The sequence below is a fragment of the Pinus tabuliformis genome, chromosome 5_1, assembly GCF_031772625.1.
Source record: "Pinus tabuliformis cultivar Carrire ecotype Pingquan chromosome 5_1, CPIR1, whole genome shotgun sequence".
Taxonomy (NCBI): domain Eukaryota; kingdom Viridiplantae; phylum Streptophyta; class Pinopsida; order Pinales; family Pinaceae; genus Pinus; species Pinus tabuliformis.
Genome location: NC_142305.1, coordinates 950,216,004 through 950,288,092, shown reverse-complemented (window position 1 = coordinate 950,288,092; position 72,089 = coordinate 950,216,004). Strand labels below are relative to the sequence as shown.

The following is a 72,089-nucleotide window of genomic DNA, read 5'->3' as shown; positions in this document are numbered from 1 at the left end:
TTTTGTGGTGTTGGAATGCGTTTTGATGGCATTATGAAATCTTGGAGTTATTGTTCATTATTTTATGTATGCCATCACCTTGGTCATTAGAAGTCCAGTTCTCATGTTTCATGTCACCCTGACACACATTGCTACAGAGGCCTCAATATTGTGTGTATATTTATGAGGTTTATCCTATTATGTCCAGTTTGAATTTGTGGACCTCAACTATGCATGATTTACTTTTTGCAAGAGGCTAACTTCATTTTCCTTTTATTGTTGATATTAATTTTGATTATTGTATTGTTTTCTCATTTACAACATTGAAGGTCTGGTACAGTAATGTCCCACATACTCGTTTGGTGGAAGATAAAGGTGGTAAAAATTGGATTGTATTAAATAAATATAAATTCAGATTTCTCGAAGGTGGAACTCAATTCATACATGAGGCACATCATTACATAGATAAGATTTCTCATGTTCTTGGAAATAATGCTTGCTTTTCTTCTATCATTACGGGTTCTAGCTGTTGTTGTTTGGAACTAGATGCATTGTGGTGTTATTTGTTGTTTCTAGGTCTTGAAGATTTTTATTTCTTATTTGGCTATGCAGATGGTTCCTGATGTGGCTTGGGGTGTTCATACCAGGGTTGTTTTAGATGTGGGATGTGGTGTAGCAAGCTTTGGTGCCTTTTTTCTTTCTCGAAATGTATCAACACTTTCCATAACTCCAAAATATGTTCATGAAAATCAAATCCAGTTTTCTCTTGAACATGGTGCTCCTACTATAGTGGCATATTTTGCAACATGCCTCATTTTGTATCCCAATCAGGATTTTGACATGATTCATTATTCTTGTTGCTGAACTGAATAGACTAATGATGGTATGGTTTTAGCTCTTATTTCAGATACTTGAACTATGAGATTATATCTTGTGAATTTTATATGGAATTAATAGAAATATGAACAAGGGTTTAGTATTGGTTAGGTACAAAGCTACATATAGCTTAATTTTTAGAGGTCAAGTAGTGGAGAAGAGTTAGGTCTATAATTGAGTGGTGAAGGTTGTTGGTCTGATCCATTAGACTCATTGGTTCTTCTCTTAAGGAGTTGTTTACTCCAATATTTGGCAGATGGGTATGCCCTTTTGGGGATCTAAACCATTTTCATCAGATAGATGGCAGACCAGATAATTCTTGATTTTTTGTTGTTGTGAACAATGCTACATATAATTCACTGTCAAACATGGTTAACAACTTAATTTCAAGGGATCTATGCATGCTAGGGATTGAACCTGGGTCATCATTATGGTGATACCCTTCCTCAACCACTAAATTCATGATTTCCTTTTTCATGCAAAGTGCTCAGAAGAGCATTTTTTTCATGCATGTGCTTAGAGGAGCATATAGGTGCATGATGCCTAAAATAAATCATGGCACAGTAGACTACAAAATGGTTGGTAAAATCTCTGGTAGACTGCAAAATGGAAGGAAAAAAGGAGTTGGATATGCCTATTTGACTGTTGTTTCTCGATATAATTTATCCTTGGATTTGGTGACCCCATCTTCAAGTGGCAATTTGTCTTTTAATGACTCTTATCTTTCCATAATAGGACTACAATTCTATCTCAAGGATTATTAGGTGCTAGTGGCCTTAGTTGTGGTCGGTCATATAGAAGTTACACATGTCTAAGAAATGATGAGACCCTTAGGCATTACAACAAATATTAAATCTCTTGGTTCATCTTTGGGGTTTTCTGCATTTTAATCATTTTGGAAACATAAAGGAAGCCGTGAATACTCAAATTACTTGGTTAAAGTGGTTAGGCCACAGAATGTCGAGCAGCTAATATGTGACTGGATGGTAGTTTACTAGAGCTATTGGGTTGTAGGATGAAAAGGGTGAGTAAAAATATATTTTTAACCCTTTTGGTACTAAGGAGGAAAATGACATTTATGACCTGTGTAGGTATGGGAGGATGACGTGGTGGAAAAATGACATGTCACATATGATGACGTGGAGAGTGATGGGACATGGGACGATGAGGTGGAGTATGAAATGGGTGTTGGCTCTCTTGGAAGGCTCGTCTAGCGGTTGAGTTGTCCTATACAAGTTTGGCGGGAGTGGTTTTGAAAATCCACTTTTCTGGGGGGTCAACTTAGCAGTTTGTGAAAAATGTTGTTGACCCCCAGAATGGATCTCAACCGTTGATTTCATAATTGGAAATTTCACTAATAAGATTTCTGGGGGGTGGCCTCATTTTATCCTTTGAGCATGTTGTATCACTGGAACTCTGCTACGATGTTGGCACCATTTGGATATGTGTAGATCTGTTCTAAAACCACACACTTATTAATCTTTTAATTTTTATTGTGTGTGGACCCACTTTTCTAAAGTTATGGTCACTCTAGAAAACTTGAGCCTTCGATCCACCTTGCTTTTATTCAATGACTTGACCTGAAGAGTTAGGCTCACGCATACTTCTAAATGGTTTTTTTTAACCTTTTTTTAAAGAAAATGTGAACTTTTACAAAAATGATCAAATAGGCCCCTATACCAAAATTTCCCATTTTATTCTATATATATATATATATATATATATATATATATATATATATATATATATATATATATATATATATATATATATATATATATATTTATTTATTTATTTTTATTTTTATTTTTAATATAAAAGAAAATGTAAAACTGACTACAACAACCATGAACAGGTCTCCACACAAGACACCAATCGAGGTTACCTTTATCCTGGATCCACTTCATGTAATTCTCTTTACCTTAAGAAATAACAAAGAACAAGCTAGATGTTGATAGCACACTACTAAGATCGCTTGTTCAACCATAAAGGCCATTCCTTACGGTAAAATGCTAATAGGATAACTTGATGATTTATAGTCCATTCCTTTTCATCATGAAGTGAAGGTTGATTTTGGTACTTGAAAGGTATGGATCCTAGAGCTGGTTCACAATTTCATATATAAAGACTCCTTGAACAACAATATATTTGTTTTCAAAAGCTAGGAATAGTTGAGCCTCATTCTCAAAGGTTCGGAGCCATACAAGCCAATTGTACATCCATATGTGAAATGAGGAACTTTCAGTCTTCATAGCAGAGTAAAGAGAATGCACCTTTTTCATCCTAGGCCTATATTTTTATCACCTTCTTTGGTGAATGTCCTCAAATTTTCCATGTCCCATTTACCAACCATAACACAGATCTTTGAAAACAACAGAAAACTCAGAATTCGAAGGTTACATCTTAAAAACATGTTCTACGGCATGCTCTCCAATTTATACATTTCTATGAATTATGAAAGTACTAAGTTATGGCCCTAATGAAGATATGTTAGGTTCTAAAGAAATCATTTTAATAAAATAGTGTTCCTCGTCTAGGTGTATAACACGACCCAAAATCTCGACCATGCATGCATATTGTTCTTCATTGATTGTGATCTAATAATATGGGCTCTATACAAGAAAGAGTTGTTGGCCTTCATCTAATAGGCCTCACATGAAATGCCCAATAGTTATTACATCCTCTTTTCACTAACATTGATAGTTGAAAACATTGGTGGGACTTGCCATATTTCTCCATAAAATGATGTCATAGATTTTTTAATGTCATCATCATTAATGTGCTCCTACAGTCGTCTTTTAATAACTGACAATTCTACACCTCATGTTGATGTAGCTTCTATCTTTCATATTTTCTTTTCCTAGTTTCCCCAACTTTGAACACTTTCTCTAATTACCCAAGACAATCAAAGTTGTCTTGAGATTTGTTTCCATTAGAGTAACAAGTATGTAAGGTGGCAAGATGTCATTGAGGCACACAACCTGAACAAAAAATCCCAACCAGACATAAGCATAGAATATAGCACTAAACGTAACCAAATTTGAAAATTAATATTTTACTCAATAACTAAGCTCTCACATAATCCTGGTGATAAACATCCCATTCTATGAACATATAAAACCCAGGTTGTTAGTTTTTGTAGCATCAATTATGTTCTAGCCACAAATTTTTGTGGAGAGGCTAGAATACATGAGATATCCAAAAACCCAGAAATCATTTATGGATATTCCACCTAGAGATGGCTTAATTAGATTATTAGTCATTTTTAAATATTTCCTAAGTCTAAGCTTAGGGAATAGTGACTAATTAATCAGAATTAATTAAGTTATGGTGTGAATCTTCTAGAAAATCACATGGATCGACTTCAAGTTAATCCTAGCCATAGATTAAGATCTAATCTTGGTCGTTGAAGTCTCAACAGTTATAAGAGGAAATTCGATGGGACTTGGAGAATACACTTGTAGAGTTTGATTTTGCTAATCAATTGATTTCGAGAGTAGCAGTTGTGTTTTTCCGGAAGTGATTCATTGAGGTCAAAGTAGTGAGAGAGGGGCAGAGATAGTGAAGCTAGAGGAAGATTTTCCAGTTTTGGCAAGTACATTTTAGAGAGGCAGTGCTTGCCACAGAGAGGAAGCGTAGAGCCCTCTTGGCGAGATATATGTTTTTCTAGGGAGAAGGAGAAATTATGAGCCAGAAGCTGGGTAGAGGGTTTGGAGGTAAAGGGTATCAGTTTTGCAAACAATAGTTGACGAGACAGTGAGAGAAGATGTATTTATAAGCTTGTGTGAGGCAACAACTGCGTAAGATGACGTAGTGACTATGCAGAGGGAGCAAGGAGCAACTCAATTCGAGCTGAGGTCAGTGTCAAATCGCTTGTGGAGTGAGAAATTTTTATCACTAGTTATTATTGCCAGTTATTTCTCTTGCTTGGATTGCTAGTTTAAGCATCCATAGATTGTACTCAGATTTTCACTACTGCATAATATTAAAACCCTCAGCTGTTGCACTAGTTTTCCCAGGTTGGATTTTTCCGGGGACTTAGTCCAAAAATAACAGTGTATTTTGTGTGTGTGCATCTACTTCTTCTGCGGTGTTTGTTTTGTGAAGGTTGCAGTGTATTTGTTTCGATATTTTCTATAGAACACATAAAAATAATTTGTTTACTTAAATTAGCAAATAGAAGAAACAACATCAGTTGTTGCAATAAGAATCGGGGTTAGCCAAATTTTCACATGGTATTGGAGCACAAATTGTAAGCGGGAGAGCTCAGTAGCTGAAGGGAAGAGGAATTTTGTAGCTCTGCATAAGAAACAGTTTGAAACCCTCAGAGGCAACACAATTTCTTGGCCATAAGGGTCAATTTCTTGAGGAAAAATCGATTTCTCTTAGAGAGCGACAGATAAATCGAATTTCTCCAGTTCGAGGATTACTAGAGGCAAAGGGAGCATCCAATATTTTCCTTGCAAAGTAGATCTCTAGCTAGACATAGTATTTTGCAACAATTTCTAGTGAAAAATAGCATCAAGAGGAAGAAATAGCACACAACATAGGGAAAAATTCTCTCAGGGGATCTCAAATTTTAGAGATCTAATTTTTCCAATTGCAGAATGAAAGTAGTTGTGAGTAGATCTTCTCACTCCAGAAGGGAATGTTAGTAGCAAATCCAACAACCAAGCAATGAGAAAGAGGGATATTTTCAAGTTTATTTTTTCCAGTTTTGTGTCCCATAGATTTTGCAGCTTTGCAGGGATGACCATACGAAATTGCCAGAGGAGGTTGTGCGAGTTAGCCAGAATGTAGATCTAGGCAACAGATTGACTTCCAGTTGTTGGAGGCAGATGCCAAAGGATGTGTGAGATGTCTAGTGCGAGTTCAAAAGAAAATAAGAGTCTCAGTCAGGTACTAGGCTCAAAAGGAGATAGTGGGGCACCAAATCCAGGAGGAGGAGGAGTATGAGACTCCAATGTGCTGGTTGGGCAGGATTCTTGAGGAGGTCCACCTCTTGAATCAATACCTTGCCACAAGGCCCACAATATTTTGTAGCAGGATGGATCAGTGGAAGTGGATGCAGTCAGATTCCAAAGTGACAAATGCAGAGTCTAGTTGCATGTGAGATGCAGGGGATGTTGAGAATGCAACAAGATGATGGAGCTTAGTGGAAAGGAGTCTCCTTCACTAAGTGGGCCCGCAGGCTATTTATGGCGCAAAGTCTATTTTTAGACTATGTCTATTTTTAGACATATGGATCATGGTCTATGAGTGGCAGGATCCTATTTGTGGATGATTGGTCATGTTGATAAAAATAGATGGACTTCTATCTTTAGACATATGGGCGGTTTCTATTTTTAGACTGCCAGGCTAAAAATAGAACAGTCGAATATTATTAGATCATAATAATATTTGGACTATAAACATTATCTTATCCTCCTTGAGCACTTCAATTTGAGCTATAGATATGGCACATGCAGCTGTCAGAAGGAAATACGCTTTTCTTATGAGTCAGTTGAGCTATTGCATGGTGGACTTCAGTTAGAACTCAAGTGATTGAGTTTGGTGGAGTTGATTAAGGAGTTGATGGAGTTGTGTTCAGTTTGACTTGGTTGAACTAGTTGTATTTAGTTTAACTGCAAATACACTAGTGATGAGTGATGTGAATTAATTTTTAATTAATTCACTAATTATTAACTCATAAAGCAACTAAAGAATACATCAGTTAACTCAGTGCATGGACAGTTCAGTGGAGATAGGTGTTAGAGGTTGAGATTGCTATCAGTTGTGACTGTAGTTGTGCATGAGATTTTGCACATGCATGGATTGAGTATTGCCAATGAGGATTGCATGGTTCAGCCAAGAAAAATGCGAGTTTGGATCAGCCACACTGATTTATTCTCATGCAGGATTGTGCAGTGGAGGCATGCAAGCAGTGGAGGAGATTTGAACCTATGATTGATTCAAATCTGAGCTAGTTTGTGTGTAACAGGTGGAGATAGTACTGAGTACTTGTGAGGAGTATTGTACTATGTATTGTTATATGTTCTCAATCAATATAATATACAGATAGTGTGGGGTTTTCAGCTATATGCTTTCCCCGGGTTACATACTGTGTTAATGTGCGCATGCGATTGATGTTTCATTGTTTTTAATTCCGCAAAATTGATGATCAACGTAGAGGAGGTTATGTATAATGCATGCATTCCGCAATAGTGTATAATTAGGACAATCTCTGTGAGTAAGTGTCATATTATTCAAAATTTCTACATGGTATCAGAGCAGAGTTGATCATCAGATCTATTATTCAGGAAGTGATTACATTTTATTTCTTCAAGCAAAGTCTGTAATTGGGCCAGGTAGCCTCTGGATTCATCATTCTTTTGGAAGGTGAGATATCCGGTAAAAGCCCATACAGTCAATCTCTGTACGAGAAATACTTTGTTCTCACGAATTGTAGATCAGAAGCGGTTGAGTTTTGAGCTGGTGGAATTCGAATTTGCAGCAGTGTTTTCTTGGTGTCAAAGTTGAAATGTCTTTCAACGGATTGCGATTGGAGTATGCTCTTGAGGGCAACTCGAATTATATTGCATGGAAAGACAGGATGGAGGCGGTGTTAGATGACAATGGGCTGAAGGAGTTCATAGAGGCTGAGGTCCCAAAGCCTATTGATACTGCGCAAGTTGATGCTTGGCAAAAGAAGACAACAAAGTGTCAAAGGATTCTGTTGGAGGGCGTGAAGGATCACATTGTGTCCAACCTGCATGGAAAGGCTTCTCCATACTTGATGTGGAAAGCATTGACAAATCTATTCCAAAGCAAGAGCGACCAGAGGAAGTTGGCGCTCAAGGATAAACTCAGAAACATTAAGTATGAGAAGGGAGACAGTATGCCAAGTATCTCATGAAGTTCACTCAATGACGGGATGAGCTGGGAAGTGTGGGGGTGATTATCGATGATGAGGACTTGGTGAGCTTGGCTCTCCTGGTCTTCCGAAGAGTAGGCATTCCTATCAGGACTCTGTCAATGGTCGGGAGAAATTTCTAGGATGGGAGAGACTTTGGTCAGATCTTGTGCAGGAGGAGATCAGGGGGAATACCAGGGACGGATCTTCATCAAAGGCACCTGATGAAGAAAATTGTGCTTTGACTACCAAAGCAAAGAAGGGGAAGAACAAGAAAGCTTCTCATTTCGGTGCGAAAGACAAGAAGCAGGACATGTCCAAGGTGAAGTGCTTTCACTGTCACCAGCACGGACACTATGCCACAAATTTTCCGCAGAAGAAGAAAAATAAGAAAGTTGTTGGATCTGTAGCAGGAGAGGCCTTAGCCTCGCAATTTGAGCTTGATTTTGCATTGATCGCATGCTTGGTATCAAGTGTGATGGGATCGGTATGGTTCTTGGACAGTGGTGCGTCTTTTCACATGACAGGAAATCGAGATTTGTTTTCTGATCTGTAGGAGAAAGATCTTGGAGTGCACATCGAGATGGGCGATGATGGTAGATACAGTGTGACCGATATTGGTACCATTTCCTTTGAGAGGGAGTCTGGTAAACCCTTCATATTGAAGGAAGTAATGCATGTTCTAGGATTGAAGAAGAATCTTATCTCTGTGGCGATGTTAGAAGACAAGGGATATGATGTTGTTTTCAGCGAGGGAAAGGCTTTCCTACGCAGTAAGACAACTGGAGAAACCCGGAAGATAGGGGTTCGAGTCAGGAACCTTTATCAGTTGCATGTAGATGGCTGCACAGCAATGGCATGCAAGGCAGAAGGATTGTTGAGCTGAGATGATGGCGAGCTGTGGCATAGGAGATTGGGCCACCTTCACCATGGAGCCTTGAAGATACTGCAGCATATTACTACTGGGCTTCCTAAAGGCACTCTTGCGCAGTTAGATCAGTGCAAGGGGTGTACGTTGGGAAAATTTGTGAAAGCCACCTTTCACGAGAAGGATAGTCGCGCCACGATGATCCTTGAGAGAATTCACATAGACGTGTGTGGACCTTTCTCAGTAGCTTCGACAACAAAGCACAGGTACTATGTGATATTTGTTGATGATTTCTCTCGGAAGTGCTGGATCTTCTTCATGCAGAAGAAGAGCGAGACATACTCAAAGTTCTGTGAGTTCAAAGCACTGGTCGAGAAGGAATTGGGGAAGAAGGTGAAGGCTCTTAGGAGCGACAATGGTGGTGAATTCATCTCTGGCGAGTTCAAGGACTTCTGCAGTGCAGAAAGGATTCGAAGAGAGCTCATAGCTCCCCATAACCCACAACAGAATGGGGTCGCTGAGCGGAAGAACATAACGATCATGGGTGCTGCACGGGAAATGTTGCATGATTAGAGCCTACCCCTTCACTTGTGGGCAGAAGCATGCAATACTGCAGTATATGTGCAGAACCGTTGTCGTCACAGGATACTTGGCATGAGTACACCTGAGGAGGCTTATTCTGGTAAGAGGCTTGATATTTCTCATTTGAGGATTTTTGGTTCTAACGTTTACATGCATGTGATGAAGGATGCCAGGAAGAAGCTGGAGCCGACCGCAAAGGTTGGGATATTTGTGGGGTACACTGATACGTCCCACAACTATCGTGTGTATTTGCCAGACAATCGCAAGACTGTTGTGCGACGGCATATCAAATTTCAGGAGGAGAAAGCCATGAAGTGTTCGCTTGAGAGGGAGCCACACTTGCATGCAGATGAGGAGCTATTAGTTCCTAAGGATGACCTTCAGGACGTGGATCAACCGCACGACGAAGTTCATGGAGTGGAAGATACCACTCATGCAGCGGCAACCATCAGAGGACGAAAGCGCATTACAGAAGGTGAGAGACTGGCTCAAGATGCAGAGAAGGTTGTAGGACACCTACAGCTCAACGTAGACAGAGACAGTCACCTGATCGGTACACTGGATACATGGCTCTTGTGAGCAAATGTGTTGTGACTCAGCCATCCTCTTTCGAGGAAGTTGTGGAGGATCCCGCATGGGTAGATGCCATGGTGGAAGAGTATGATTCAATTTTCAGAAACAGTGCATGGGAGATTGTCCCAAGACCGGAGGGGAAATCAGTGGTGGGTTCGAGATGGATCTACAAAGTAAAGCAGGCAGCTGACGAGATTGTGGAAAAGTACAAGGCAAGATTTGTTGCCTGAGGCTTTTCACAGATAGAGGGGATCGATTATGAGGAGACCTTTGCACCTGTCACAAGGTACTCTTCCATACGGATGATTCTTGCTCTCCCAGCGCAGATGGGGTGGCACATTCATCAGATGGATGTGAAGACTACGTTCCTCAACAGAGTCATTGAGGAGTAGGTGTACACAGAGCAGCCCGAAGGTTTCGAGATCTTCATCAGCGAGTCGCATGTGTGCAGCCTCAAGAGAGCACTGTATGGGTTGAAACAAGCACCACGTGCTTGATACACACGGATAGACAGTTATTTCACTGGACTTGGATTCTCCAAGAGTGAGGTGGATCCTAACCTATACCAGATTGTGGTGGAGGGTAAGTTGCTTATCATTGTACTTTATGTAGATGATTTGATTCTAACAGGCGGTGAGCTGTTGATACTTTCATGCAAGGATGATCTTGCTAAGGAGTTTGAGATGAAGGACTTGGGCCTCCTTCATTATTTCCTAGGATTGGAAATTTGGCAGCGCAATGATGGACTATTTGTTTCTCAGGTTCAGTATGCTCGGGAGATACTGGAGAAGTTCAACATGCATGGCTGCAAGCCTGTTGATACTCCTCTTCCTGGAGGTTGGAGGAAGGAGGATGCTACTTCAGCGGAGGTAGTGGATGCCACTATTTATTGACAATTGGTGGGGTCGCTTATGTATCTGTTCAATACACAACCTGATATATGCTATGCTGTTAACCAGCTTTCACAAGCTATGGTTAAGCCAACCAAGCTCTTCTGGAATGCAAGCAAGCATGTATTGCGTTATCTCAGAGGCACATCGGGATATGGATTGTGGTACAGACAGGAGGATGAGGTGAAGCTATGTGGCTTCACGGATGCAAATTGGGCAGGGAGCCCAACGGACAGAAATAGCACATCTGGAGGGGTCTTCAGTATCGGGTTGATAGCAGTTTCTTGGTACAGCAGGAAGCAGAGATCCATGGCACTCAGTTCAGTAGAGGTAGAGTATATGGCAACAAGTTTGGCTGCATGCGAGGCTATATGGATGAGGAAGATCCTGGTCGGGTTGTTCGATTCATACTTGGAGCCTACTATGATTTATTGTGATAACCAGAGTTGCATTAAACTCTCGGCTAATCTGGTATTTCATGATAGATCTAAGCACATTGACATCAGGGACCATCATATCAGAGATTGTGTGCAACAGAGAATCATGTTACTTTCATACATTCCAACGGAGGATCAAGATGTTGATATCTTGACGAAGACGCTCACCAGGAGAAAATTCGAATACCACCGAGGCAGAATAGGGGTTGTTGATAATCCATATCTTGTTGAGAGGGAGTGTTGAGAATGCAACAAGATGATGGAGCTTAGTGGAAAGGAGTCGCCTTCACTAAGTGGGCCCGCAGGCTATTTATGACGCAAAGTCTATTTTTAGACTATGTCTATTTTTAGACATATGGATCATGGTCTATGAGTTGCAGGATGATATTTGTGGATGATTGGTCATGTTGGTAAAAATAGATGGACTTCTATTTTTAGACATATGTGTGGTTTCTATTTTTAGACTATCAGGCTAAAAATAGAACAGTTGAATATTATTAGCTCATAATAATATTTGGACTATAAACATTATCTTATCCTCTTGGAGCACTTCAGTTTGAGCTACAAATGTGGCACATGCAGCTGTCAGAAGGAAATACGCTTTTCTTATGAGTCAGTTGAGCTATTGCATGGTGGACTTCAGTTAGAACTCAAGTGGTTGAGTTTGGTGGAGTTGATTGAGGAGTTGATGGAGTTGTGTTCAGTTTGACTTGGTTGAACTAGTTGTATTTAGTTTAACTGCAAATACACTAGTGATGAGTGATGTGAATTAATTGTTAATTAATTCACTAATTATTAACTCATAAAGCAACTAAAGAATACATCAGTTAACTCAGTGCATGGACAGTTCAGTGGAGACAGGTGTTAGAGGTTGAGATTGCTATCAGTTGTGACTATAGTTGTGCATGAGATTTTGCACATGCATGGATTAAGTATTCCAATGAGGATTGCGTGGTTCAGCCAAGAAAAATGTGAGTTTGTATCAGCCACACTGATTTATTCTCATGCAAGATTGCGCAGTGGAGGCAGGCAAGCAGTGGAGGAGATTTGAACCTGTGATTGATTCAGATCTGAGCTAGTTTGTGTGTAACAGGTGGAGATAGTACTGAATACTTGTGAGGAGTATTGTACTATGTATTGTTACATGTTCTCAATCAATATAATATATAGATAGTGTGTGGTTTTCAGCTGTATGTTTTCCCCGGGTTACATACTGTGTTAATGTGCACATGCGATTGATGTTTCATTGCTTTTAATTCCGCAAAATTGATGATCAAAGTAGAGGAGGTTATGTATTATGCATGCATTCTGAAATAGTGTATAATCAGGATAATCTCTGTGAATAAGTGTCATATTATTCAAAATTTCTACAGGGGAGTGTAGTGCAGAGTTGGCAACAGTGTAGTTGGCACAATGGATAGTCAGTAGCAGCGTAGATGCCTCAGTGGCAACACATATACTAGAAATAATCAGAGAATTGGATGACATATGCATCATATTGATCACAATTGATTCATTATTTAGGATGCCTTTCCGTTGCAGATGTTGCAATTGCAACAACAACAGATGAGAGGGAGTTGCAGCGCAGATGCAGTGTTGGCAGCAATTTAGCAAAGTCAACAGCAACACAGATGCAACACATATCAGATTTGCGTAGTAGTTTGTGGGTAGTAGCAACCATACATCATCAGCATGACAGGAGATGATGCAGAGACATGGTTTTGTTTCAGTGGGTTGCAACATTTGAAGACATGCCTTGCTAAGAGGGAGTGTTAGTTTTTGTAGCATCAGAGGTTTTTTAGCCATGAAATTTGGTGGAGAGGCTAGAATACATGAGATCTCCAAAAACTAGAAGTCGTTTCTTAAAATTCCACATAGAGATGACTTAATTAGATTATTAGTTGTTTTTTAAATATTTCTTAAGTCTAAACTTAGGGAATATGACTAATTAATCAGAATTAATTAAGTTATGGTGTGAATCTTCTAGAAAATTACACAAATTGACTTCAAGTTAATCCTAACCAGAGATTAAGATCTAAACTTGGTCGTTGAAGTATCAATAGAGGATTATAAGAGGAAAGTCAATGGGGCTTGGAGAATACACTTGTAGAGTTCAATTTTGCTAAGAAATCGATTTCCAGAGTACTAGTTGTTTGTTACCAGAAGTGATTCAGTGAGGGTGAAGAAGTGAGAGAGGGGCAAAGATAGTGAAGCCGGAGGGAGATTTTACAGTTCTAGCGAGTACATTGTAGAGAGGCTGTGATTGCCACAGAGAAGCAGCACAGAGCCCTCTTGGGGAGATTTCTGTTTTGCTAGGGAGAAGGAGAAATTTTGAGCCAGAAGTTGGACAAAGGGTCTCGAGGCAAAGAGTATCAGTTTCCCAGACAATAGCTGACGAGACAGTGAGAGGAGATGTAGTTTCGAGATTATGGGAGGCAGTGACTGCATAGGCTGACATAATGACTGCACAGAGGGAGCAAGGAGTAGCTCAATTGGAGCTGAAGTCAGTGTCAAATCGCCTATGGAGCGAGAAATTTTTCTCACTAGTTATTATTGCTAGTTATTTCTCTGCTTCGATTGCTAGTTTAAGAATTTATAGATTGTACTCATATTTTCACTATTGCATAATATTAAAACCCTCAGCTGCTGCACCAGTTTTCTGAAGTTGGGTTTTTCTGAGGATTTAGTCCAAAAATAACAATGTATTTTGTGTGTGTGCATCTATTTCTTCCGTAGTACTTGTTTTGTGAGGGTTGCAGTGTATTTGTTTCAATATTTTTCATAGCACACATCAAATAATTTGTTTAATTATATTAACAAATAGAAGAAGCAACATCAATTGCTGCAATAGGAATCAGGGTGAGCCAAATTTTCACACAAGTGCTAGCTAGGCAATTTTGGAGGTGCATATCATTTTATCTAACCTAATAAGCTTCATAGTTTGAGGATGGATATTAAAACTGGTTAACAGCTTGACAAGATATTTAGATTAAACCCTAGGTTTACATGGGTTTGTCATAACTTTATTTTTCCACTGCACTTAAAATCATCATCTAATTCTTCATTTCCCCAATTCCTTTTTAGAAAAGTACTCCCCATTTAGAAATGTGAAAAATGTCTGTAAAAAAATGCCAAATTTACAACCAAATTTCCAAACAATTTACAAAATGACAAACATAACTCTAACCATAATCTTTTAATACCAATCAAAACAATATCAAACACATTTTGGGAGGTGATTTTTTTTAAATGCCAATTTTGTTGGTATTGTGACGCCCATATAATCGTCGCAATACCTAGAACCATCGTGTTGGAAATAATGGGGGGGATGAATCAATATTTCTTTTCAATTTTTATTTTTGTCAGTTAGATCACTTATTATTAGAACACAAAATGAACAATAACAATAAATGATTTTATTAATCAGGAATAATGAGGACTTCAATCCTCTTCTTTACAATAAGTAAAATATAGTGTAGGAAACCAACCCTAGATGAAGACACCAATCTCCAATCCACTAGGCTCCAACCTATACTTTTCCAAGCACCGACTTGGACTTGATGAGGCTCCAACCTTTTCACTATGAGGCACCAACCTCTAGGGCTCCAACCCTATCTCTAGTTCAGGCTCCAACATGGTCTCTTGAAGACTCCTATCCCTAAGGCTCCAACCCACGGCTTCAATTTTTCAAGATAATTATAATGGTTCTTTAAGGCTCCCATTATCTTCTGCAACCAGCCTTGGAAATATCTTCACATTCAGCACTGCCCTCAAATGATTTCCAAGGCGCTTAGCTCATCAATGACAACTTGGTCTTCTCATGAAGGTGTCACCACAGCTCTTCATTATACCCAAACAAAATCTCCGAGGTCACCTCGTGATGGCTTCAATGCATCATCGTATAAAATGATCTCCACAAATCTTCAATATGTCGCTTCATTATATTCAAGATATGAAAAGGGATAAACAACAACAATACACCTGCACCCATAGCATGGGAATTTTGTGCTGATATCACATGATATTATAGCTGCGATGAAAAGCAGAGGATTTGAAGGCTGTAACAAAAGTGACCTCGAAAATCATCGAGGTCACAGCTACTACCCCAAAGTACTAATGCTATTGACATTGAGGTCTGCTTTACAGATGCAACTGATAAAACTAGGCAAGAATTGACATCTTGATCCATGGAGAACAAAATCACTTCTAATCATAAATAGTCAAACCTGGATTGGAGGACTGGCTTGAAGGCAGATCATGCACGACATATTGTGGATCCATGGGGCCTTTCCCTCCTCCAGCTTTCATACCTACTTCTCTGTAAAAATATCCATTATGTTTAATCCCATCATTAAACATCATCATAAACTCAGAAGAATTAGCATTCGCCATTTTAGTGCTGGAAAAAATGGAACTTGGTACTTTTGCAATTGCCAATGAAGTGCAATGCACAGTTCCTCTAAAGTTATCTGTAATTTTCACCCTTCTATACCTGATCTGTTTATTTCTCAAATTTTGAAAATTGGCATTAGACACTTTCCAGGATTCACCAATAGTTGAATGAGGAATTGCTATCTCCGAGGGAACCAAACCAACTGTCTGCATCCTTTAACCCAGATCTGCTAGGGTTTAACCCTCCAGCCTATTTACTAGTAGTCTCTTGTTATCAATGGTGCAGCTCTGAACCTCCTATATCTCGATTCGGGTCTCCAGATCCCGTGGTTTTGCAGCTAGAACATACCAGTTTTGATCAATCTATGACCCAGGGTTTGGGTAATGGGGTTTGCCTCGTTTTAGATTTTAAATAACTCAGAATGTAGTTATTGAGTGCCAAATATAAATCAAATTTGAAAGGGTGAATTGAGAATTAATTTGAAATGGAGAATATAAAGAGAGGCTCCCAAGGTGAAAAGGAAAATGATGTGTCCCAGACTCTAGTTCCCTACATTCTCATGCAATGGGGATGAAAGGTATTGATAACTGTTTGGGAAAGGTGGGCAAGAATAGAATTCTTACAACAATGTGGGTGGCATGCTCTGATCACAATATATTACTCTCTGTTTCTCTCACACACAGAATTAGTCTCTCCCTGTCAGAAACTCACCGATAGAGATGGAGCTTATTTTATCTAGCTGATGAGTTTTTTTGTTTTTCAGAAGTATGAGGTAGTACATGAGACATTAGAAGATTCAGAACCAGAATCCTCATTGGAGGGTAAATGATTTTTGTGAGAATGCTTTAGCAATATTAAAGCTTCCACATCCAATGAAATTTATGTTGGACCCTAAAACTACACAGAGGAATCATGTGAAGAAAAAATCAGAGAGTTTCTGCACCAAATCCTTAATGATTGAAACTGTGCATTCTACATGCAGGGGACCTTAAACATCCTTATTGATCAAGTCTTTGTCTAAATTAGTTTTTCAACTTTGATTCTAAGAGAAGAGGTCCTATAGACCAGGGGGGTCTCAACAGACCTCAAAGAACCAACCAATCAACCAATCAACCAAATAAACCAATAAACAAACATATTGTCAAATGCATATCAAATCCTTGGACAAATACCTCTGCAATCTAGAAATCAACAGTAATAAGAGAGATAAGACAGAAGGAAGCATAAACTATTCCAACAACACTTTCTAAAAAGAGAAATTGAAGGCTTCCAAGATGCTTACACAGGTGTAGGTTGAAACCGTGGTTTTAAAACATCCCAGTTGAAGAAGCCTTATACTCTGCACTAGGCCTCTCAGACCCCACATTCTCAAGTAGAGGGTTGCAGTATCTCACTTGTGCAAATCAGCATATCAAAACATCCATGAAACTTGCTTAAAACACTTGAAAACAAGGTCTGAAAATCAAATCATAATAACAGAATTTAGGACAGTAATGACGCAAGTCCTTTTTATCACAATATGAAGATAGTGTACAATATGGTAGCATTGCAAAAGATGGTGCACCGAGTCTTCCTGCTTTATCTCAAGCAAGAACTTCTCCAAATCTTCCCAAGCACTGCCCAGAGCAATCACACTCTCTGCAAACTCTAACGAGCAACAATGCTTACCAAGGCATCCCACCAAGCTATACTGACCTTTCCATAACCTCAACAACGAGCTAGCATCACATGAACTGTCCAACCCTTAGCTTAGATCCACACTTGCATCTCACAAGCTTTACTCTTCACTTGCGGCACACAAGCCCGGGATCTCCAGTGCATGCCTCTCACAAGCACTTCCGTGTTACATGAGTAAATAATTGTTCTTCCGAGATCCTCCAATAGCCAGCATCACACCATCACATCTCTAAGATGCAATACAAGTGATAACAAAGACAATCTCCTCCCTTTATATATACTGAGGTGAGAGAGGCTAACAATAAAACATGGACTAAGTCCATAAGCAACACTATTAATAAGTCAACAACAATGCCTCCAGTTGAGAGCTGCTTTAAGCATGAATGCCACAGGGCACAATAGGGTTTCTATCATAGATGAAGATCTTCATCTAATCTTGATACAGTTAACAAAACAATTATTTTGAAATCATCTTGATTATTTTGTGGAACAGTATAGGTGTGTGCCAAGATTGGTCAATTTTCCCTAATTATTTCCCAATTATTGTTGATTTAATCTTTTCAGGACTTTTTGTCCATTATCTTAGAGTTGATGGATTACCCGCACTAACGTTCAAATAAATTCGAAAGATCAAGTTTTGTTCTGGCTTCGAGTCGCTGATGAAATAATGATGATCTAGACACTAAATTCACCGGTGAATGAGACTTCTTTGTGTGTGAACTAAAGATTAGTATAATAATTTGAATCATATAATCATATAAAAATTTGATTAAATACTCTTAAATAATGGTATTTAATAACTATAATTAGGTACAATATTTGAATCATATAATCATATAACAATTAGGTCCAACCATTCTTCTCCAGTTCACCCATCTAGTTGAAGAAGCCTTATACTCTGCACTAGGCCTCTCAGACTTCAGGGAATTATTAACTAGGAAGCTTTATACTATGCACTAGGAAGCATATAGAGGGAATAATTAATTTTCAGTTATCGATTTTCACCATGCATTTATAAAGCATATGGATTTTAACCATGCATTTATGAACCATATAGGTGGATTTATTATTTTTGAAGCTATGGGATTGGCATTATGGATAGATTCATTACCTTACATCAAACAACTTTGAGAGGTTTTATTCTTTTAAATTTATGAAAAGTTGACATTACCTTATCTTAAAGATTGCACCCTGGATGCGGTCACTTTTTTCCTTTCATGGTATTAGCATTATGTAAGGGTAACACAGGAAATCTCTCAACCTAAAAGAAACGGCGTCAGAATTTTTTTTGGGTAAGAATTTGGCGATTATTTTTCAGAAAAACTGATCATATAGGTGTTTGAATGGTTTTTTTTTATGGTGGAAATGGATTCAGAACCATCAAAAACCACCTGGATACCCAAAATCCTAAAGTTTGACAGCTATAACCTAGCTTTCCCAAAATTTCTACTGGATTTTGACAAAAATCATGACTACTCTAAAAGAAACAGGTTGATTATGGAAAACCAGTGAAAAGAATTTTTACAAACAAATATATTTATAAAGAAAAGGCAAGTGCACACACAACCACAAACCTGAAACAAGAAGGTATGTAGTAGATGGCCAAGAACCAAGCACATCAACAACCATTCAAAACACTCATATTCAGTAGTCATATAAACATCTCTTAAAATTTTCATCGTATAAGTCTCCAAAATCTAAAGATTTCTTATAAACCACATTTGAGAATGTTTTTGAAAAAAAGAAAATTGTTGGTCAAAAAACTTTACATACCAGAGTGAACCATGAAAGTAATAACACTCACCTCAACTATTCCAATTGTTACATTTATTTTTTTAAGGTTAACAAAACATTACATATTACATATGTTCACATTGTTCAACCAAAAAGATTTAGAAACAAAATCCTCCTTCACAACCATTGACTGAACAAAAAAGATTTAGAAACATTGGTGGGAAATTTCCCATCCCAAAATAGTGTATGAGATAATTTAATTAGGCCAAAATTATCTAAATGCAAAAACATTTATATTAATAAATTTCCATACTATGCATGAAATATTTTAACTCTTATGAATTGTAACCTTTTAGTTGGGTTAACATACATGTTCAAGGAAATATTCTAGCAAGATTGTGCAATCACATTTCTCAATCTATTCACTAAAAAAGTGGAGGGTAAAACCTAAACATAGTTTTACTGATAAGGAGTAAAACCTAAACAACAAAAGTCATGACCTTGCTGACAATGGTATGATGGTTGTGTGTGAGAATACCTAATTCAGAGTCCAGAGATAAAATATGTACTGTTTAGCAAAAGTGGGCACATATCAATTAAGCTAGTCCAACTCAAATATATATGTTTGATAAGATAGAAATTTTATATCAATTACACAAACGATCAAATCAGGTCAATGGGACCCAAAGGTACATCAAGCTACAATGACCATGTGGGAGCGATTAGGCATCTCGTAGAAGGGTAAATTACAGAGGTGAGTTGGACACCTCGAATTTCTATGTCGTTCATATCCTTTATGACTGATTAAATACTATACAAAACAAAATCCTGTCGAATAACAGAGATATTTACATTTATTTTGATTCTTGTCTGCCAAAGAATATCTGTACAAGTAAAAGCCAGGCCCCTGCATGAATTAGTGGAAAACTAGTAGCTTCTTCACTAGTGTGCTGAAGTGACTGAATTGCCAGTCTTGGGCAAGAGAATTGTTTGAGCAGTTCTTGAAGAGTCCCAACTGTGAAGGATTCTAAGAAGAGAACGAGCTTTCTTTTTTGCTTTAGGAGTACCAGATGTGAGAAGATTATATAGAGAAGGCATTAATGATGGCAATCTCAACAAACTATTTACAAGTTTGTCACTTCTACTGCAACACAATGATAGCAAAACAGAAATAAATTGTCCTTGCATTTAGCTAAAAATGAACCGAATCTTAAATGGTTGACTATTAGAGGGATTGCATAGGTTTCACTAACTGCAAGTAATCCTCTTAGCTCTCTTACAAGAACAGCTAGAACACTAGCCTCTCTTGCAAGTAATTCTAGTTTTTATCTAAGAATCCCTTTGTAGAGGAAAAACTAGTGCAAGATTTGGAGGAAGTGGGTGGTCACATGGGAGATTTAGCATAGTAGACCATCATGATGGATTTGATTTCTTGGAGAAATATTGACATTTCCTTACTTATGACACACTGAGCATGAGCAAGATTTGCTTTGATTTAAAAAGACTAGGTCCTTACTATCATGATAAATCGACAAGCACAAGATCTGAAATACAGAGAAGTCAAGCCAAAATAGAGTTGTGATTTGGGAAAACTATTGAGATGAAATCCAAGGTGGAGACGGGAAGGGTGACTGGGTGATTGAGAAATAAGTGTTATTAAGAATAAATTTCTTATAAACATAGTAAAGAAACCTTTCATCACTTATCAACAACCAACGAACAAATCACATAACATATCAATATATCTCAAGAAACAAAGATCTGAGAAGGTGTTTGGAAGGATCAGACAACATCATAATGTATTGATGATAATCACAAAACCATGAACCAGTTACTTTTCTCAAAATACATTTGTCCATGTACATGGAATATATTACATTTGTCCATAAATTTGTCTCCATACAAAAAACGGTAATCATTGCATGTTGGAGAGAAATAAAACATTAATAGGTTCTTCTTTAGTGAAAGAACTATGCTATGATAGACCCTAGAAAAATGATAACAACAACCTATTCGCACAATGGGGATTTATATTGATGGTGATCAATGATTTTTGTTGCAGTGGATGGTGATCCTATGTCATATTTGGCATCTACATATGTGCTTAAAAATGCTCTGGACATTATATCAGTGGACATCTTTTCAATATCTGCAGAGTGATTGATGGTAAAATGTTGAAATTGACAACTCCAATTTATTGCTTCCTTATGAAGAGGTTTTAAATTGTCCTTCCGAGCCCGATAGATGCCTTTCATCTGACTACATATCAACTCCGAGTTGGTGAAGACTTCAATATCATTGACATCATGTTGTTTTGCCACTTTTAACCCTTCAACAAGGGCAATGTAATATGCCTCATTGTTTGTCGTCATTCCAGGCACTTCTCTCTTTCCATGAAATAAATGATTTGTTGCCATATTGTAAAGGACAAATTTAATAACTGCTCGACCTAGATTTGGAAAGCAGGACACTTCAATGCATAAACGCCACTTTTGCACCATTTTTTAAACTTCAAAAACCTGAAAAATAAATAACAATAAATTCATGTTAAACAAGTAGACAATTATCTATTTCCTAATACTCAACATGTTTTTCAATCATATATAATTAAAAAAAGCAGATAATTTGTGTTCATTTACACTGCAACACTTTCAATACTGGCAACTATTCTGCAAAAAACACATTTAGCAATCACCACTTTATATAGATGAAATGCTCATTATAGGACCCAAATACATCTATGAGTTTTAAAATAAATGATACTGAATTAGGCTTCTCTGGTTTTTGAATGCCATATGCAAACTCTAAAAATATTTATCCTTACCGACTGTCCATACACCAAAAACCACATAACCCTAGACTAACAGAGCATTGTCTAAGCAAAACATGATTCATGTATATGCCTTATGTGTGACAGAAATGCCATTTGTCATATAACATCACAAGAAATTTATTCAGCCACTCTACATGAATGGTTCCTTCACACTACACTTGTTAAAGGTTGAACTTCATCAACAACATTTGGAACAACTTTTCTATTACAATTGGGGGATAGGGTAGACTCTGAAGCTATCTTTGGGTTGAAGTAATAGCACTCCACCACTCTCCTACCAATATTATGGGCAGTTTTGTGTTGTGCCTTGTGGATCATCTTTGGGTTTGATGTGATGGCATCCTCCTTAGTTCTGATACTAACATTGCAAGTAGTTTCTGTGTAATGCCTTGTAGAGCATCTTTGAAATTGGCTCTGGCTTTGGGTTTTGCATTGCAAGAAATTATTGTTGTAATGCCTTATAGAGCATATTTGAAATTAGCTTTGGCTTTTGGTTGGCATCTATGTGATGTTGCAAGCTATTTTCAAACTCATGTAAATTTTGATGTCGCAGTGCATGTTGATGCAATGTCGTGAAAATGCTTGTGGGGAATAAGTCTGATTTAGCTCATATAAGGGAAGTTCCTGTGGAAGATGGGAAGAAGCTTGCCAAATCAGAGGGATTGTTCTTCATTGAGGCCTCGGCTCTGGATAATACAAATGTATTGTCTGCATTCCAAATTGTGGTCAAGGAGATTTACACTAATGTGAGCAAGAAAACGCTGAATTCAGATTCCTATAAGTCTCAATTGTCCAAGATTTGAGGTGGCTATGAATGTTGTGTGTGCAAGTCTAAGAGAATGCATAACCCATTTGGACACCACCACCTTGAGCCCCAACAGCCATATCAGGCTCCTCATGGGAGTCAGTATCCACAACCTATTCAAGGAGAGATTGTGAAGATATATTGTGAAGCCAATCCTGATTTCTTCTTGGGTGGTAGAAATGGCAGTGTTGTCATGGCTCCGGCAAATGAATCAGACCCAAGCCAGGTTGGTGACATCACTTTTTCTCTTTTTGAACAAGACCCAAATTAGTTTGGTGAGAGAGATTATATTTTTATATGTATGTATGTTTGAACCAGACCCAAATCTGGTTGATGGTAGAGATTAAATTTTGCTCTCTGTTTTTGTAAACAACCCAAACACAAACAAGGTTTGTGACAGAGATTAGTATTTGTTGTGCATATGTGAAATGATTGGTCGATTATATGTTTTTGATCCGCAACAATGGATCATGGATACTTCATGGAGTGTGAAGGCCAAGGACGATGAAGGATTTCATGCATTTGCCCTTGTAAACAAAGCTACAGGCCAGGCATTGAGGCATGGACGTGCAGAGAAGGATAAGGTCAGTTTTGTCATAAGGGTTACTATCACGAGTTTATGCAAGTCTATTCTGACATAGATAATAGTGATTTCAATGGGATTGTTGAGAAGGGCCTAGGCATGGATTTATGATATAGAGAATAGTGCTCTCTACGAGGGGGCTTCTGCAGGGCTTAGTGATATAGAGATCAGTGCTTTCGATAGGTCTACTATGAGGGGCTTATGAAGGGATTTAAGGATCTAGCAGAATATGTTACCTTATGAAGGGATTGGGTGATCAATAGGGTTTTTATGCATATGCTTTTGATCTGCAGGTCACCTTGGGTCCTTACCACCCAGATGATTTGAATGAGGCTGTGCTTTTCACCCAAAGTGCCGATGTGGGTAAGGGTTACCAGTGTATCCGACCTATCCACAACACCCATCTTAATCTAGATGCTAGCGCTGGAGATGATAAGCATCATGTAGCCCTGCGTGAGGGAGCAGAGATTGTTCTGTGTAAGTGGAACAAGAAGGAGAGTCAGAAGTGGAAGATCAGCCCAATATGTAAGTTATATGATCCATACTAATATGCTGACAAAACTATTACTATATTATTTTATCTGATTTGGGAAACTGTCAAGGATTAAAAAGAAATGTTGGGAAGGAGTTATATTATGGGTGGTGTCTAGCAAGTAGTATGTATGGATGCACGCCTGTTATGTGGTGTTGTGTACAATTTGGGATTCTTGATAACTGAAGCCATGATAGTTCTAAAATGGCTTTTGAATTTGTGAGTGCCGATTTTTAATATTTGTTGGTAAATTGAACAGTGGGTGCTTCACAAGGAGTCCATCCACCACGAGGTGAGCAGAGTTCATTCTATCCACCACAGGCTAATGTCGAGCCACAAGGACATACGCTTAGGATCCATTGTGAAGCCAACCCAGAGTTTTTCTTGGCTGCTCGTGGTGATGTTGCAGTGCTTGCGCTTGAAAAACCCACATGATCCCCATCAGGTATGTTCATCGGTTTGAGCTACTTTATTTGAAGCTCGCTGAAAGCATTTGTTCATATAATAATTGATGATTGATCACTATCCTTGTTCCCCTATTTGATGGAACCTTTTGTCAGCAATGGATCAAAGTAGATTCATGGGGCCATCGAGTCAAGGATGAAGCTGGCTTCCCAGCGTTTGCCTTGGTGAACAAGGCCACCAGACATGCTCTGAAACATGGGATAGAGAATGGGACCAGGTAAAACTTTCTATTTCCCTTTTCCTTTTAGTTTCATTGTTTAATATAGCCTCTCCTCTGGATATGTAGAGAAGTCTTATTCACTGCAATGCTATAAAGCACCTTAACTCAGGGTTTCAGAATGCTAGGGTCTTGGGCATTATGGGCTGAAACAGAGCTGTTTACAACGGTGGTCCCCTAATCCATAGTTTTTGTTGAATGTTGTTGAACAGATATACTTGGCAGATTATAATCATGACAAGGCAGAGCAGTCTGTTCTGTGGACCTTAAGTGCAGATGTTGGAAATGGGTATCAATGTCTGAGGCCTGTGAACAACATTAATTTGAATATGGATGTGAAAGTTGTAGATGGCCATGTTGGAGGAATATGTGATGGAAATGAACTCATCCTCTTTGAGTGGAAGAAATAGAGCAACCAGAAATGGAAGCTCCAGCCCATCCATTGTAAGCAATCTAACAATAACAAGTTGTCTTTCAAGCTCTTTATTGAAAGTAGCATCATTTCTGTAAGTTTATCAATAGAAAGGACGGAGGGTTCATGCTACTTGAAAGTTTATCATTTCTGACATTTTCTGTAAGTTTTTCTGGCATCATTTTCCGCATTCTTTTGTTTGCAGGTTTGGGAGTTCATCATAAGTTTGCTTGGCCTTGCACCTCTTGCTGAACGTATAGGCTTTGTCACCGAGTAAGTGAAAAATTGCATGGTATATGTACATAGGTTACGTGTAATCTATACCTTGTACTGCAATTGTTTATACACTTGGAATGGTCACTGCAGTGCAGTGACTTCATAAAATATTATGTTTGTTGGTTCTACAATCTGATGTTTTGTTGTAAATTGTTGCAGACAAATTGCATTCTACACTGGACCAACAAATGAGATTCTTATATGTATATGGACTATGTACTCATATTTGTGGATACAAGATATGAGCTAATTGATATGTATGAGAGTGTTTGACATTTCGAAGTAACTGATGCAAATATATTGTTAATTAATTCTCCTATAGTTGGCGAGCTGCTCAAGGCCACATGTGGAAATGCAACAGAGATGCTCATTGCAGTGTTTGCACTTTACCATGGCAAGACCAATGTGGTCAAGTATTCTCTACTAGACTCTGTGCTTTCCAACTTACTTTTTGTGCTTGGCACATCTCTCTTTTGTGGAGGAATTGCCAACATGAAAAAAGAACAACGGTTTGACAAGGCATGTGATATATTTTTAGTTTTTCTTTAACAACCTAGGCCACCAAAACAAGTCCGACCTGCTCATGATATTCATTCAATGGGGCCTAACCATGGGTGTTGTATTGCTATATGATGTAGGTTATTTCTGCAGTCGATTCCAGTCTTCTCATGATGGCTTCACTGTGTCTCATGCTACCCTTGGCCCTTCAACAATCTATGGCATATAGTGAAGCAGTTGTATCAACATTACAACTGTCTAGAGTCAGCAGCATCATCATGCTGATAGCTTATGCTGCATATTTGTTCTTCCAATTAAAGACACACAGACAATTGTTTGAAGAAGGCCAGGTACAAATTAATTAATAAATTGTAACTATAGCAATTGCACAAGTCTTGGTTCTTGCTTGGCACAAACAAACATAAATATGAACCATCCAAGGGGTTATATGTTAAACTTTCAAGGAGATAACAATCAATGATGAATGGGCATGATCTGAGTCTGTATAAATGATAAATTTGATTCTGTCGTGATTGCTGTAAAAACAGTCACCTTAGCAAGAAAGGAGATTAATGTGTTTTGTTTTTACGACGTGAATGCTTGAGATTTTTGCATGATTCATTGGTTCAGAGTGCTGTAACAATAAATTGAAACCAATGTAGTAGTAAATGAAACTGCTGGTTTGAGTACTGAGATTTTTGCCTCGGTTCGGAGTGCTATAACAATAAATTGGTTAGTAGTAAATGAAACTGCTGGTTTGATTTCTGAGATTTTTGCCTCCATGATTCATTGGTTCGGAGTGCTATGAAACCAATGTAGTAGGAAATGAAACTGCTGGTTTGAGTACTGTGGTAACCATTGGCTGTGGATTAGTTGTAGTAATCTGTAGTAGTAATTGAAACTACTGGTTTTCAGTACTGTAGTAACCAGTGGCTGTAGTTAATGAACAATAAATTGGAACCAATGGTTTGGAGTAGCTGTTGTAGTTCATCAACAATAGATTGAAACAATGGCTTTGTGCTTTCTAGTCAAAACACCATAATGGCTGGTTTTTCTAGCTTGTACTTTTTTGCTCAGAGTACCATCATGGGTGGTTTTTGGGTCATGATGTGCCTTTCATTACCCAGAAGTTATATGGAGGTTTCTTCTTCTGGTGTGGCCTCAATTATTTTTATTTTGCACCATTGGAATCGAGATGGTAATATGGTTGCCAGACCATTGATAATATCAAATATAAAAATGCCTGAAATGATTATTCATTTTATTCTACTTTATATGGGATTAATGATTATTAATTTTATTCTACTTTATGGGATTAATTTCATTTTGACATAAAAAGCCAAAAGGTTAGATGGCTGGTTTTTTTTCTAGGTTGTACTTTTTCGCTCAGAGTACCATCATGGGTGGTTTTTCGAATTTTGTGAGTCACATGAATGATGGTGCGTTTCCGGGTCATGATGTGCCTTTCATCACCCAGAACCAGAAATTATATGGAGGTTTCCTCTTCTTGTGTGCCCTCAATTTTTTTCTATTTTGCACCAGTGGAATCGAGATGGTAACATGGTAAACTAGTGAAACCATTAACTGGCAGATATTGTAATCAATCTAACAAGCAGTTTGAAACCATGACCTAATTTTGAGCAAGAATTACTAAAAATCTAGGTTGAAGCCATAAACCCATGCCGAGCAAGTACTATAAATATCCATGTGAGATGCTTTGGTGTGCTCACTCATTTCACTTAGTGCCTCTAGCATTGGATCTTCCATGTGATGCTTTCGAATTCTCACTCATATCACCTAGTGTCTCTAACAGTGGATCCTTGCAGTGAAGAATACGAAGCAGATAATGCTGTAGAATTTACTTACCCTTTTCGCCTAAGCCTCCAGCTGTGGATTCTTGCAGTGAAGAAAAGCATGAATGTACTAGTATAACTTTATCACTGGTAGTATGAACTAACTTTGTCAATGCTGTGTGGTGAATGAAGAAGATAGATGGAAGAGGACCTTTGTCGCCATTCACAAAAGAATAATATTTATATGATGGCTGGATTATCACAGGCGAGGATGGTGATTGTCTAGAGAAAGTTGTTCCAGTGGTTGTAAACATAGTATGCCCAGGCTCAGAAGTCTTTAAATATCAGTACTCTCTTAAAGTCCATGCTGTACTGCTTCATAACGATAATCATAAGCTACATCCTAAATGCAAGAAGACAACATGTACCCAGACCCAAGAAAGAATTTTTATTTACATGTCCACAGATCTCTCTGCTCACTGTTTTTGAACAGGCAAAACTTCTAAGCTAAGCATCCGTTCCTCTGTGTACATAACATTCAGTCTGTCAATGCCAGTCAAGGTAAACTCTCAACCAGCTATACAAAGACCTTGCCTATATTATATTAATTCTTGGGCTCCCTTTTCCAATCGGTACTGCACATAAATCAGGCCACTATACTGCCTTCTCAAGTCCTGATACAGTAATATGATAACGCATAATTCACCTGATCCAAAGAAACAATCACACCTAATGTGAACCAATGGCTACCCAAGTGCTCCAAAACAAATGAATAGAATCTTGCACGCTATATATAGAGCTTGACAAGGGCATTCACTGAAAAATGAAATCTGGTAAACTTCTTGTGTCAAGTTATTATTATTATCACGGAACCATTGAATTTTAGAGGAAAATGATTTGTCCACAAAGTGAATAAAACGATATAAGTTTTAGAGGAAAATGATTTGTCCACATATTTTGGGATTTGAACACTTTCGTATGCTTCTTTGTACATGTCAACTAGACCAGAACCTATACCCTTTCTGTAGTATTCCCAATCAATTGGTTGTGGTTCCTGGCTGAACTTGGTATATTTTGGGATTTGAACACTTTCGTATGCTTCTTTGTACATGTCAACTAGACCAGAACCTATACCCTTTCTGTAGTATTCCCAATCAATTGGTTGTGGTTCCTGGCTGAACTTGGTATCGAGAGTTCGCTTAACCTCTTCATAAGGTCGGGGGAGGTTGAAGAACTCCCTGCGGGCGTTGTCCGAAATGAGGAGCTTCGACATGCCCTCCCAGTCGATCGTCTTAGCAGCCTTCTCCACGATCTTCTTTCGGCTCATTTTTACCGTGCGATGGGATCCTGCGACCTACGTTTCAATTTTCTGAGCACCCTCGGCCCGCTCTCTCCTCCGATAAATGGAAGGATTCTATTCAAGAGGTCGCGTATAAAAAACTAAATATTTAGATCCATGGAAGCCTGGTAGGATACACTGTTTAAATCAATAAATCTGACTTTAAATTTGGAATTATTATAAATTGAGCGAACTCCTTTCTATTGTTAAAAGAAACAGGTAAAATGACGACTCTGATAATAAAAAAATTGCGCAATATTCAATCGCGCCCATTTCCAAAAGTTTCAAATTTCATTTCGCTGAATATGTTGTGTATCTTTGGCACAACACGTCATATTGGTCCAGAGCAGTGGGGGCACAACTTAATTCTGCCTATTATGCCTACAAAGAAGAGGAATTTGAGTTCACTCCATGTGGCCATAAAACTAGTAAACTGTTAACAAGCTTAAATAATTCCAGCCATGGCCATAAAACTTCCAAATTAAGGCTTCAACATGTGTTTAATCTGCATTCCTTTTACAGCACACTAGCTAAACATGAAATCCTCAACAGCGAGATGAAATGATAGACATCTCAAGCGACGGAATTGACAGTCATGTGCAGTAAGCTTAAGGAAAAGACTTCGAACCGTGGATTCCAAACTTCCATTCCACCATCCACAAAACATCTACTGAGCAGTCCCAAATTAGCCGGCTACTAAAGAAAACCCATTCAAGCCATTGCTAAAAAGCTGCATGTCTCAATCAGTCAACAGAATCAGAGGTGTCCCCGAATTGTACCTGGGTGGCGAGCTGCAGAGCGGAGGAATTGCAGAGCTGGAGGCGCCAAGTCGAGGAGGAAGGTGAGTGAGCAGCCCGCGATTTTGCAGTTCCTCATTTTGAATTGGAAATGGCATTAACTCTCCGCGGCCTTGTCCGATCTGTCAGGAATGTCAGGAACGCCAGCGCCGATCCTATCTTCTGTCATTTCCCGCCGATCCTATCTTCTGTCATTTATTGGGGATGAGGAGTATATAGATGCACAAGTAAAAGAGATTTTTAGAGTCTTAGTTTTCATCTCTGGTGTTGCTCTGCTGCTACCAGGCCTGGACAGTACCCCGATGGAGTCACTTCAGGAACGCAAGCATTGCTATGCTGCCAGCAAGCCTGGAAAGTACCCCGATGGAGTTTCTTGCTTCACCTCTCTGTGCAAGAAGCCTTTCTCTTCTTTCACCCTTTATTTCATTTTCATTTGTTCAAAGAACTATGCATAGGCACTTATTTATTTCAGGGGGGCGGAAGAGGGATCCCGACTTATTGAGATTAGACGAGGTTTTCCCTTTAGAGAAGGATATTTATATACACCTATGACATACTTGTTAAGGTTTTCCTCCCCTCCTTACTCTACTTGACTTATTTTTCAAGGGTTAACCGAAAATAGAAGACCGATTAGAGTAGGCGGTACTAGTTAAAAGTTTAAGAATCATGATTTCACCATGAATCTCTCTGAAAGGAATGTATTTTCCATCAGAGTATCATTGACTAAAAGAAATGCAAGATTCACATAAAGAGAGGGAATAGATAGATAACCAAGCATTGATAGTAGTACAACTTCCTCTTGGATTTCACCAAGCTTGTCTGAGAAGCCAAACATGGTCTCATGCGGAAGCTAACCTATGACTAAAAATAAAACAAACAAAAGGAAAGAAACGGAGTGGAAGAAAAACAAATTAAATCAAATCAAAGGAAAAAACAAAGAAAATAAAAACTACTCCTACTCCTAACCTAAACAGATCATAGGCCAAACTTACCTGAAATGATACTTCCAATGCAACCACTGGTGCATTGGCTGGCCTATGTGGGCGAGGGAATGCATGTCAAGAAAGATATATAAGAAAATTAGTAAACAAGAAAGGTAGGACAATGCGAAACCAAAACATTACAAGTTTGAATATACACACAGAAAAGTAACAACGAAAAGCACATCAAAGACATTATGTGATTATATCATGGTGTCTCGACACACTGTGAGTTACAAACATACAAGCACAAACTTTTGAACTGTGAAGGCGAGCGAACATGAAGAAAGAAGAAAATTTTCGTTTTGCAGCAGTGCTTTCCACGTAGAATTTCTCCAATGACTGAGCGATGGGATTGTGTAATATAGATGAAGGATCCGATAATTGTAAGACAAATTTATTTTCAATATGTGCATTAGAGTGATAAGGAGCCTCAGAAGATTCAACACTATTCTGATCAGAAGCAGAACTGACCTTAAGACTATGAGAACCTGACATAACCATCAACTCAGGATGGAGGACGAGGATATAACACTTCATCACAATCATTAGATTGATAGTCCAAACTCACATTGAAATTATGAGTATGTGAGGTGGGAAAAGATGGTGGTAGATAAACAAATGAATTTTCAACTTCTCCTACCTCAACCTGCAGAACTAAAGTTGTTTGATGAGAGTAGGATGAAGGGTCACTTGGAACAACAACCTTGTCCGTCACAGATTTAGAATATCTAACACCAAGGTATGTCGGGAGCATATCAAAAGATTCAAACTCTTGCGGATTTTCTGAAATGTGAACAAGATATTGAAATCTTCCTGTCAAGAACATCCAATCAACTTCATCTTCCGGATATTCAAAACACAAATGCATAAAACGAATGTGAAAATGATGCAATGATTCATCAGGTGATTTTTGCAATTCTAAAATTTTCTTTCCCAGACATTTATGATCGAACATGTCAAAAGTGTGAGACAGTTCTGTGACAAGATGCTCGAAAGAGTGTATGGAGGCATCAGTCAATGTGTGACACCATTTCCTTACGCGCCCTTCGAACGTGAGGATGAACAACCTACAAGAAACATCCTTACAATGGATGTTGTGCTCTGTGCAGAATTCAAGAAAATGAACAATATTCTCAAGAAAGGTTGTCTCACCCTTGCCATCGAATTTAAGTGTTGAAAAGTGATCTACAATTCTCGTCGACACTTGTAGACTTACGTTTCCAGAAAAACATGTCAGGATCATGATTATGGAAGATGTCATTAAATGAGTGTAGGAATTCAAAACAAACTTCAAGGGCTCATCTTGTCATCTGGTCGTCCTTCTAGTGCCAGAAATGTTAACGGTGCTGGATCCGCCAACATTCAGGGGATCTCCCGGATATGAAGTCCCAACTAGACTGCATACCATTTGGAGTAGGAGTCCCAGTAGTGGGTGGTAATGTTATGCCTTGACTGTGAAAACACACAGAGGGAAGTATGATAAGTTTGGGTGAGAAAAAGTGTGTGACCCTGTGGAGAGTCAAGTGTGATGGATGAAGGTTCTAACACACGAAGGGAAGAGGAAGTGTGCCCCTTGGAAGCCTGTAATAGTATGTAGCTTGAAAGGAACACACGAGCGAAATGAAATCACAAGCTAAGATGCGGAATAGTCCACAAGTTAAAGTGATAAGTTAATACAACAACACGCATTCAACAAGATTCATACAAATGCAAATGAAATAGTTCATAAGTATATGCATAAGTTAAATAACATACATTGCAAATACAACAAGAATAGTCCTACTATATTCACAAGATATTCATGAAATCGTGCTAACTCTGATTTTATTATTATAAGTGAAAGTTCCATTCATACATACACCATTGACGACCACTAGCCCCAATAGTGGAATACAATCAAGAAACCCTGCTCCTCTAAAGAAGTATACTCACTCTACTCTATGGAGAAGCCAAGGCTCTTCACCATAATCCCAAGCTCTTCCTAATCCTAAGCCTAGCCAAAAGATTGGATCCCAAAGTCCCTTTACATGAGTTATGAGGTTCTATTTATAACAAGAGGGGGTAACTCTTCAACTCCCCTTTGTGACCTTTGGACTACCCACATGACTCTTCAACTTCTTTACAAAATGACACATTGCATTACATCAAGACTCTTCATATTCCAATATTGACACTTAGAATTTCACTTACAACATAATTACATATTTTATTACAATTTACAGTCATACCCATATAGGACAAAATAGGGTAGAGAAAACTTGACAACCTAACAAGACAAAACACTATGATGCTTGAATTTGGGAACACTCTAGCTCAACAACTTCCACTTGATCCTTCTTGATCACGTATCGATGCCAATCTTGGTACTGTGCGATGACATCCCCACATTGCATGATGGTGTCAGGATGGAAGTGGACTCTAGCCTCCATAGAATATAGGTACAATGATTTGGAACCAGTCTTAACTTCTCTCTCGAACAAGAGAAACATGGTTCTGATCTGGATGGGACCAACAATGTAGTTCGACATGTTTTGTCTGTTCAACTCTAAATCCTCCTAGGTGGAAACCTGTCTTAGCCGCTCCAAGTAATCTTCAATATCCTTCCTAGCATGGTGTTTGTGTTTAGCTTCGGTCAGTGAGCTAGTTGATGGGATCTTGGGGGTTCTCACCATGAAATCCAAACTATTGTACAACCGTAAATATGAGGCCTGAATGTTTACAATGAACAAGGTGAGATGGTTGTTATGCTAAATCAAAATTTTAACTCTTTCTTTCTCTAGCTCTGTCTGCGGCTTCATCTTCTTTACCAAAGTAAGCAGTGCCCCTTTATATTGTATTTTCCATTCTTGCATGGTGGTGATGGTAGTTTTTACATTCCTAAAAGTCTTGAAAAATTCCTTGCTCTACTGTTGCGAGCTATGCAAGAAGACAAGTTCCTTATGTATGGTCATGTGCTCCTCATAGACGTCCTGCATGGTCTCTTCAAGTGTTTATACCTCACCAAGTATCACTACTCTCATTTCCCCCAAGTAGACCTGTGTGGGAGCTGCATTATGCCCTGCTCCATAGAGCTATTCTATCTCTTGTCATGAAACCTGTAGATTTTGCATCAATTTCTTACTCTCAGCCATCAAATACTGAGTGTTTTATCTCATCACACCTGTGAAGGCCAAGTTGGATTCAACAATGGAATTTGGATTCCTATTAGTGTCTGCAACTATCACCCTTTCTCTAATGAATGCAAGTGATGCATGGTCATATGGAAAATGTTTTCTTCACACTTGTACAATCTTCTTTTGAAGTTCATTATATCACAGATTGTACACATCCATTACCAAACCATCATCAAGAGGAACTATGTCCCCTTCCTCGCTCAGGGCTAACTCTGCGGCTGGAGGTGGTGGAGACTAGAAAATGACCTAGTGGTGCACTGAGCATCAGGTCAACATCTTCATCTCGTGGTTTCGGTTCCAACTCCATGTCTGCAACTTCAATCAATTCTTCAATTTGCTGACCAAGCTCTCAAACTTGCATCTATTCTCTCTCCCCCTCTATTGTTTGTTGGTTTTGTCCTTTCTCTTCAAAATGCATTGAAGTTATTTCTCCTGACATTTCACCTTGATTTTCTTCTTCTTCTTGCTTCTTCTTCTCTTCCTGTTCTCTTCTTCTATGTTCATGTTATTTCCCCTGTTCTTGTTCTATTTTTTTCACCCTTGGTTTTGATTCTTGCAAGCTCTGCTTTTCTCTCTTCCTCCTCTCTACTCTTTGTATCATATGCTTCCTTTTTCTTCTACTGCCAAATATTCCTGCATGAATATTGGATCCTCTTTCATCTTGCATATTTGTTCCCCCTAAGTACTGTCTGTGAACTTTCTCTTTCCATTATCTTGTATTGGATTGCTGCTACTGCTAGAATTACTTCCATGCTAGTGTTGACTCCTTTTCTATAAACAATTGAGTGTCCACATATAGTGGAAATTTAACTTGTGCTTGCTCAACTTCTTCCACAGTACTACTTTCAATGGTCTCTTTTGAAGCATCTCTCTTTGGTGCTATGGTAACAATGACTGTTGGAGAGAAGTGCTTCAAAAGTGTGGTACCTATTGGACAAAAAGAATATTCATGGCAAGAAAATCGTAGCTTCAACAAATCTACCTTCAAAACACGATCAAGAAGCAAGATGGGAAAATGGAGAGAAGGATTCCGCAATTTTAATTTGCAAGAGGGACTGGTTTCCTGTGGGAACTGCCAACTGCGCAATCCCAACAACCAAGGATGAAGCTTGAGTCTTTCGACTACAAAATGCGCAGTCCCAACCCTGACAAAGATTGGGAGAGACTACGCATTACGCAGTCTCAGTGGCCGTGATAGGACAACCCCTGGAACTGCGTGCAATGCACAGTTGGAGCTATCATGTACTGTGTGTTGTGCAGTTCCAGAGGCCAATCTTGTGGCTTGAGCCTTAGGATTGCGCAGTGTCTAACTGGGCAAGGCAAGATCCAACCAAAGGAAGTACAAATATGTCTGTTGAAAGTGTGAAAAACGAGTAGAAGTGAATGATGATGTGAGCTTGAGTGAAAAACTGACTAAGTATGAGCAAATTAATGTAGATCAGGTGAAGAGACTGAACAAACAAAAGGAAAATCAAGTATGTAAGGAGAGTCACCGCAACGACGACCATCGATGAAAAACAATAAAAACAATGTGAAACTTGTTAAAGGAAAACAAAAACTTAGAACAACACTTATACAATTTAAAATAAGTTGCAATGCCAAGAGGAATGTAGAGAAATAAACAAAGCAACACTCACACAAGCGAAACGAAAAGGTGATAGAAAAAGCAGAAAAAGATGACAAAAGTGAAACTCACCCAGAAAAGCAATGATGACCCCACCAAAAGGTTCCTTGATCTCTTCAGAAATGATAAAGCTCCAAGATCAAATGCACAAATGAGATCTAGAGGCGTCGATTAACTAGATTTGAACAAATGAGGTTTTATGACATGCATGCTTGAGATCAAGGACAGGAGCTACACTTGCCAGAAACTTCTAAAAATAGCAATGTACCACCTTTGGGAAACTAATGATAGTTCCCTACATCCTAGGGATTCAATTTTACCTAGTTTTCTTTCTTTTCTGGGGGGAACTTGCCATGCACATTGTCGGGAAAGAATGCACAGTTATGGGGAATTGGGCCACTTTCCAGGTCAGTGTGCACTACACATTTTATGAGCTTGGTGAGGTTCCACAGTTTTTGGGCTCAGTGATGGGTTTCCTTCCATGACTGTGCAATTTCTGAGCTCAAGGTTGAATGCCAGACAAGATTTTGCAACTCCTATCATCAAGGTTACTTTCCCTCAAGGATTGCATAGTTTCGAGAGGCAAGCCCAAAACTGCTATGAGACCAAGTTGCGAGATTAGCTTGTGACTTAGAAGAATCGTCTGTGATAAAACACAAACAAAAATGAAAAGATAAATCTCAATCGAAGCATGAATACCTAGACCAGTGCAAGATGAGCTCCTATGGATAAGAAGGGAGGCTCCAAAATCGAAGCATAGGAAAAATTTTGGAGGGTGGTTGTAGCTGCTACAACAAAATGTTAAGTTGATGTTCTGGGCTGGCATTGTTCTAAGTGCAATATATATTAAAAATAGATGGCCATATCATACTCACATAAACAAGGATCCTTATGAAATGTGGTATGGTCAAATTCCTTCAGTAAGGCGTCTTAGAATCTTTGGTTCCACCTGTTATGCCTTGATTCCTAAGGAATAGAAAAGAAAAAAACTTGGTGCAAAGAGTTGAAAGTGCATCTTCTTGGAGTACTCAAATACCTCCAAAGCATATCATCTCTACGATGAGCTAAATAAGAATTTTATATATCTAGAGATGTAATTTTTCTTGAATCTTCCAAGATTGACAATGTTGTTAAGCGACAGCTTGATATTGTGGATAGATTCATTCATGCAAAAACCTTTCAGGGATTTGATCATGAGATTCGACATATTGAAGGGGGGATCCGTCTCCTGGATCAATCAGTGGAATCTCCTTCTGAAGTACTCTCTCCCCCTCATGAAGTTCCAACCACTTCTTTAGATCAAGAAGACACTTTGAGTGATGTGATTGAGAGGATTGGAGGCTAAATCTTGATGCAACCATATCTCAGTCAAAATAATAGCCTGGAAAATCTCAAAGAGGTCATCCAAAATGGCTCACTAAGACACTTGGAAGTGTTCATCCTAATGAGGTTGGAAAGACATGACATGGAAGTTACAGTATAAAAAATGTAGGTGATGTAGGTAATTCTGATTCAACTATTGATTTGGATGTTTCTTATGATTACGAATTACAATTATCTACTAAATTTGAACCAACTTCCTTTAAATATGTTGCTTCCCATGATGAATGGAAAGAAGCAATCCAAAAATAGTATGATGCTCTCATAAAGAATGGAACCTGGAAGTTGGTGGACCTTCCATTTGGAACCAAACCAATTAGCTATAAGTGGGTCTTCAAGAACAAGTATAAATCAAACAACTTAGTTTACAAGCACAAAGAAAGGCTTGTGGAAAAATGACTTTCATATAAACAAGGGATTGATTATGAGGAGAATTTTTTCCCCACAACAAAATGGACCACCATCTAGACTCTATTTTCCTTGGAAACTCATAATGAATGGAAACTCCATCAAATGGATGTAAAAATTTCTTTCTTGAAAGAAAATAGTTTTATGTCTCAACCAGAAGGTTTCGTTGTGAAGGGACAAGAGCGTAAAGTATGTAAAATAATCAAATCCTTGTATGACCTAAAACAAGCACAATCTTGGCATGGAAAATTGATTGAGCATCTTCTAAAACTAAATTTCAAACACTTTGTTCTTGATGATACAACTTATTTTTCAAGAAAGTTGGAAAAAATGTTGTCTATCTTGTGGTATATGTAGATTATTTGTTGATGACAAAGAACAATGAAAACTATATTGTATCCATAAAGAAATAATTGAAGAAAGTATTTGAGATGACATATTTGGGATATGTTCACTACTATCTGGCTATTGAAGTAACCCAACATCAAAAATATATATTTGTCTCTCAAAATAGGTACATTGGATATTTGTTAAACAAATTTGGTATGGTTGAATGCAATCCCTTGTCCACTCTAATGGAACAAAAGTTAAAGCTCACATATAAAGAAATAAATGAATTCAAGGATGCAAATAAGTATAAAAAACTTGTATGAAGTCTTATTTACCTCACCACTATCAGACCAAACATTTCATTTGTTGTTGGAATCCTTTCTAGGTTTATGCAAAATCCTTGTGAGGGCCATTGATCTGTTGTAAAAAGAGTTCTAAAGTAATTGAAGGGAACTCAAGACTTTGTACTCAAATATACATAGGTGGATAACTACAGCTTGATTGGGTAGTTTGATTCAAACTTTGATGGAGATAAGGAAAATGGAGTATCTAATTTAGGTTATTTTATGACTCTTGGACCAGGAGATGTCTCCTAGAGGTCACACAAATAGTTAGTTCCAATAGATTCCAAAACAGAGGCAAAATATGTGGTAGTTGCAAAAGCAACTAAAGAGATTGGGTAGCTCAGGAAAATTCTTGAAGATTTGTACGAAGAACAAGTGCACTCTACTCCTCTTCTAATTGACAATAATTCTACAATTAAACTGGCCAAGAATCCAAAATTCCATGATCAAACCCAGCATATTAATACAAAGTATCATTTCATTCGACATCATGTTGAGGCCAAGACTATTCACCTATGCCATTATTCCACAAATGAGAAAACTGTAGACATATTCTCCATATTTATTGGAAGAGAAAAGTTTGAAAGGCTGAGAATGATTCTTGGAATTACAAACGCCCATTCATATTAAGGGGGGAGAACGTTGACACCTAATCCTCTTATTTTGGGTGGAAAGTTGTAATAATGTAAATATAGAAATTAAAATATGAAGAGACCCTGGAATGTAAATCTCAAGGGTCATTATCCTGATTGTATTTACTTACATTCACCTTAATGAAATCTACAATATTCAGGAGTTACCATCCTAGATGACACAAACAAATGCCTTAGATTCTTAAGAGATTGTTAAGAAACAAAGATATGTAGTGCATTACGTCAAATGAATCACAATGTGCTACCATCCTCCTTAGCCATGCCAATGATTTTCTTGGGTTTGGAAGCATTGTTTTGATCACTCAATGTGGTAGATTGTGACATTGATATTGATTCATACCATATTCTCACTAAGACTTCCATGATAATTGATGAAACTCTATTACTGATCTTTAAGGAAATCAATTATTATTATTATTATTATTTTTATTTTATTTTTACTTTTTTATTTTATGAAGCCGCTAGCTATTGTGAAGATGGAAAGTGATGTTTATAGAAGGCTATCATAATACAATGAAAATGAGGATGGAAAGTAAATAAATTTAGCATGCTTTTCATTTTCTTCTATCTCATGAACCACCTTTTTGTTTAATATATTTGTCTTATATTAAAGAATTTTCTAAAAAATTACAACAATTGCACTTTAACATGCATGCATGAAGTTAATTTTAAATCCTCAAGTGTCAATATATAAAAGTGATTTGGTAAGGTCAAATGGTGTAACATCATGGAAAATACATTTGAGACATACTTCACATGGTTGGAAGTAGAGGAAGGACAAGTGTTGTTACATGTGACCTTCATATATGGATTTAAATACATGTGATGAGAGGAACAGAGGAACATTAGAAGACACTTGAAAGCTACAGTAAGGGGTGTATTTAATCACGATGCTTTGATTCCCCTATGCGACTATTGAATTTTAGGAAAAATTCATCTACTGAAACATTCAAACAACAATCCATTTAAATATGTAAGATAGATTTTCATAGGGGAATGTTTATGGAATTTAAGGGTATGACATTTCAACCCAGTTACCCCCAAGAATACCTCATAGATATCTATATGTAAGTTAAATGGAAGCACAAAAAAACCTAAATATGTATGTATTTGGCTTGTGGGTAGTTTGATAACACAAATTTCTAATATTGTCTAATCATTAATTCAATTTCATATGTTCTCAACCAAATTTAATCTACAAAATTGTACTTTTGGGTTTAGTGTTTAGGCTTGGCATAAGTTATAGAATTGTATTTGTCGAAATTTTTTCAATTTATCAACATTACTTTTAATTTTTACACTACAAATTTTCAAAAATAAAATTTCAATTTTAGGGAGCATGATTTCATCATCCATAATACGAAATGTTGGAAGCTTTTCCTCTACAATTTTTTCTTATTGTTAGGAGTGTTACCCCTTCACTTCAAGGGGTATCTATAGAACATTATCATCAATTTCTTAGTAAAGTGCTACCACTCTTGGGAAGAGGGGTACTATTGGGGGACCTTGATAAGTGTGGTGTTCCCATGTCTTTCCATAATTAACATACTCCATCTATTCCCCTTTTCCAGTATCCTTTTTTTTCGTTGGTTGTTACATGTACCCCAAAAATGTTTGTACTTCATAATCCCATGAGAAGAAGGGGCTTGGATGCCAAATGGATTCAATTGTACAAAAATGCAAAAACATGATATGAATTCCAAAATACAGAAGAAAGGGATATTAATGGTAAATGAAAATCCCATTAGAGTAAATTTCGGGTCTAGCCTCATAAAAAAACCTATGCTGATGAGCTGAAATTAAAAGACAAATAAAGTTTCAACAAATTGAATCAACAATAATTGTTGAGTTGGATCTAAAGAAGTTAAAGACAACATTTGTTATATTTTTATTTGGAAATATTTAACCATATATAAGCCTCACCTTAATTAAGATCTTGTTAATATAATCTTAAGATATGGAAATATTCTTGAAATTTTGATTATAGAATATTTTATATCATCCTTACTTCGAATCCTTAAAAACATAAAAATCACATTAATCAAAATCATAATGAAGCAACCTTAAATTATGTATTGTTTTATGTTTTTTAGGCTTTTGGTGGATGAAAAAATGTTCAATCTCTTGTATAATAAAACGATCCCTGCTTATGAATCATTTCTACTTGTGAACATATATCACTACTTGTCTACTTTTATCTTATTTTAACCTATAAATGGATGACTAAATACACCTTACTGAAGAAAGGATTTGTGGATGAATTTTCAACTTCTATGGATTTTCATGGTTGGGGTCTATGGATGAACAATGGTTTCTTGAGTAAGTGCCCTTTCTAAGTCTTGTGGATTTATTTATGAATGTTAATAAGTGCAAAAGTACTTATTTAGTGGTGAGGGGAGCTAGGGGGAAATTCCTATTTCTTACTTTATAGGAATTTTAATGCGGCCTAACATGGGGCCGCATTAAAATTCCTATAGAGTAACAAATAGGAATCGTCGAGCTAGGGGAGGGATTACTGGACGATTTTCCGGGCGGCAACGAAAACCGGGCACTTATTAACATTCATAAATAAATCCACAAGACTTAGAAAGGGCACTTACTCAAGAAACCATTGTTCATCCATAGACCCCAACCATGAAAATCCATAGAAGTTGAAAATTCATCCACAAATCCTTTCTTCAGTAAGGTGTATTTAGTCATCCATTTATAGGTTAAAATAAGATAAAAGTAGACAAGTAGTGATATATGTTCACAAGTAGAAATGATTCATAAGCAGGGATCGTTTTATTATACAAGAGATTGAACATTTTTTCATCCACTAAAAGCCTAAAAAACATAAAACAATACATAATTTAAGGCTGCTTCATTATGATTTTGATTAATGTGATTTTTATGTTTTTAAGGATTCGAAGTAAGGATGATATAAAATATTCTATAATCAAAATTTCAAGAATATTTCCATATCTTAAGATTATATTAACAAGATCTTAATTAAGGTGAGGCTTATATATGGTTAAATATTTCCAAATAAAAATATAACAAATGTTGTCTTTAACTTCTTTAGATCCAACTCAACAATTATTGTTGATTCAATTTGTTGAAACTTTATTTGTCTTTTAATTTCAGCTCATCAGCATAGGTTTTTTTATGAGGCTAGACCCGAAATTTACTCTAATGGGATTTTCATTTACCATTAATATCCCTTTCTTCTGTATTTTGGAATTCATATCATGTTTTTTCATTTTTGTACAATTGAATCCATTTGGCATCCAAGCCCCTTCTTCTCATGGGATTATGAAGTACAAACATTTTTGGGGTACATGTAACAACCAACGAAAAAAAAGGATACTGGAAAAGGGGAATAGATGGAGTATGTTAATTATGGAAAGACATGGGAACACCACACTTATCAAGGTCCCCCAATAGTACCCCTCTTCCCAAGAGTGGTAGCACTTTACTAAGAAATTGATGATAATGTTCTATAGATACCCCTTGAAGTGAAGGGGTAACACTCCTAACAATAAGAAAAAATTGTAGAGGAAAAGCTTCCAACATTTCGTATTATGGATGATGAAATCATGCTCCCTAAAATTGAAATTTTATTTTTGAAAATTTGTAGTGTAAAAATTAAAAGTAATGTTGATAAATTGAAAAAATTTCGACAAATACAATTCTATAACTTATGCCAAGCCTAAACACTAAACCCAAAAGTACAATTTTGTAGATTAAGTTTGGTTGAGAACATATGAAATTGAATTAATGATTAGACAATATTAGAAATTTGTGTTATCAAACTACCCACAAGCCAAATACATACATATTTAGGTTTTTTTGTGCTTCCATTTAACTTACATATAGATATCTATGAGGTATTCTTGGGGGTAACTGGGTTGAAATGTCATACCCTTAAATTCCATAAACATTCCCCTATGAAAATCTATCTTACATATTTAAATGGATTGTTGTTTAAATGTTTCAGTAGATGAATTTTTCCTAAAATTCAATAGTCGCATAGGGGAATCAAAGCATCGTGATTAAATACACCCCTTACTGTAGCTTTCAAGTGTCTTCTAATGTTCCTCTGTTCCTCTCATCACATGTATTTAAATCCATATATGAAGGTCGCATGTAACACCACTTGTCCTTCCTATACTTCCAACCATGTGAAGTATGCCTCAAATGTATTTTCCATGATGTTACACCATTTGACCTTACCAAATCACTTTTATATATTGACACTTGAGGATTTAAAATTAACTTCATGCATGCATGTTAAAGTGCAATTGTTGTAATTTTTTAGAAAATTCTTTAATATAAGACAAATATATTAAACAAAAAGGTGGTTCATGAGATAGAAGAAAATGAAAAGCATGCTAAATTTATTTACTTTCCATCCTCATTTTCATTGTATTATGATAGCCTTCTATAAACATCACTTTCCATCTTCACAATAGCTAGCGGCTTCATAAAATAAAAAAGTAAAAATAAAATAAAAATAATAATAATAATAATAATTGATTTCCTTAAAGATCAGTAATAGAGTTTCATCAATTATCATGGAAGTCTTAGTGAGAATATGGTATGAATCAATATCAATGTCACAATCTACCACATTGAGTGATCAAAACAATGCTTCCAAACCCAAGAAAATCATTGGCATGGCTAAGGAGGATGGTAGCACATTGTGATTCATTTGACGTAATGCACTACATATCTTTGTTTCTTAACAATCTCTTAAGAATCTAAGGCATTTGTTTGTGTCATCTAGGATGGTAACTCCTGAATATTGTAGATTTCATTAAGGTGAATGTAAGTAAATACAATCAGGATAATGACCCTTGAGATTTACATTCCAGGGTCTCTTCATATTTTAATTTCTATATTTACATTATTACAACTTTCCACCCAAAATAAGAGGATTAGGTGTCAACGTTCTCCCCCCTTAATATGAATGGGCATTTGTAATTCCAAGAATCATTCTCAGCCTTTCAAACTTTTCTCTTCCAATAAATATGGAGAATATGTCTACAGTTTTCTCATTTGTGGAATAATGGCATAGGTGAATAGTCTTGGCCTCAACATGATGTCGAATGAAATGATACTTTGTATTAATATGCTGGGTTTGATCATGGAATTTTGGATTCTTGGCCAGTTTAATTGTAGAATTATTGTCAATTAGAAGAGGAGTAGAGTGCACTTGTTCTTCGTACAAATCTTCAAGAATTTTCCTGAGCTACCCAATCTCTTTAGTTGCTTTTGCAACTACCACATATTTTGCCTTTGTTTTAGAATCTATTGGAACTAACTATTTGTGTGACCTCTAGGAGACATCTCCTGGTCCAAGAGTCATAAAATAACCTAAATTAGATACTCCATTTTCCTTATCTCCATCAAAGTTTGAATCAAACTACCCAATCAAGCTGTAGTTATCCACCTATGTATATTTGAGTACAAAGTCTTGAGTTCCCTTCAATTACTTTAGAACTCTTTTTACAACAGATCAATGGCCCTCACAAGGATTTTGCATAAACCTAGAAAGGATTCCAACAACAAATGAAATGTTTGGTCTGATAGTGGTGAGGTAAATAAGACTTCATACAAGTTTTTTATACTTATTTGCATCCTTGAATTCATTTATTTCTTTATATGTGAGCTTTAACTTTTGTTCCATTAGAGTGGACAAGGGATTGCATTCAACCATACCAAATTTGTTTAACAAATATCCAATGTACCTATTTTGAGAGACAAATATATATTTTTGATGTTGGGTTACTTCAATACCCAGATAGTAGTGAACATATCCCAAATATGTCATCTCAAATACTTTCTTCAATTATTTCTTTATGGATACAATATAGTTTTCATTGTTCTTTGTCATCAACAAATAATCTACATATACCACAAGATAGACAACATTTTTTCCAACTTTCTTGAAAAATAAGTTGTATCATCAAGAACAAAGTGTTTGAAATTTAGTTTTAGAAGATGCTCAATCAATTTTCCATGCCAAGATTGTGCTCGTTTTAGGTCATACAAGGATTTGATTATTTTACATACTTTACGCTCTTGTCCCTTCACAACGAAACCTTCTGGTTGAGACATAAAACTATTTTCTTTCAAGAAAGAAATTTTTACATCCATTTGATGGAGTTTCCATTCATTATGAGTTTCCAAGGAAAATAGAGTCTAGATGGTGGTCCATTTTGTTGTGCGGAAAAAATTCTCCTCATAATCAATCCCTTGTTTATATGAAAGTCATTTTTCCACAAGCCTTTCTTTGTGCTTGTAAACTAAGTTGTTTGATTTATACTTGTTCTTGAAGACCCACTTATAGCTAATTGGTTTGGTTCCAAATGGAAGGTCCACCAACTTCTAGGTTCCATTCTTTATGAGAGCATCATACTATTTTTGGATTGCTTCTTTCCATTCATCATGGGAAGCAACATATTTAAAGGAAGTTGGTTCAAATTTAGTAGATAATTGTAATTCGTAATCATAAGAAACATCCAAATCAATAGTTGAATCAGAATTACCTACATCACCTACATTTTTTATACTGTAACTTCCATGTCATGTCTTTCCAACCTCATTAGGATGAACACTTCCAAGTGTCTTAGTGAGCCATTTTGGATGACCTCTTTGAGATTTTCCAGGCTATTATTTTGACTGAGATATGGTTGCATCAAGATTTAGCCTCCAATCCTCTCAATCACATCACTCAAAGTGTCTTCTTGATCTAAAGAAGTGGTTGGAACTTCATGAGGGGGAGAGAGTACTTCAGAAGGAGATTCCACTGATTGATCCAGGAGACGGATCCCCCCTTCAATATGTCGAATCTCATGATCAAATCCCTGAAAGGTTTTTGCATGACTGAATCTATCCACAATATCAAGCTGTCGCTTAACAACATTGTCAATCTTGGAAGATTCAAGAAAAATTACATCTCTAGATATATAAAATTCTTATTTAGCTCATCGTAGAGATGATATGCTTTGGAGGTATTTGAGTACTCCAAGAAGATGCACTTTCAACTCTTTGCACCAAGTTTTTTCCTTTTCTATTCCTTAGGAATCAAGGCATAACAGGTGGAACCAAAGATTCTAAGACGCCTTACTGAAGGAATTTGACCATACCACATTTCATAAGGATCCTTGTTTATGTGAGTATGATCTGGCCATCTATTTTTAATATATATTGCACTTAGAACAATGCTAGCCCAGAACATCAACTTAACATTTTGTTGTAGCAGCTACAACCACCCTCCAAAATTTTGCCTATGCTTCGATTTTGGAGCCTCCCTTCTTATCCATAGGAGCTCATCTTGCACTGGTCTAGGTATTCATGCTTCGATTGAGATTTATCTTTTCATTTTTGTTTGTGTTTTATCACAGACGATTCTTCTAAGTCACAAGCTAATCTCGCAACTTGGTCTCATAGCAGTTTTGGGCTTGCCTCTCGAAACTATGCAATCCTTGAGGGAAAGTAACCTTGATGATAGGAGTTGCAAAATCTTGTCTGGCATTCAACCTTGAGCTCAGAAATTGCACAGTCATGGAAGGAAACCCATCACTGAGCCCAAAAACTGTGGAACCTCACCAAGCTCATAAAATGTGTAGTGCACACTGACCTGGAAAGTGGCCCAATTCCCCATAACTGTGCATTCTTTCCCGACAATGTGCATGGCAAGTTCCCCCCCAGAAAAGAAAGAAAACTAGGTAAAATTGAATCCCTAGGATGTAGGGAACTATCATTAGTTTCCCAAAGGTGGTACATTGCTATTTTTAGAAGTTTCTGGCAAGTGTAGCTCCTGTCCTTGATCTCAAGCATGCATGTCATAAAACCTCATTTGTTCAAATCTAGTTAATCGACGCCTCTAGATCTCATTTGTGCATTTGATCTTGGAGCTTTATCATTTCTGAAGAGATCAAGGAACCTTTTGGTGGGGTCATCATTGCTTTTCTGGGTGAGTTTCGCTTTTGTCATCTTTTTCTGCTTTTTCTATCACCTTTTGTCGTTTCGCTTGTGTGAGTGTTGCTTTGTTTATTTCTCTACATTCCTCTTGGCATTGCAACTTATTTTAAATTGTATAAGTGTTGTTCTAAGTTTTTTTTTTCCTTTAACAAGTTTCACATTGTTTTTATTGTTTTTCATCGATGGTCGTCGTTGCGGTGACTCTCCTTACATACTTGATTTTCCTTTTGTTTGTTCAGTCTCTTCACCTGATCTACATTAATTTGCTCATACTTAGTCAGTTTTTCACTCAAGCTCACATCATCATTCACTTCTACTCGTTTTTCACACTTTCAACAGACATATTTGTACTTCCTTTGGTTGGATCTTGCCTTGCCCAGTTAGACACTGCGCAATCCTAAGGCTCAAGCCACAAGATTGGCCTCTGGAACTACACAACACACAGTACATGATAGCTCCAACTGTGCATTGCACGCAGTTCCAGGGGTTGTCCTATCACGGCCACTGAGACTGCGTAATGCGTAGTCTCTCCCAATCTTTGTCAGGGTTGGGACTGCGCATTTTGTAGTCGAAAGACTCAAGCTTCATCCTTGGTTGTTGGGATTGCGCAGTTGGCAATTCCCACAGGAAACCAGTCCCTCTTGCAAATTAAAATTGCGGAATCCTTCTCTCCATTTTCCCATCTTGCTTCTTGATCGTGTTTTGAAGGTAGATTTGTTGAAGCTATGATTTTCTTGCCATGAATATTCTTTTTGTCCAATAGGTACCACACTTTTGAAGCACTTCTCTCCAACAGTCATTGTTACCATAGCACCAAAGAGAGATGCTTCAAAAGAGACCATTGAAAGTAGTACTGTGGAAGAAGTTGAGCAAGCACAAGTTAAATTTCCACTATATGTGGACACTCAATTGTTTATAGAAAAGGAGTCAACACTAGCATGGAAGTAATTCTAGCAGTAGCAGCAATCCAATACAAGATAATGGAAAGAGAAAGTTCACAGACAGTACTTAGGGGGAACAAATATGCAAGATGAAAGAGGATCCAATATTCATGCAGGAATATTTGGCAGTAGAAGAAAAAGGAAGCATATGATACAAAGAGTAGAGAGGAGGAAGAGAGAAAAGCAGAGCTTGCAAGAATCAAAACCAAGGGTGAAAAAAATAGAACAAGAACAGGGGAAATAACATGAACATAGAAGAAGAGAACAGGAAGAGAAGAAGAAGCAAGAAGAAGAAGAAAATCAAGGTGAAATGTCAGGAGAAATAACTTCAATGCATTTTGAAGAGAAAGGACAAAACCAACAAACAATAGAGGGGGAGAGAGAATAGATGCAAGTTTGAGAGCTTGGTCAGCAAATTGAAGAATTGATTGAAGTTGCAGACATGGAGTTGGAACCGAAACCACGAGATGAAGATGTTGACCTGATGCTCAGTGCACCACTAGGTCATTTTCTAGTCTCCACCACCTCCAGCCGCAGAGTTAGCCCTGAGCGAGGAAGGGGACATAGTTCCTCTTGATGATGGTTTGGTAATGGATGTGTACAATCTGTGATATAATGAACTTCAAAAGAAGATTGTACAAGTGTGAAGAAATTTTTTTCCATATGACCATGCATCACTTGCATTCATTAGAGAAAGGGTGATAGTTGCAGACACTAATAGGAATCCAAATTCCATTGTTGAATCCAACTTGGCCTTCACAGGTGTGATGAGATAAAACACTCAGTATTTGATGGCTGAGAGTAAGAAATTGATGCAAAATCTACAGGTTTCATGACAAGAGATAGAATAGCTCTATGGAGCAGGGCATAATGCAGCTCCCACACAGGTCTACTTGGGGGAAATGAGAGTAGTGATACTTGGTGAGGTATAAACACTTGAAGAGACCATGCAGGACGTCTATGAGGAGCACATGACCATACATAAGGAACTTGTCTTCTTGCATAGCTCGCAACAGTAGAGCAAGGAATTTTTCAAGACTTTTAGGAATGTAAAAACTACCATCACCACCATGCAAGAATGGAAAATACAATATAAAGGGGCACTGCTTACTTTGGTAAAGAAGATGAAGCCGCAGACAGAGCTAGAGAAAGAAAGAGTTAAAATTTTGATTTAGCATAACAACCATCTCACCTTGTTCATTGTAAACATTCAGGCCTCATATTTACGGTTGTACAATAGTTTGGATTTCATGGTGAGAACCCCCAAGATCCCATCAACTAGCTCACTGACCGAAGCTAAACACAAACACCATGCTAGGGAGGATATTAAGATTACTTGGAGCGGCTAAGACAGGTTTCCACCTAGGAGGATTTAGAGTTGAACAGACAAAACATGTCGAACTACATTGTTGGTCCCATCCAGATCAGAACCATGTTTCTCTTGTTCGAGAGAGAAGTTAAGACTGGTTCCAAATCATTGTACCTATATTCTATGGAGGCTAGAGTCCACTTCCATCCTGACACCATCATGCAATGTGGGGATGTCATCGCACAGTACCAAGATTGGCATCGATACGTGATCAAGAAGGATCAAGTGGAAGTTGTTGAGCTAGAGTGTTCCCAAATTCAAGCATCATAGTGTTTTGTCTTGTTAGGTTGTCAAGTTTTCTCTACCCTATTTTGTCCTATATGGGTATGACTGTAAATTGTAATAAAATATGTAATTATGTTGTAAGTGAAATTCTAAGTGTCAATATTGGAATATGAAGAGTCTTGATGTAATGCAATGTGTCATTTTGTAAAGAAGTTGAAGAGTCATGTGGGTAGTCCAAAGGTCACAAAGGGGAGTTGAAGAGTTACCCCCTCTTGTTATAAATAGAACCTCATAACTCATGTAAAGGGACTTTGGGATCCAATCTTTTGGCTAGGCTTAGGATTAGGAAGAGCTTGGGATTATGGTGAAGAGCCTTGGCTTCTCCATAGAGTAGAGTGAGTATACTTCTTTAGAGGAGCAGGGTTTCTTGATTGTATTCCACTATTGGGGCTAGTGGTCGTCAATGGTGTATGTATGAATGGAACTTTCACTTATAATAATAAAATCAGAGTTAGCACGATTTCATGAATATCTTGTGAATATAGTAGGACTATTCTTGTTGTATTTGCAATGTATGTTATTTAACTTATGCATATACTTATGAACTATTTCATTTGCATTTGTATGAATCTTGTTGAATGCGTGTTGTTGTATTAACTTATCACTTTAACTTGTGGACTATTCCGCATCTTAGCTTGTGATTTCATTTCGCTCGTGTGTTCCTTTCAAGCTACATACTATTACAGGCTTCCAAGGGGCACACTTCCTCTTCCCTTCGTTTGTTAGAACCTTCATCCATCACACTTGACTCTCCACAGGGTCACACACTTTTTCTCACCCAAACTTATCATACTTCCCTCTGTGTGTTTTCACAGTCAAGGCATAACATTACCACCCACTACTGGGACTCCTACTCCAAATGGTATGCAGTCTAGTTGGGACTTCATATCCGGGAGATCCCCTGAATGTTGGCGGATCCAGCACCGTTAACATTTCTGGCACTAGAAGGACGACCAGATGACAAGATGAGCCCTTGAAGTTTGTTTTGAATTCCTACACTCATTTAATGACATCTTCCATAATCATGATCCTGACATGTTTTTCTGGAAACGTAAGTCTGCAAGTGTCGACAAGAATTGTAGATCACTTTTCAACACTTAAATTCGATGGCAAGGGTGAGACAACCTTTCTTGAGAATATTGTTCATTTTCTTGAATTCTGCACAGAGCACAACATCCATTGTAAGTATGTTTCTTGTAGGTTGTTCATCCTCACGTTCTAAGGGCGCGTAAGGAAATGGTGTCACACATTGACTGATGCCTCCATACACTCTTTCGAGTATCTTGTCACAGAACTGTTTCAAACTTTTGAAATGTTCGATCATAAATGACTGGGAAAGAAAATTTTAGAATTGCAAAAATCACCTGATGAATCATTGCATCATTTTCACATTCGTTTTATGCATTTATGTTTTGAATATCCGGAAGGTGAAGTTGATTGGATGTTCTTGACAGGAAGCTTTCAATATCTTGTTCACATTTCAGAAAATCCGCAAGAGTTTGAATCTTTTGATATGCTCCCGACATACCTTGGTGTTAGATATTCTAAATCTGTGACGGACAAGGTTGTTGTTCCAAGTGACCCTTCATCCTAGCTCTCATCAAACAACTTTAGTTCTGCAGGTTGAGGTAGGAGAAGTTGAAAATTCATTTGTTTATCTACCACCATCTTTTCCCACCTCACATACTCATAATTTCAATGTGAGTTTGGACTATCAATCTAATGATTGTGATGAAGTGTTATATCCTCGTCCTCCATCCTGAGTTGATGGTTATGTCAGGTTCTCATAGTCTTAAGGTCAGTTCTGCTTCTGATCAGAATAGTGTTGAATCTTCTGAGGCTCCTTATCACTCTAATGCACATATTGAAAATAAATTTGTCTTACAATTATCGGATCCTTCATCTATATTACACAATCCCATCGCTCAGTCATTGGAGAAATTCTACGTGGAAATCACTGCTGCAAAACGAAAATTTTCTTCTTTCTTCATGTTCGCTCGCCTTCACAGTTCAAAAGTTTGTGCTTGTATGTCTGTAACTCACAGTGTGTTGAGACACCATGATATAATCACATAATGTCTTTCATGTGCTTTTCGTTGTTACTTTTCTGTGTGTATATTCAAACTTCTAATGTTTTGGTTTGCATTGTCCTATCTTTCTTGTTTACTAATTTTCTTATATATCTTTCTTGACATGCATTCCCTCGCCCACATAGGCCAGCCAATGCACTAGTGGTTGCATTGGAAGTATCATTTCACGTAAGTTTGGCCTATGATCTGTTTAGGTTAGGAGTAGGAGTAGTTTTTATTTTCTTTGTTTTTTCCTTTGATTTGATTTACTTTGTTTTTCTTTCACTCCGCTTCTTTCCTTTTGTTTGTTTTATTTTTAGTCATAGGTTAGCTTCCGCATGAGACCATGTTTGGCTTCTCAGACAAGCTTGGTGAAATCCAAGAGGAAGTTATACTACTACAATGCTTGGTTATCTCTCTATTCCCTCTCTTTATGTGAATCTTGCATTTATTTTAGTCAATGATACTCTGATGGAAAATACATTACTTTCAGAGAGATTCATGGTGAAATCATGATTCTTAAACTTTTAACTAGTACCGCCTACTCTAATCGGTCTTCTATTTTCGGTTAACCCTTGAAAAATAAGTCAAGTAGACTAAGGAGGGGAGGAAAACCTTAACAAGTATGTCATAGGTGTATATAAATATCCTTCTCTAAAGGGAAAACCTCGTCTAATCTCAATAAGTCGAGATCCCTCTTCCGCCCCCCTGAAATAAATAAGTGCCTATGCATAGTTCTTTGAACAAATGAAAATGAAATAAAGGGTGAAAGAAGAGAAAGGCTTCTTGCACAGAGAGGTGAAGCAAGAAACTCCATCGGGGTACTTTCCAGGCTTGCTAGCAGCATAGCAATGCTTGCGTTCCTGAAGTGACTCCATCGGGGTACTGTCCAGGCCTGGTAGCAGCAGAGCAACACCAAAGATGAAAACTAAGACTCTAAAAATCTCTTTTACTTGTGCATCTATATACTCCTCATCCCCAATAAAAAAAAAAAATCAATTTGACTTATCTTGGTATGTGTGTTTCCAATGAAGATAATGATAGGTACTATATCTTTAACTCAAGATAAGTGAAGAAGTTGTGATAACCAATGAACTGGAAAATACTTCTGGAAGAGTTAGACTTGTTTTGCATGAGATAAGATCCATATAGAGAGCTGGATTTCTACCAGTGTGTCTCCAGTGTTGTAGCTACTACAACTACCCTTCAAACTTTTTCTTGTGCTTCAATTTTGGAACCTCCCTTCTTATCCATAGGAGTTCATTTTGCACTAATATGGGTATTCATGCTTCGACTGAGACTTATATTTTCATTTTTTCTTGTGTTTTCTCACTTAGATGATTCTTCTAAGTCATAAGTTGATCTCCCAACTTGGTCTCACAGCAGTTCTGGGTTTGCCTCCAGAAACTGTGCAATCCTTGAGGGAAAGCAAACTTGATGATAGGAATTGCACAGTCTTGATCAGAAGTCAGCCTTGAGCTCAGAAATTGCACAGTCATGGAAAGTAGTCCAACACTGAGCCCATAAACTGCACAACCCTCACTAAGCTGAGAAACTACACACTGAGCCAAAAATTTGCCCAGTTCCCCAAAACTCTGTAGTGTTTCCAGGCAGCATGCATGGCATGTTCCCCCCTCGAAAAATAAATAAATCTAAAGGGAAAAAAGCACCCCTAGGAAGTAGTGATCTATTATTAGTTTCTTGAAGGTGGCACACTGCTATTTTTAGAAGTTTCCACCAAGTGTCACGTTTTTCCTTGATCTCAGGAATGCGTGTCATAAAACCTCATTTGCTCACCTCTAGTTAATCGACACCCCTAGAGCGAATTTATGCATTCAATATTGGAGATCTATTTTTCCGAAGAGATCAGGAACCTTCGGTGGGGTTATCGTCGCTTTTCTGGGTGAGTTTCGCTTTTGTCATCTTTTGCTGCTTTTTCTGTTGCTTTTTGTCATTTCGCTTATGTGAGTGTTGTTTTTCTTATTTCTCTTCATGGTTGTTGGCATTTCAACTTATTTTAACTTGTAGAAGCATTGTTCTAAGTTTTCATTTTCCATTCACAAGTTTTGCATCGGTTTTCTTATTTTTGCACTTATGGTCATTGTTGCAGCGACTCTCCTCACATACTTTATTTTCCTTTAGTTTTTTCAGTCTCTGCACTTAATCTACATTGATTCACCCATACTTAGGTTTTCACTCAAGCTCACATCATCATTCACTTTTGCTCATTTTTCACACTTCCATTGGGAGATCTGTACTTCCCTTGGTCAGATCTTGCCTTGCCTAGCTGGGCACTTCGTAATCCTAAGGCTCAAGCCACAAGCTTGGCCTCTAGAACTACACAATGTGCAATACATATTGGCTCCAACTGTGTACTCCGCGTAGTTCCATGGGTCATCATGTCACCTTGGCCACTAAGACTGCGCAATATGTAGTCTCTCCCAGTCTCTACCTAGAATGGGATTGCGCATTGCGTAGTCCCAAGACTCAAGCTTCATCCTTGGCTGTTGGGATTGCATAGTGTATAGTTCTCACAGGCAGCCAATCCCTCTTACCAATGAAAATTACACAATCCTTCTCTCTAGTTTCTAGGCTTGTTGCTTGATCATGATTTGAAGATAGATTTTCTGAAGCTAATGTTTGCTTGCCATGAGTGTCTGGGAGATTCCGGGCCGCCCCACCCCGGCAGCCCGTTTGGCTGGTGGCTGGGTGATTCCCGGAATCACCCAGCCGAAATCACCCAGCCACTAGCTAGGCGGGCGGTTGGTGGCTGGCTGATTCCCGGAATCACTAAGCCACTAGCCGGGCAGGTGACTGGTGGCTGGTTGATTCCGGGAGTCACCCAGCCACCAGCCGGGCGGGCGGCTGTGTGGCTGGTTGATTCCCGGAATCACCCAGCCACCAGCTGCCCGTAATCAACCAGCCACCAGTTGTCTGCCCGGCTAGTGGCTGGGTGATTCCAGGAATCAACCAGTGACCAGCCGCCCGCCTGGTTGGTGGCTCCACCCGGCTGGTGGCTGGGTGATTCCGAGAATCAACGAGCCACCAGCCGGGCAGCTAGTGGCTGGTTGATTCCCGGAATCAACCAGCCACAAGCCGGGCGGCCAGCTGGTGGCTGGTTGATTCCCAGAATCAACCAGCCACCGGCCGGCCGCCCGGCTGGTGGCTGGTTGATTCCCGGAATCAACCAGCCACCAGCCGGGCGGCCGGCCGGTGGCTGGTTGATTCCCGGAATCATCCAGCCACCCGTCGGGCGGGCGGCCGGTGGCTGGTTGATTCCTGGAATCACCCAGCCACCAGTCGGGTGGCACGACCGGTTGGTGGCTGGTTGATTCCGGGAATCAACCAGCCACCAGCCGGGTAGAGCCACCAGCCGGGCGGGCGGCTGGTGGCTGGTTGATTCCGGGAATCAACCAGCCCGGCTGGTGGCTGGTTGATTCCCGGAATCATCCAGCCACCAGCCGCCCGCCCGGCCGGTGGCTGGTTGATTCCCGGAATCAACCAGCCACCAGCCGCCCGCCCGGCCGGTGGCTAGTTGATTCCCAGAATCATCCAGCCACCAGCCGGGCGGGGGAATCAATCAGCCACCCGGTTGGTGGCTGGCTGATTTCGGGAATCAACCAGCCACCAGCTGGCCGCCCGGCTGGTGCCTGGTTGATTCCGGGAATCAACCAGCCACAGCCGGGCGGAGCCACCAACCGGGAGGGTGGCTGGTGGCTGGTTGATTCCGGCAATCAACCAGCCACCAGGCTGGCCAGCCACAGCCGGGCGGAGCCACCAACCGGGAGAGTAGCTGGTGGCTGGTTGATTCCGGTAATCAACCAGCCACCAGGCTGGCTGCCTGGTGGCTGGTTGATTACCAGAATCAACCAGCCAGCAGCCAGCAGCCGCCTGCACGGCAGGTGGCTGGTTGATTCCGGGAATCAACCAGCCACCAGCCACCCGCCCGGCAGTGGCTGGTTGATTCCGAGAATCACCCAGCCACCAGTTGGGCGGGCGGCTGGTGGCTGGGTGATTCTCGGAATCAACCAGCCACCGGCATGGCGGGCGGCTGGTGGCTCGTTGATTCCCGGAATCAAACAGCCACCAACCGGCCACCTGGTTGATGGCTGGTTGATTCCGGGATTCAACCAGCCACTGGCTGGCCGCCCGGCTAGTGGCAAGTTGATTCTGGGAATCAACCAGCCACCAGCCGGGTGGGCGGCTGGTGGCTGGTTGATTCCGGGAATCAACCAGCCACAGGCTAGCCGCCCGGTTGGTGGCTGGTTGATTCCCGGAATCAACCTGCCACTAGCCAGGCGGCCAGCTGGTGGTTGGTTGATTCACGGAATCAACCAGCCACCAACCGGTCTAACCAGCCACCAAACGGGCGACCGGTTGGTAGCTGGTTGATTCCGGGAATCAACCAGCCATCAACCGGGTGGCCGGTTGGTGGCTGGTTGATTCTGGGAATCAACCAGCCACCAGCCGGGCAGAGCCACTAGCCGGGCGGGCGGCTGGTGGCTGGTTGATTCCGGGAATCAACCAGCCACTAGATGGCCGCCCGGCCGGTGGCTGGATGATTCCGGGAATCAACTAGCCACCGGTGGTTGATTCCCGGAATCAACCAGCCACCAGCCGCCCGCCCGGCCGGTGGCTGGTTGATTCCTGGAATCATCCAGCCACCAACCGGGCAGGGGAATCAATCAGCCGCCCGGTTGGTGGCTGGTTGAATCCGGGAATCAAGCAGCCACCTGCCGAGCGGAGTCACCAGCCGGGAGAGTGGCTGCCACCAACCGGGCGGAGCCACCAGCTGGGAATCAACCAGCCACCAGCTGTCCGGCCGGCTGGTCCACCAGCCGCCCGCCCGGCCGGTGGCTGGTTGATTCCGGGAATCACCCAACCACCAGCCGCCCGCTGGCCGGTGGCTGGTTGATTCCGGGAATCAACGAGCTACCAAATGGCCGCCCGGCTGGTTGCTGGTTGATTCCGGGAATCAACGAGCCACCAGCCGACTGCCCGGCTGGTGGCTGGTGGCTCGTTGATTCCCGGAATCAACCTGGCACCAGCCGCCCGGCCAGTTGGTGGCTCGTTGGTGGCTGGTTGATTCCGGGAATCAACCAGCCACCAGCCGAGCGGGTGGCTGGTGGTTGGTTGATTCCGAGAATCAACGAGCCACCAGCTGGCCGCCCGGCTGGTGGCTGGTTGATTCCGGGAATCAACGAGCCACCAGCCGCTCGCCCAGCCGGTGGCTGGTTGATTCCGGGAATCACCCAGCCACCAGTCGGGCGGGCGGCTAGTGGCTGGTGGCTTGTTGATTCCGGGAATCAACGAGCCACCAACTGGCCGCCCGGCTGGTGGCTGGTTGATTCCGGGAATCAACGAGCCACCAGCCGCCCGCCCGGCTGGTGGCTGGTGGCTCGTTGATTCCCAGAATCAACCAGCCACCAGCCGGGCGGCCAGCTGGTGGCTCGTTGATTCCCGGAATCAACCAGCCACCGGCTGCGCGAGCGGCGGGTGGCTCGTTGATTCCTGGAATCTACCAGCCACCAGCCGTCCGCCCGGCTGGTAGCTGGGTGATTCCCGGAATCAACCAGCCACCGGCTGGGCGAGTGGTTGGTTGCTCGTTGATTCCCGGAATCAACCAGCCACCAGCCGGGCGGCCAGTTATTGGCTCGTTGATTCCCGGAATCAACAAGCCAACAGCCACTAGCCGCCCGCCCGGCTGGTGGCTGGGTGATTCTCGGAATCAACCAGCGACCGGCTAGGCGAGCGGCTGGTGGCTCGTTGATTCCTGGAATCAACCAGCCACCAGCCGGTTGGCCAGCTGGTGGCTCATTGATTCCTGGAATCAACCAACCACTATCCACCTGCCCGGCTAGTGGCTGGTTGATTCTAAGAATCAGCCAGCCACCAACGGCCCGGCCGGCTCATGGCTGGTTGATTCCAGGAATCAACGAGCCACCAATCACCGACTAGGCAGGCGGCTGGTGGCTCGTTGATTCCCGGAATCAACCAGGCACCAACCGGGTGGCCAGTTGGTGGCTCGTTGATTCCCGGAATCAACAAGCCACCAGCTACCAGCCGCTCGTCCGGCTGGTGGCTGGGTGATTCCCGGAATCAACCACCCACCAACCAGTGGGCGGCTGGTGGTTGGGTGATTCCCGGAATCAACCAGCCACCGGCCGACCAACTGGTCCAGCCACCCTCGCGGCTGGTGGCTCCGCCCGGCTGGTGGCTGGTTGATTACGGGAATCAACGAGCCACCAGACGCCCGCCCGGCTGGTGGTTGGTGGCTCGTTGATTCACGGAATCAACCAGCCACCAGTCGGGCGGCCAGCCGGTGGCTCGTTGATTCCTGGAATCAACCAGCCACCGACTGGGCGAGCGACTGGTGGCTCATTGATTCCCGGAATCAACCAGCCACCAGCCGGGCGGCCAGTTGGTGGCTCGTTGATTCCCGGAATCAACTAGCCACCAGCCACCCGCCCAGCTGGTGGCTGGTTGATTCCCGGAATCAACCAGCCACCGGCTGGGTGAGCGGCTGGTGGCTCGTTGATTCTCGGAATCAACCAGCCACCAGCCGGGTGGCCAGTTGGTGGCTCGTTGATTCCCGGAATCAACCAGCCACCAACCGCCCGCCTGGCTGGTGGCAGGGTGATTCCCGGAATCAACCAGTCACCGGCTGGGCGAGCGGCTGCTGGCTCGTTGCTTCCCGTAATCAACCAGCCACTAGTCGGGCGGCCAGCTTGTGGCTCATTGATTCCCGAAATCAACCAGCCACCAACCACCCGCCCGGCTGGTGGCTGGTTGATTCCCGGAATCAACCAGCCACCAACTGTCCACTCGGTTGATGGTTGGTTGATTCCCAGAATCAACCAGCCACCAATTGATCGCCCGGTTGGTGGTTGGTTGATTCCGGGATTCAACCAGCCACCAGTTGGCCACCCGGCTAGCGGCAGATTGATTTCGGGAATCAACCAGCCACCAGCCGCTCGCTCGGCTGGTGGCTCCGCCTGGCTGGTGGCTGGTTGATTCCCAGAATCAACCTGCCACTAGCCGGGCGACCAACTGGTGGTTGGTTGATTCCCAGAATCAACCAGCCACCAACCGGACGACCAGTTGGTGGCTGGTTGATTCCGGGAATCAACCAGCCATCAACCGGGTGGCCGGTTGGTGGCTGGTTGATTCCGGGAATCAACCAGCCATCAACCGGGTGGCCGGTTGGTGGCTGGTTGATTCCAGGAATCAACCAGCCACCTGCCGGGCAGAGCCACCAGCCGAGCGGGTGGCTGGTGGCTGGTTGATTCCGGGAATCAACCAGCCACCAGATGGCTGCCCAGCTGGTGGCTGGTTGATTCCCGGAATCATCGAGCCACCAGCCGCCCGCCTGGCCGGTGGCTGGTTGATTCCCGGAATCAACCAGCCACCAGCCGCCCATCCGGCCGGTGGCTTATTGATTCCCGGAATCATCCAGCCACCAGCCGAGCGGGGGAATCAATCAGCCGCCTTGTTGGTGGCTGGTTGATTCTGGTAATCAACCAGCCACTCGCTGGCCGCCCGGCTGGTGCCTAGTTGATTTCAGGAATCAACCAGCCCCCAGCCGAGCGGAGCCGCCAGCCACCCGCCCAGGCGGTGGCTGGTTGATGCGGAGAATCACCCAGCCACCAGCTGGGCGGGCGGTTGGTGGCTGGTTGATTCCCCGTAATCAACCAGCCACCGCCCGGGCGGGCGGCTGGTGGCTCGTTGATTCCTAGAATCAACCAACCACCAACCGGGCGGCCAACTGGTGGCTCGTTGATTCCCGGAATCAACCAGCCACCAGCGACCTGCCCGGCTAGTGGCTGGTTGATTCCCGTTATCAACCAGCCACCAACCGGGTGCCGGCCACCCGGTTGGTGGCTGGATGATTCCCGGAATCAACCAGCCACCAACCGGTTGCCGGCCACCCTGTTGGTGGCTGGTTGATTCCGGGAATCAACCAGCGACCAACCGGCCACCCGGTTGGTGGCTGGTTGATTCCGAGATTCAACCAGCCACCAGTTGGCCGCCCGGCTAGTGGCAGGTTGATTCCGAGAATCAACCAGCCACCAGCCGGGTGGGCGGCTAGTGGCTGGTTGATTCCAGGAATCAACCAGCCACCAGCTGGCCGCCCGGTTGGTGGCTGGTTGATTTCGGGAATCAACCAGCCACCAGCCGCCCGCCCGGCTGGTGGCTGGGTGATTCCGGGAATCAACCAGCCACTAGTTGGGTGGCAGCCACCAGCTAGTCGCCCAACTGGTGGCTAGTTGATTCCCGGAATCACCCAGCCACCAGCCGGGCGGCCGATTGGTGGCTGGTTGATTCCCGAAATCAACCAGCCACTAGCCGGCCTCCTGGATGGTGGCTGGTTGATTCCTGGAATCACCCAGCCACCAGCCGGGCGGGCAGGTGGTGGCTGGTGCGGCCGGCTGGTGTCTGGTTGATTCTTGGAATCACCCAGCCACTAGCCGGGCGACCAGCTAGTGGCTGGTTAATTCCGAGATTCAACCAGCCAGTAGTTGAGTGGCCAGTTGGTGGTGATGGCTGGTTGATTTCTGAATAAACCAGCCACCAGCTGGCCGCCCGGCTGGTGGTTGGTTGATTCCCAGAATCATCCAGCGACGGGCGGCTGGTCGCTGGTTGATTTCCGGAATCAACTAGCCACTAACCAGCCGCTGGGCTGATGGCTGTTTGATTACCGGAATTACCCAGCCATCAGCCAGGCGGCTGGTGGCTAGTTGATTCCGGGAATCAACCAACCACCAGATGGCTGCCCAGCTGGTGGTTGGTTGATTCCCAGCTGGCTGGTGGCTGGTTGATTCCCGGAATCAACCAGTGGCCGGCTAGTGGCTGGTTGATTCCTAGAATCACCCAGCCACCAGCCGCTCGCCCTGCTGGTGGCTGGGTGATTCTTGGAATGAACCAGCCACCAACCGGGCGGGCGGCTGGTGGCTGGTTGATTCCCGGAATCAAAAGCAAAAGGAGAGATAGTTAACATTTATCAAAAACCACAATGATTGATTAACTATCTTATAGACATTTGTCAGATAAAGGAGATTGGGTTCTGGATTTATTTTCTGGCTCAGGTAAGTTTTATTATATGGAATTGAATTTCAATATGTTATTTTTTAATTAATGTCATTGTACTAATTTAGTTCATTATTTCTTTTGTGCTTGATAATTAGGTACAACGCTAGCATGTTGCCTTCAAAAATGAGGAAATTGCATTGCAGTTGAAAAAGATCCAGTACAGTGCAATTTCATTCAGCAAAGAATTAATGTTCTTCAATTTCTTCTAGATGCAATGCAAGAAATTGGGTTGAATAAAGGGGACTTTAGTGAATCACGTGTGGCAAAAAAGATAAAGGAACCCCAACCACCATTACATGGAATGTTTGGAAAGACATACATTGGGAGATTCGCAGACATTAAAGACCCATTAGAAGAGGAAAGTGAGCAAAAGGAAACAGAAAATATTGTGGAAGAAGACAATGATGAAACTCTAGAGGACGAAAAGTTTGGATTACGTGACATTGTTGATTAAATTTAAGTTATGCTTGTAAATCAAACTTTGCAATGTTTTGACTTTGACATTTTATGATAATAATAAACACTCAATTAGGGTTGTTATACGTTCAATATTTGTAATATGTGATTTTCGCATTGATTTTTAGGTTAATCATTATTTTTTGAAAAAAAATGTGATTATTATTATTTTTTTGACATGAAATTCATAAAAAAAGCTATTATTTAATTGTTTTTGGTTAAAATTATCGTATAAAAATTGTGATTTTGACATGTCAATTCTAGCAAAAAATTATCAAAACATGTAATTTTTTAGTTATATTTATGTTAAAAATGGTTATTTTTATGTCCATTGTTAAAGAATATTGTTTTTTAGAAACAATTATTTCATGTGGATTCAAAAATTAATTAAGGATGTATAAATATGTAGAATATCGAAAATTCTAAATATCGACCTCCTAATTTAAAAATGCAAAACAATAAAAACCTCACTAAAAAAAAAGTTAAAATTAAAATAAAAAAACAAGAAAATGTGAAGAAAACAGCCGCTTCAAAAATGATCAAATTTACAAAATAATTATTTACATTTTATACATTAGAAAATTTAAAGCCAAAACATAGGTCTTTTAAAAAAAGGTGGTGATGCAGAATACTTGCTTTTTTAAATCAGCATGAAAATCACTACCATTCTAAAACGATTCTAAAACGTAATTTACATAAAAAAATTAAAGTGCCAAAAGGTATGCTCTAAAAAAAACATGTTCGTTCTGCATCACCCCTTTTCAAAATCAGGTCACTTTTTTGCTATCTCTACGAAACGGGTAACAGTATCAGTTCCCATTTCAAAGTTTACATTGTTGTAATAAAAAAGAAGCCATGATGATGGATCTAGTGAAAGAATTCAATCAGTTTATCACTAAGCCATGGCATGTGGCTCAATATGTGTTGAAGTACCTACATGGTATAGTTGTTCATGACACAATTCGTTATGGTTTGAGATATGTCTCAAATAGTGAAGTGCAACTACAGGGATACACAAATTCAAAATTTGCAGATGACAAAAAGATCTTATCAAAATGTTGCTTTAGTTTGGGCTCCACTAGGATTTCTTGGATGAGTAGGAAGCAGACATTTGTCACAATCATTACTACTTAGATCAAGTGTATTACTACTTGGTTGGAAAGTCAAGAAGCGATATAGATTAAGATGATACTTGTAGGATTTCCTTGATTAGATGCAAGTGACGACCATGATGACAGGTAGAAGAAAAGTGAGATCTAGTATCGAGACATGGTACATAAGGAATTAGTGTGGCTTCCTCAATTAAGAAAATTGTTGACAAAACCTCTATCAAAAGTGAAGTTTGTATACTTTAGGGACAAGCTTGGACTTTTTGAGAATGTCTCTCTCAATGAGAGGGGATGTTGATGAGATAACATTAGGGACAAACATTCTCCCTGTGTCAAGTATGACCAAAATTAGAGAGAATGGTTCGACGAAGTACAATCATTCTTCCTATATCAAGTATGTTGAATGGAATTAGAAAGCATGGTCCTAGAGGCCCTGGATCGCTCAGTTGAGTGAGTGACTTTTAAAAAATTATTAGACTCTCCAGATATGTTGAATGAGCTCATTTAACATCAAGCCTATAATTACTCATGTAGACTATGGCCTTTGGAGATTCACCATGTGTCAATTTTTTGACCAAAATGATGGTGAACCAATACTAGTCTATATACCATGTTTCAGAGGGGCTACTAGTTGATGCTAATGATATACCATGTGTTAGGAGTACTAACCAGTATTATGGTGAGGATACACCATAGGTCAAAGGTACCAACTGGAATTATGGTAACTTGTTGATGTTGTTGACTTACCATGTGTAAAAGTTGTTGACCAAGATTATGGTAATTGAATGATATTGGTGTTGATAATGAATTGTTAATAACCTTTTCTTAGAAAAAAATTTCAACAAGAGAACATATGGATAGTCATTATGAATACCTCCCTAGCTAAGAGGGAGTGTTGAATTTTTTAGCTATGGTTGATCTTCATAATTAATATTTTATCCCTTGAAATATATAATGAAAAAATAAGACATGTTCCACATGTAATTTTATTTATTAACCCTTGAAATGGTTAATTTATGACATGTTCTTCATGTTGGTTTCAAAAGAGAAAAAAATGAATTTTGAATTTTGGCTCCAAGTAAGTCAAGTTCACCCTCCAAGTTAACTAGCCCATTGTCACACCCATTTGGCCTCCCAAGACACCATATATACAGCATTGGTTCTCCTCCACAATGATATATTCATATCGCAAAAAAGGAAGTGTATCTCTATTCATCAAAGATAAGGAAACAAGGAAGAACATGGTCGAAGTTATGTAGCTATTGAACGAGTTCACTCATTCTTATCTAACCTTACACATGTGGCATTTATATCTAGCTGAATTCACATGTGTGACAAATGTTTTTGGTATCTTTGGGAAACTGGTATGAGTTTCTATGGTGTAGGAGTAGGCTGAAACTTGGCCCTAGAAGATAAAACCAAATTGAGTTTAGTGGGTAGAAGATTGAATTGACAAGTGGGCAGGTTGACCAATTTTGACAAGGAATTTCTTGTTGGTCAGTTTGACATTCATTTTTACTAGAAGGATTAGATGTATCTCTGGTAAACTAAATAATTTTTCTACAGAAAAGGTTTTTGGGTTTTTCCCCCAAGTGGGTTTTCCTAGGGTAAATTATTTTGGTTCTTGTTTGGTTGTCTCCTTATGATCTTACAAGAATTTTGTTGAGATCTTCTTTGTAATTTATTTATGATGAATTTGAATGCAAGAAACGATTAAACTTAAGAAATCATAAGAAGTAATTATCAGTTAGATGATCCTATGAAAAATCAGCATGGAAGAGCTAATGAAATGAGAGTAAATGAATTATATATTGTCTCTCATTGTATATAATAAGCTGAATCTATAATTTTGTGCAAAAATGAATCATTATATTTGGTGCTTACAGGAATGTAATTTCTTACAATAATGGTGATGGATGACAATGTAGACTACAAAATATGCATGAGAGAAACACCAACAACCATATCAATGGAACCAAATAGAACAAATTAGTATGGCGAGAGATATGATATTAGATATTGGATCAGAGTGGTGAAAGTTGTGTTGAGAAAGCCAAATTACGGTTACAGTGGAGAAGGTAAAGTGGGCATGTAGGTCACGCAAGTGTGTTACAGAATAATGTAGAGGAGCGGATTTTTAGAAAGAACGAAAAGAAGGAACTGTAATGTTTTGGCAGAGATACTAGTTTTTACAGTGACCAAAGGAGTTACAAATAGGGCAAAAAATACTTAAATATGGGACCTGGTGCTCTGATACCATGTCAAGTCAAAATGGTAATTCTCAAATATTGAAGATTTCATTAAGGTGAATGTAGTTAAATACAATTAAGATAGTCACCCTTGGGATTCACATTCCAGAGTCTCTTCATATTCTAATTTTTATATTTACATATTTACAAGTTTTTGCCCAATCCTAGAGGATTAGGTATCAACAATTTGAAGCTTATATTAAACAAAGGGAGGGTGATGGATATAAAAACAACAATTAATGGTTCATGTAATTAGTCAAATTACTCAATTGAAGATGAAAATAAAAACAAGACACTACTTGCATGTTGTAAAGGGGTGAGGGAGTATGTATAGAAATTAATAGAAATTTGCTACTACTAATAAATTCGAACTGAAAACAAGACATTACAAATTTACTCTACTATTCTATAGCATGGAAATCACAATTGAGAAACACATGCAATCGTCAAAACTACAAGAACAAAATTCTTTATAGGGAAAACCAACTGGTGAAAACCCGTTCGATGCTTTTCATTAATCAGATGAGAATGAGAAACTATTACAATGTATTGATTCAACTCTGAAGCACACCCTGAACTATAAACCTATTCTCCTATTGATTTTCCTGCTTTGGCCAAAACTTAGCTAATTCAAGGCCCCATCTTCCTCTTATTTCCTTGCACAATTCAGGAGAAGGGAATTTGCTATTTTCCTATGCAGATCCCAAGGAATTGATCACCTGCTTAAGTTCCAAGTCTGTACACTCAACTAGGATACAATTGATGATTACAATGTGCCTTTTCCTCCAATTTAGTTAGGCAATTCGAATTCCATGCATGTTTGGGCTAGTTTTAGCTTATAGACTAGTTTAACTCAGAGATCATTGAGTTAACAATAGTTATACTACTCAAATGACCTTCAACTGGCTCAACTAATGACTTGAGCTCAGTTAACTGAGTTCAACTACAAATAAATGAACTAGGTTTCTAAATTTTAGTAATGATTACATGCACAACTCTACTTCTAGCCTTTAACTCGAATTTACTGAGTTAACTAGTAGATAAGGCCATTTCACTCTAGCTAACATCCATACAAGTGATCCTACTAATGTGAAAAATCAAATTACTTAATTTGACTAAGGAAAAAGTCAAATTGATCCTTTCTTGCTACAATTTATAACACTCCCTCTTAGCAAGAAAGGAATTTTGAACCACCCCTATCCGGCAACTGTGGAATTCAAATTTGCCTCTTGACAATGCCTTTATCAAGATATCTACATCCTGCTCCTCAGTTGGAATGTACTGTAGCATCATAATTCTCCTTTGCACACAATGCTGCAAGTGATGGTACTTGACATCAATGTGCTTGGATGTGTCATGAAATATTGGATTCTCATAAAGTTTGATACAACTATGATTATCACAATAAATTATTGTTGGATCCATCTCCTAAATGAAAGTCCCATAGGTATTTTCCTCATCTATATGGCCTCACATGTTGCTTGAATTCCAGCCATGTGTTCAACCTCTGCTGAGATGAGTGCCACAGACCTTTGTTGCCTGCTATACCAAGAAATAGCTACAGACCCAACACTGAAGATAGAACCTAGAGAAAGTTTCTTATTTGATGGACTCCCTGCCCAATATGCATTAGTGAAGCCTTGGAGCTTCACACCCTTTGTCCTCTTGTACCATAACCCATACTTGGTTGTGCCTATGAGGTATCTCAACACCTGATTTGTTGCCTTCCAATACAGCTTGGTAGGCGTAACCATGGCTTAACTCAACTAATTAACTGCATAGAATATGTCAGGCCTTATGTTCACCAAATACATTAAATATCCCATAAGATTTATGTATGTGGTGGCATCTATTGCCTATCCTGAAGAATCACTCTCCTTCCTCCAGTTTATAGATAGTGGTGTGTCCATATGCTTGTAGTCTTCCATGTGAAATATATGAATTATTTTAGAGGAATACTTCCCCTGATTCACAAACAACTCACCATCACCCTGCCATACTTCCAGCCCAAGGAAGTAATGCATCAAGCCTATGTCTTTCATATTGAATTCTCTTGCAAGGTCCTCTTTGCAAGAGTGGGTCAACTACTCATCCCTTGTAAGTATCAAGTTATCAACATACAATACCAAGATAAGGAAATTTCCATCTACCACAATGTGATAGAGATTGGCATTTACTTCACTTTTGGTGATTCAAGCCTAATCCACTGATATATGTGTCAATCCAAGTGTACCATGCTTGGGGTGCCTATTTGAGACCATATAGGGCTCTCCTGAGTCTACACACATGTGTCTCTCAGTCATATGTCTCAAATCCCTTTGGCTGCTCTATGTAAATTTCTTCCTTAACAACTCCATTAAGGGAGGTGATCTTCACATCCATATAGTGGATCTTCCACCCCATTTGCACAACTAATGTTAGAATGGTTTTTATCGAGGAATATCTTTCCACTGGGGAAAATTTTTCCTCATATTCCACTCCCTCTACCCGTGAAAAGCCTTTGGCCACAAATATGTCCTTGTACTTCTCAATGCTCCCATTAGTTGCATGCTTAACTTTGTAGATCCATATGGAACCAGTTACTGACTTGTTCTCTGGTCTTGACACCACCTCCCATACATTGGTCTTCATGATGGAGTGATACTCCTCCACCATGGCATCAAACCACACTGGTTGATGAAGGATACTAAACAACTAATAAAACGCTCATAAATATACAAATCAGACATAGTAGAAAAGGCCAGAGCCTCACTGTATTATATTCCTCACACTCTCAATGTAATGCAATGTACAAAGAATGCTAATAGTACAAATAAATTTTTGTCTCAATATAGTACGTATATCTTGGAAACTATGGTTGAGAAAATATCTCAACAACATACTAATCTAGGAGCCTAACTAGTTGGAGATAATCTCTGAACCAACTAAGCCTAAACTGACTCCTACTCATGAGGAACAAACTCAATCTAGAAAGGTAGGATTAAATCCTAACTTTCATGATTTTAATTAATTTAATTATTTGGACTTAGAATTGTTTTAACATATGAGAGTGAGGCTAACATTCCCCCACTCAATGATAAGTCCAAAATAAGAATGAGGAACCATCTTCCAAGTTCTCATGCTAAAACTGTTGATCCTCAAAAACGCTGCCTGAAAAACCGCCAAAGATGGATGTTGAAAGAAACTCTAATCTGAAGAGAACATGAATCATCTGCAAGTCTAATTCATCTATGAATTCATCTTGACGACTCCATCACGTTCCAAGCTACAAAAGGATTCATCTATCCTTTGCTTTCAATCAACATCCTTTGTCCACTGACAAAATGTTGATGACGCCCACTGGCGAAGTTGCTTGTCCACTAACAAAATATTGAGAATGCCCACTTGCGAATTTGTTGATGACGATCACCTACTGGCTGATGACGTTGAAAAACAACTCATTGTTGCTTTTGCTATATTTGAATACTGATCACTGCTAACTTTGTTGTCAATCGACCATAGTCGAATTTGTTGATGCTCACTCGCTGATGAAAATTCCCACTGGCTGCTTCGCTGATGTTGTCGAGACTTTTAGTATGACAACCACTGTCAATTTCATTGACATTTTCCCCCCTTTGTCAGCTGAAATGAGAGACAGTATTCTTAAAATTATTTCTAAACTCCCCCCCTTCAAGTGTAGGAGTGTCTCACTAGTGTACTTCCCCGTGCAACTGCACGAGAGTACCATCTTCATTTTTATTGTTGGTTGCAATATGTGTGAGTGAATTCGATTGTAAAACTTGTACAATCTTCTGACCGTGGATGACCATTCCCAAGGATCAATCCATGAATAATTGAACTTCAATATGGTTGCTTGTTGTTGTTTGTTGCATTGTGCTGAGTGTGATTTGACTTGCCACAATGGTGAAAAGGATGGAGATCAAAACATTGATCTTCCAGATGACCAGTTCTTTGCCAATGAAGGCATTTTGGTTTGACTGCAACTTCAGTTTGTGCGTATTTTTGTTTGTCATCAACTTTCTCAGAACTAGCCGATGTGATTTGTGCAAGAAACCCTGCACTGACAAACTTAATGGGCCTTGAATAATATGGGATATGCAATTTGGCATCATCTTTGACATATCCTAAACCTCGTTGATTTCTGTTACTTTGGATTTCTTCCCATGGCTTGATGATTGGTTTGGAAGAAAGTTGAACTAGATCAAGGACCACTTCGACACTTGAAGTTGGTTGGATCAGTGACTTGGAATCGTCAGTTGTATTTGTATTGTTCAAATACTTGGAAACATCACTCTTCTCTAGCAACTCAGTTCTCTAGTGGAAGGAACTCAATCATTTCATGTGCATGTTGAAGATGCACTTGAATATAAACAAGAGTTGTTTTTCTAATGCTCACCATGTCACCAGCTGATGATAAAATCTAATTGTTAAGAATTTGGGACAGTTGAATGTGTGTCGCCATGTTAGCTTGCTCACTTTGAATTCAGGCTCGCTTGTATTGTTGCTTATTGTTGATGCTTTAAACACTTGCTAGAGTTTTATAACATGGTTGCTTGGTTGTTTGAATGACATGCTCACTTGCTTTGTTGTTTGAATGACACGTTCGCTTGTTTTGTTGTTTGAATGACATGCTCCTTTGATTTATTTCTTATTGCACTTGCGTTAAACACTGGCTTGATTTGATGCTCACTTGAAGAATAGAATACTATAATTCACACTCCTTTGATGATGATTGCTTGCTAGATGGCTTGCTTGAACTTTCTTGATTGATTACTGACACTTTGTGTTTTCTTGATTGTACTCACTGAATGTGCTGATTTTAAAAAAGAGGAAGGGTGTCGAACACTATCAAAAATGAACCCAAGAGACAAATGACAAATGACAAATGACAAATGACTCAGTTGAAGACTTACTTGACTTAATGTATTCACCTTAATAATTCAAATTAGGGTGTTGGTTGCAACTGAGAATGCACCCATACAATTTAGTTAAAAAATGTTTATCTGCAAGTGATACAAAAAGTGTTGATGATGTTGATGTCATCTTGGCTTGAAATGCTTGATTTTGTAGCATCCTTAACTTGATTGCTTTGATTACATGATGTTAAATGTGCTTGCTTGGAAGATCATCTTATCAAGTTGATGATGTGACACTTTGTGCTTATGTACTTAAGCTTGATTACAGGAGCTTGATTAAGCATCCTTATGTAGTTGTTTAAGCATAATACAAAGAGAACATTTTGATAATCTGAACACAAGTCATGGACACACATTCATTACACACGGTGTACCAAAGATCCCCTTATTCAATTTCGGGCGGATCTAGGACACAAGCACCACAGAAAATTATATTTTATTAATTACAGGAGTACATCATTCTTCAATGTCACAACTTTGTCGTGGAAACTTCTCAATGAGGATGTCACACTTGCAAACTTTGGAAGAAAATTGTCTTCAAAAACTCCCTGCACTGACTCAATCACTCTCAAAGTAAAATATTACTTTGGAGTGCAACAATGACTTTCTCTAAAAAAAAATTCACTTATCACTCCAAGTACAAAATACTTATAACTCCAAAATTACAAAATATACTCCTTATTTCTCCATTACAAAGAAAATTATTTTATCCACTCCTTATCTCTCCCAAAAATCACTCATTTAAAAAATATACCTTATTGTTGTATATATAGATCACATATTTGTGAGACTCTTTGGAAACCCTGGACCAATTTAATGTGATGCAGGAATAGCACAAGTATTGAAAATGTTGTAAATGACAATGGTTGATCCAAAGATTCCTTGGACCGATTTAAAGCCAATGGATATGGTTTGCAAGTTACTCAAAATGAAGTTGATGAGCGAGATTAAGAGGTGGATAAAATTGAAATTCAAATCAAATATGTTGCCTCTTCTTTCTGTCCAAAGGCTCTAAACTACGAAGGTCTTTTATGTCACCCAATACAAGCATTTCTAGGATACATTGCAGCAGTTTCTTCACTTTCCGCTAGGTTTTGATCTGTTTTGCCTGTCCTTGTTTATTTCTCATTTCAATTTCAAATCCATTGGTTACTCGAACAATATTGTATATTCAGCTCCCCTGCGCCCTAGTGGTTCTATCGAATCTTGCATGGCTGCCCACAGTTGGAAGGAACTGTGGCTAGGTTGAACAACTTTTTCCCCAGGACGATTGAGATCAAGTCCTGGGCTCTACTGCTTAGGCCTCTTGTGCTAATCTCGCAACGGGCTCCACTGCTCGATTGATGGATCTAGCATCACACAATTGGGTTTACAGAAACATGTATCAAATGTTTCCTACAACATAGTGAATCACAGGCCTGGCCATTCAATCAGAAGCTACGGACATCACCACTGTCTTGTGAACAATTGATCAATATAAAAAAAATTCGAACAATGTTAGAGTGTAAAAATGCTCGAGCAATTGCTCATCTACACCAGAGGCGGATTAATTCTTTGGACATGTCGAGAGCTTGGAAATTCTCTTAAAGGTTCGCCTATTGATGCTCTTATTCGATCCTATCTTTTGGAGGAAAGATCTGGTGATGCAGCTTATCAATATGATGGCCTCGGGGTTCATATACTCTGAAGTGGACATTTCACAATGAGTTAGGTCTTGTTTTTGTGGTTGTTTATCAGCGGATGTTGCATCTTTAGGCAGTTGTTAAAGGAGTCTGAGGCTCGAGCTGAAGAACTGAAGAAAATGAAGCAGCAGAATAAACTCCCTGAGGTTTCAACAAATAGATAGGGACAAACTACAAATCAAAAAGATCGATCTCAGGTGAAGGGAGGAAAAGTGGTGCAGATGATGATGATGCTCATATATCCACCAAGAAATCGGGAATAAATTCACTCTCTAATGGAAAAGAAAATGGCCTTCAGAATGACCATTCAGAGAACAAAAAGAGTGAAGACGGTAATGTTCAGAAAACCACTGATGTAGCGTTTGATGTAAACAAGTTACAGAAATTTCGCTCAACATAAACGCGCAGAAGTCAATTCAATGTGGTATTTATTTGACACAGAATGCATACACAGAAAAAATCCCTTTCTTTTGATACAACCAATCAATCCTTTGAAATTAGACTTCGTCAACCTTGATCATAAACCAAGTCCATCATCCAACCCGTTCAACTCATTCAACTGAATTCTGTCTAGTATTCAACACAGAGGAACCTCGTCACATTAAAGAGTAATGCAAGCTAATAGAGTTTTGAATGATTACCTCAATTCCATCCTTCAAGATCTGATTTTCAACTACTGTAATTAATTTAATAATTTGGATTTAGAATTGTTTTAACATGTGGTGAGGCTAACATTCCCCCCCCAATGATAAGTCCAAAATAAGAACAAGGAACCATCTTCCAAGTTCTCATGCTGAAACTATTGATCCTAAAATGAAGAAGGATCTGACCCAATGAGTTATGTCATGAGAGCCATATACCTAGTGTACCTATCTGGTGACCTCCTTTTCCTACGCTGAGATGTAAGAGCTCCCACATGCTCCCATGCATCCTACACCAATATGTTAGCTTCTCTAGTTATCTTTCTCCCCTCTCTGGAAGATTCTGGCAGAGTGGGTTCCTCCACTTGGCCTCCTGTCTTCTCTTCCACATGTAGCTACTCCACAACATCCTGAAGATCTGCATGAGGCTCCTCCTTTAGAGCTAGAAGATTCTCCTCTAGTGGGATACTCAATTCTTGCTCTAGAGATCATCTCATAGCCTTCTCCTCATCAAGTTTGACATCTCTCCTCACCACTATCACCTTGAGTGAGGGAAAATACACTTGGTAATTATGTGGTGTCTTTTTGTATCCTACAAAGACTCCCATCTTAGTTGTAGTCTCAAGTTTATTCTTGGTATCCTTGGAGACATGACAATACAAAGTAGCTCCAAAAATTTGAAAATGAGATACATTTGGCTTCCTCCCAGATAAAGCTTCTTCGAGTGTAATCATGAAAAGTATTCTATGAGGGCTCGTGTTTTGAAAATAAATTGTGGTGTTTTATGTTTCTACCCATATATGTAATGGCATCCATTGATCATTAAACATGGCTCTTGTTTCTTGCACAATACTTCTGTTCTTCCTTTTAGCCACCCATTTTGTTGTGGGTTATGGGGTGCTATTAGTTCTCTTATAATACCCTCTTTGGCACAAAATTTTGTGAAGGTGTTAGAAACAAATTAT

At 39.5% G+C, this 72,089-nt stretch overlaps 1 pseudogene; it reads left to right on the top strand.

Moving 5' to 3' along the window:
• The first annotated feature begins 22,978 nt into the window (after positions 1-22,978).
• LOC149167917 (ricin B-like lectin R40G2) lies at positions 22,979-70,488 on the top strand (annotated as a pseudogene).
• Positions 70,489-72,089: the final 1,601 nt, after the last annotated feature.